We start from the raw sequence: 72,089 nt of genomic DNA on the forward strand, positions 1-72,089 counted from the left end.
AGCTTTTTGGCGCAAGTTACGCTCTCAGAAGAATGGAAGTAACGTTGAGGACTTCGTGTCCTATTCCCAAGCCGTGTATTTAGCCATGCTGAAGACTCGTAGGGAACGGAATGCAGTTACCAAGGCTATTATAAATAGCCATCTCCTCTCTTTGCCGTAAGGAGAGTTTTTGGCACGCTCAGTTTTGCGGAAGCTCTGCCAAATTTTCCTTTCACGCCTTTGCTTATTTTTCTTCCTTTCCAGCATTGTTCATTTTATTTATTTCTTTTGCAAGCTTTACTTTCTCTTTTCCCTTGCAATTTATCTTTCCCGTTTTTAGCTTTTAGATATTTTTCGCGTAATAGTTTCTACACCGGAAACTACTGTGCAACTTTATACCGGATTTAACCTTACGTTATATTCGAGTTTTATTTCCTTGATTTATTTTACTGCTTAATTGAAGAACCGAAGAACAAATCCTACCGGCTTGTGGTGGAGTGTTCAAGACCATTGTATTACGCATTCAGGTTTTTTAATTGTTATTTAATTTTTAATGTTTTATTCTATTGTTTATTCATATTGCCTGCCTGGAATGAGTCTGTTTATGCATGATATAAATTCTTGTTTATTTAGCATGTCTGGCTAATTTGCCTAGGTATCGGTATGTAAAGTAAGCAGAATAAGGGATCGAGACTGAGTCGGTCTATCTACACTTAAAATCAAAATCAATCTTTTTATGGTCTCAACTTACAGGTTTAATAACAAGATTTTTTACAAAAGTAAAAGACATAAAGAAGTTAAAATCAATAGAGCGAGAGTTTGAGATTTTAACTGGACAGTGTAAGTTAGGCATTAATTCTAGATCAGGGCGAGAGCAAGTTTTAGAGTTAATTAAATTCTGACCTTTTCCAAAAAGTATTTTTAAAGATTGAATGTGAGGACGAGAGTTAAGCATTTGGATTTAATTATATAACCTAAGTCAACAGAGCGAGAGTTTGAGATAAGGGTGTTTAAAACAGTCAGTATTTTCTTAAAAAGAGTTTCTGCAACTTTATTGTTTTCAAAATATGGTTTTTGACTTAATTATAAGTGACAGCAACATTAATATAAAATCATGGTTTATTCAACAGAGCGAGAGTTTGAGATAGAACCTTTAACCAATAAAGTTAACCGAAACGATTCATTTTAAAACCAAGAAACCGACAAAGACTTGATTCCCTAGTTTTGACGAATTACATACCGATATCCGTTTTATTAATATTTAATCTAGACATTAGTTTAGCTCTTAGTTTTTCCCCAAACAATCAAACATCTTCACCTTAGATTTACGTAGTAACTTTAGATAACGGTATATCGATTCATAAGTCCCTGTGGGATCGATATCTTTTAAAACTACGCGATAGAACTGTGCACTTGCAGTTTGTATCCCATTCTCGACTCACCCAGTCGAGCGATCAGTGACTCTGAGTTGGTTGTAAAGCAGATGACGAAGGAATATAAACGTGTCAAAGAGAATATAATAATGTACTTTGTAGTAGAAAATAGACTATTACAAAATTTTGAAATGGTGAATATTATATACATTCCTCAACTTAAGAACCAGGAGGCCAAAGACTTAGCTCAAATTTCTTATGGGTACATAATTTTGAAAGAAAAATTGGAAGATGCGATCGAAGTTTGAGGGAAAGTTATGGTGACCAGATTGTCCCCAATAGATTTGGAAATAACAAAACTGGGCTATGCAGATGAAGAGAACTTTGAGATATTGGCTATCGACAACTTGGCAGATGTAGATTGGAGAAAGCCAATAGTAAATTACATGGAGAATCCAACAACATATGTAGAGCGGAAGGTCGAATATCGTTATTTAAGTTATACTCTTATGAGAAACAAATTGTTTAAAATGACACCCGAGGGAATTTTACTTAGATGCCTTAGTGAGACTGAGGCGTACTTAGCCTTGTTGAATGTTCATAGTGGGGCATGTGGGGTTCACCAAGTAGGCCATAAGATGAAATGGATTTTGTTTCGACAAGGGATGTATTGGCCTACTATACTGAAAGAATGCATCGAGTTTGCTAAGGATGCCAAGAGTGCCAGATACATTCAGGTATACAGTACATCCCTGCAAATGAACTACACTCTATTGTGAATCCTTGACCCTTCAGGGGTTAGGCATTGAATATGGTTGGTGAGATTCAACCAACATCTTCTAAGGGTCAGAAGTACATCCTAGTAGGAATTGATTACTTTACTAAATGGATCGAAGCCATACCTTTAATAAATACTGATCAAGAAGCAGTGATCGAGTTTATCCAAAGACATATAATTTATATATTTGGGATCTCAGAGACTATTACAACTGATCAGGGATTAGTATTTACTGGTCGAAAGATCCAGGACTTTGCTAAAGAAGCAGGGTTCAAACTATTAACCTCTACGCCTTATTATTCCCAAGCAAATGGTCAAGTCAAAGTAGCAAATAAAGCGGTAATCAGATTAATAAAAAAGAATGTGGGGAAAAAGCCAAGAAATTGGCAAAAGACATTAGATCAAATCTCGTGGTCCTGTCGAACCTCCCCTAAGGAGGCTCCAAATTCTATGCATTTTCGATTGACATATGGGCACGATATGATGTTACTAGTTGAAATTTATCTCCAATCAACTATAATTCAAAGACAAAATGAGATCCCATCAGAATCCTATTGGAATATGATGTTGGACGAACTAGTTGATTTGGACGAAGAAAAGTTGAATGCCTTAGAGTTATTAAAGAGGCGGAAAAAGAGGGTAAAGAAAGCATATAATAAAAAGGTCAAAGTCAAATCATTTTCGAATGGAGACTTAGTGTGGAAAGTAGTTCTACCATTGGATCGAAGGGATATGACATTGGGTAAATGGTCCCCAAAATGGGAAGGTCCATTCCAAATTGTTCAAGTTTTTTCTAATAATGCATATGCGATCGAAGAATCCTGAGAGTAAACGGGAAGTATTTGAAAAAATATAAGCCTGCACTTCAGGAGATTAAAATATTAATCGAATAGTACCCATGCAAAATCCAAGCCAAAATGGTAAATATATATAAAGTTCCAAAATGGCTGAAGTCATTACATTACAAATTCCAGGGTTGAAATAAAAATTCAAGCAATTACAACATGCGTAAGCAAAATAAGTTAAAAAGGAAGAGAGACCTTCATGCGTTCATACTTCATCTTCTAGAGTAATAGACGTCGGTCAATCACAAACTGGCTGAAGTTGAGAATATCAATCTTTTCCCCAAAGCTTAGGCCTGTTCAACATGATCCACCCTTACCTGTATTTCATTGTCAAGTTCTTCGCGATCAAGCTTCTGAATCTCCTCCTGGTGCTCTTTGGCCTTTTTGATATTAGCATGCAGTTATTCGATTTGCAGTTCCCAGGCAGTAATATTGTTAGCGCAAGTCTCAAATTCTTCTTAACTTTGTTCAAACCCCTTTTCCAATTCTGAAACTTTGTTGGGGGACTTGGTGGAAACACCCCATTCAGCTGTTTGGGAATTCATTTTGTTCTGATTCTTGTTCGAAACTTCACTTTTGCGATTGAGGTCTGTATTAACTTGATCAATAAGTAACCTAAGCTCCATGGTGATATCTGCAATTTCTGGAGAAGTGGTTAGGATGTCCAATTGTTTCAAAAGATCCTTGATCCTAAAGTAGGCAGTGCGATCATTTTCTAGGACTTGGAGCAAGTTAACAACGAATGCTTTCTCCTTGATCTTTTCGAGCAGTTCGTCAGTAGGCTCATTTGTAGACTGATCACCAGAAACGGTCGATGAACTTGAACGTTTGTTAGTCGAGTTACCCCTTGCGCACATGATCATCTTCAGGTATTCTGTTGGCTTATTCTTCTTTAAGGTCTCCAATTTTTCAGGGAGAGAGCAACACCTGTACCAGTCGAAGGTATTTTGAAAGCTTTGGTTGTGCCAAGGTTTTGGTTGTCGGTAGGTATGTCACTTGGGTTCGCATCATCATCATCATCTTCTTCCAGTGGGTAAATAGGGATGTCGAACATAGAGTGATCCTCATCTTCATCTTCCTCTTCATCTGGGACGTCTTCACCTTGGGTGAGGATTTTGGCAAACAATCGTATATTTTGTCTTGGACATTCTCTTTTGGATTTTGGGTGTCCATGGTTTTCGATATCTTTGTGAGGTGATGCTCTTTTTCTTCGTCATCTTCACTATCATAGCCAGTGGTTTGAGAGTGTTGGGTAGTATTCTTTGGAGGCAAAACCTCTTGTTGTTTGTCAACAGGTTTGTTCACTTCGTCTGTTGACCCTTTATTCGAATCTTTGTCGGATAAGGGATGGTACAAAGGAGTAATGGCATTCCCAGGGATATCATGCTTAATGCTTGATTATTCAGTACCGTCTGCCCCATCATGCAAAAGAAATTGAGTTGTGCTAAGTCGAAAAGGAAAGGGAAGATGGCTTAGAAAGATAAGGAGAAATTCTATTACCTTAAGACCATCAGCACCAGGGCTGGAGTTATCACTTTCGATTCCTTCAGGGGTATTCTTGGCAGTAGGTTCAGAATCAACATTAATCGCCTTTTGAGCAATAGGTTTCGTTGGCTTGATTTTGATGACTTTGGTTTTCGGCTGAGAGGTGACGTCAGAAGTTTTTGCTTTCTTCTTCTTTTTAGAAGGTTTGGAGTTATCTGGGGAGAGGTCATATCATCGTCTGACTCAATTGTTGGAGCCTGGGGATGGTTAGTATTTCGCTTCTTTGGAGTTGGAGGTGGTTTTCGGCTTACCTGGAAATAACATAGGAGTTAGAATACAAAGATAATACATCGAGAAAATAATAACACACGAAGTATACCTTTGTTGTTGTGCAGTTGGTTTCTTTTTCTTGGCCTTCGTCCATGGCCGAGCTGGCAGCTTTCTTCGCCGAACCCTTTATCTTTTTTCTTTCGACGATTAAAAAGGGAAAAAGTCAAAATGGTGATCACAAGTAAGAAGGGTGTTAAGGAATTGTTAGAAGAAGAAATAAATCGTGAAACCCTCATATTCCACACCTTCATATATTGGAGAGAGTATGTGAACATGCTCTATCTCAATATGAAGATGACCTTTGAAACTATCCAGAGTGTGCTTAGTGTCGCATTACGCGAAAAACCGGCGGGAAACAAAGAACAACAGAGCCGCCACCGTGCGTTATTTATCCCAAAAGAGGGAAAGGAAACGCTCAGAGTAAACCTGGAAAAGACGTGGTCTCGCGACCAAAGAGAATGGGATCGGGAGTCGGTTATGCGAAGGGAAGGTATTAGCACCCCTACGCATCCGTCGTACTCGACGGGATCCACGCACAATAGGAAGGAAAATGGTTGCTAAAATACTGCTCAAACACACACACACTGGCACAAGGAACGCAGGTGGGGTTAAGAGAAGGGAGCTCGATAGGACATCGCATCCTATGCCTACATATCTCGTCTGGAACGAGAATCAGAGCCACTGTAGTTCGGCTTACGCACGCCAAACAACACAAAACACACCAACAGATGGCAAACATGGAGCCCGACAACCACTCGATGGAATTACGTCAGCATCCGAACCAAAACACACTCAAAACGGCAAACGTGGAGCCCGACAGCCAATCACTGGACTTACGTCGGCATCCGAACCAAACACACAATCAGATAACAAGTAAACACACTCAAGAAAGAAAAAGGTTGCCCGGAGTGGTCTCGCACGACCACCTGCCTACATACCTCGTCTGGAACAAGGATCAAGGCGATGTAGTTCCCCTACGCAGGGAAGAAAGTCTAGCCAGAAACCGAGGGAAGACACACTACCAGGGAGCTGGACTCGAGCCTAGTGTTGTCATGCATCATTACCCTAAGTTGAGGTTTCTACCTACTTGCACAAATGCAAGCTAATCCTATCCAGGAAGAAAGCAAGCATACAAGCATACAATCATCAAGCATTTCAAACAACCATGTCAAACAAATAGTCACAAAGCACACACTATAACCAATCAAGTGGGCTCAAACAATGGGTTTGACTGCCGAAGCAAGTCGTCTGTACATGGGTATTATTCGCTCTTAACCTTGCCATTACGAGGCTAAGGTGAAGCAGATGAAAAGGTGAGGTGAGGATGAGACCTCACAGCTCTTATCCCTAACCAGGGAGAGCTTCTGACAAAGGAGCGTGGGTCCAGAATGGAGGGACCCTTCTACGCTCAAAGACTCTGACACAACTGTACAAAGTACCAGATCTTGGGTTTGTGCCCCAATGCATCAACACACAGCCGTGTGAGCAGAGGGACGACTCACAGAATAGTGGGGGATAGATTGCATATCCCTTGGCTTCCACCAATTGCCTCATAGAGGACTTCACCTGCTTAGGCACAAATGTAAACAAGCACAAACATCGCCTCTTAAGGAGGACTTCAGACAGTTTGCCCGGCCAAATAACAGACCGGGTCTCCAGACTACATGAAGAATAGAAGTCCTACCTCAAGTGGTTAAAAAACCAAGCAGCAGCAAGCAAGTTCTTAAAGAACTGTAAGCAACTAAATGTACCTGAAATCAATCAAGTATCATCAGTACTTAGACAGACAACAATAAACAACAAATGTTAATCAATCAGACTATACAGATTAATGCACACAAAGGCAAGCTATAAGCTCAAGCTCAGGCCTTACAACCTACAAAACAAAGTTATGTTAGTTATACACAAGTCACAAGTCAACTCCAATGGAGGCACATCATCAAGCATAGGCCATTTAGGCTATTAACCTGAAACACAACTCAAAAGTGAGATCACAAACCACTAGTCCAAGACTAGGGCCAAAATGGAACAAAAACCCAAAACGGAAGCTCGAACTCCACATGAAATTCATTTAATCAAATACTAACATGTCCTAAAATTAAGGGAGCGTGCAAGATTGAATTATTTCTAAGCCTAGGGGTAGAATGGTCATTTCACAGTTAGGGAGTAATATTGAATTAAATTTCTATTTACAAAATTCTAATTAAAAGTCAATTAAAATCTAAGCTAGATTTAATATTCTAAAAAATCCAAGAGATTATCTAATTCTAATAATATTTCTAATTGTTAATTTCTAATATTCTAGCTCTAAAATTAATCCAAAATTTCTAATCAAATTCATTAATTTTAAAATCAGTTTTTTATATTTCCAATTAATCTAATTGAACTAATTCTAGAAATTCAATCCAAAAATCTCTAATGTCTCCTAAGCTTAGTTCTAACACTTAATCCTAAAATCCACATTTCTAATTATCTAAATGCATACTTACCTAATTACCTAAACTAAACCTGGCGTCAATTAATCCTAATAATGTTTCTATTAAACCAACACTGCTAGAAACCAACAGAAAAACTTAAAGGAAATCTTGAATTGGGCCCTAGTCAGTCTGCATACGTTGTAAGCCCAAACGCAGGGGTAATGCTAACAATCAGGTGGTGTATGGGAGAAATCCGCTATGGTCTTGGCCCAAACAGGATTTTCAACGAGCAGCAACAGAAGACACACATGCATGAGAGAAAAGAGAATTCCACCAAACGCACACGGAGCAAAAGCCTGAGCCACCGTCGCGTTCTCCGTCATATCACTGATCGCACCGTCATCGTGGCTCTAGGAGGAAGAAGATGAATCCGAGTTGTGTCGTGGTAATCGCCACGGGTGATGACTCGGTCCAAGCGAAGAGAAAAACAATTACGATCAACGCGAGCTCTCATCTATAAATCGCGACAGCTCAATAACATTCAACAGATGATTCGTTCTTTAATCAATTACCGGATTCAAATTCGAATCGATCCATTATCGGCAAAGCTCGTACCATCAAATTCGACTCAATTCGTCTCCGTATGAACAAACAGTAACAGGTGATATCTGAATCAAATTAGGGACTTACCGAGTGAAGCGATGATTGGATCTTCAGTCAACTCTTCTTCTTCTTCCTTTCTTGGAGTGATTCCGGTGAGATGTTGATTGTTGATGGTGAAGGTATCGTGAATCTGTTACGGTGGTTGAAGATTCCGTGAGGATGATTGAAGGTTGGTACAGTGAATGTGGTTGAAGAATCGAGGTGGAAGAGGAGGTTGAAGTGGTGGCTTAGCTCTGCCGTGTGGAGCTTCGAATGATGAAGCTCCCACAACAATGGAGGATGAGCGTGTACTGAAGGTGAGGATTGAGTGCAGAAGCTTTTTGGAATCAGGGAAAAATCTTCCGAACCCAATGATTGGCAATGATTGCAGCTTATATAGCACGATCCAAGGACAAATTGGAGATTTGTGTAGCTCAATCTCTTTCGTCCAGCTGGCACTTAAATGAAGGTGAGTCTTGAATTAAGTCACGTGGTTTTTACCACAAGTTCAAATTTCTAATCCATTTTGCCTTCAATCTTTTGATCCATGGATAACTGAATTGATTTACGTTGGGTGACTTGCTTCTTTACCTGAACTGCTCTTTCATGAACTGTTTATTATTTTGATGCTTCTACCTCATACTTTTCCTACAGTAGAGTGAGTAAGTAGATTTTCTTGATGCTAAATGATGTTCGGAATGGTGTTATGCTGCAGCAAGAACATAGTTGGAGGCCTGAGCTTGGTAATTTTGTTTTGCAGGATGAATGTTGCATCTTTGTTTTCAATTGCTAGGTCTGGTGTATGCAATGCAGATTCACATCATTGTGGAGAAATTGGATGGATGTGAGGTCTTGGCTGCAGGTTGATGTCCATGCCTTGGTTTGTAGACCGGTTTGCTGAATGTTTGGATAACTTGCCCTGTTTCTGCAGGTTTTCTTGGCTTTGGCTCTGCAACAGGGTAGTGATCATGATTATGACTCAAATTCCATTTCTTGCCTTGCATTGCCAACTGTTATGGATTTTGCTGGTGTAGTCATTAGAATCATCTTGGTCCTCTTTTGCAGGTAGCTCTGAAGTTGCAGTGGGATGCTTGGTTGATATGACTTAGCTCGAGTCGAATGTTCCAACTCTAGTCATTATGCATTTATCTGATAGAGTCTGATGAAAGTGAATCACGTGTGAGTAGGGCGAATGACGCACATGTTCTTTTATTCTTCAATTCGCTTGTTGCAACCTTGCTACAACTTCACTCTTAGCTGCCAATTGAAAGGTACGGGCTGTAATGCTGCTGAATTTTGTTTAGTGCCGCACCGAATTCATTATGCAAATGTCGTATTAGAATCAGTGAATGCTTTAGTGATCAACAAGTTATCGAATCTTCTTGAATTTTAACCATGTGCACATGTAGTCTTTACAGGTTATGCTTAAGATAATAAAACACGCGTAACTCATCGAAGCGACAAACCCTTCCGGATGACGACACTTCATGACAGCTTAGATGTGTATCGCCCAAGGTACTATGATGAATGTCAAATGGTGATAGAATTGTGAACTATTCTTTTCTTGGGAACTAACTTGTCATGGTTGTATCGCATGTTGCAGGAATGCTTAATGTTGTTTGACCTTACTTAGGAGCGCGCGACACACCTTCTTCCGGCCTCGTGTTTGAACCAACGGGAAGCAATTAGGATTTAGGTAAGATACGCCTTTGTGACTCGGGCCTTCCTTAACCAAGTGGATTGTTGGCGCTGTATCCTGAGTTAAACCCGTTATCATACGATCACAGCCGCTGCATCACGCCTTGGAAGAACAATAGGTTTTGATATCACGTCCATAATCCATATGCCCTGCTGGTTTGTATCAGTGCTTTTGATAACCCAAGAATTTCCTGCTGGTTTGTATCAGTGCTTTTGATAACCCAAGAATTTCCTGCTGCTAAGAGTGCCCTGTTGGATTCAAAGGATAATTTCCACCAGGAATGCTGGTAGAACTTCCAAAACCACATCCCGACGGAATAGCAGCAGACTGAGGCAAGCTGCTGACAAAAATGCTATTCTTAAAAATGGCATGCTTGTATTCTGACTTGTTACTATTTGTCATGCAGGTCATGGTGGGATGGTTTTGACAGTTTTGCTTGAACTGATGTGAATACGGCTGGTTATTGCACAAGGCTGTTTTTGCAGGCTATTCATTGCTTTAATCTTTGCAGCATTTATGCACATCCTGCAGCATTTATGCACATCCAGTAGGTCTGCTATTCATTGCCTTAATCTTCTATCCCTGTCATCACGTAGGTTGTTCTTGACCATGCAGGTTTTGGGAGGGAAATGACTTAGCCAAGAACACATGACGTGAGTTGGACAAAGCGCATAAACAAATGGCCAAATCTGGTATTTGAAGCATCATGGACAAATAGCAACTCCAGGATCAAGATTGAATTTTAAAATAGGATTGGGACTTATGGGGTTGAGTTGACTTTGGTCAGAGTTGACCAAAAAGTCAACGGTTGACCAAAGTCAACAGTTGGTCAACACACTCATTCTTTGTATTTTTTCCTGTAATGATCATGTAATGAATGAAATTTCTTCACTTGAATGAACTTGGATTTGTATTTGGCCTGAATGGCTTTTGAAATGAATTTGAAATTATCTTACATGAATGAATGGATTTTGAATATGTATTGGAACAAAGTGAAATGGATATGACACTGACTGAACTAATCATGAGTGACACTCCAATGATAATTATGAAACAAAGGACTTAGAAAGGCTCAAGATGTGCCATGAACTACAACCTACATGGACCAAGCACTAGAATCAATGACCATGAGCACGGTAAATAGAAACACAACCAAGAACTCCACAGGAATGAACCAGGAACAAGAAGTTGTTGAATGCCATTTAACCATGCAAGGAGATCAAGCATCTTGAATGATGATGTACCAGCCGAACTAGGCTTAGGAGGCCACAATATGGGAGTTGGACCTGATCAAGGTATGGAGCCATGACCAAGTAAAGGCCTTTAAATCAGGGTCTTGACCCCTCAAGAAACCACCATCGACACCAGATTTAAGCATAATACCCAAGCATCTCCACGCTAGGGTTCGATTGGGGCCACCCCAAGTTTGCTGATAAATCCTAGTTTCCACTAGGTTTAAGCATAAAGCCCTGAATTCAAGTCACTGCCATCTTGTGTTGAACCTTGCTTATGTAGATGAAATGCATGCTCATGATGATATGCAAATGTTAATAACCTAAAATGAAATGAATGTACAAAAGGTAGGGTGCAAATTTGAGGTGCTACAGCTGCCCCTATTCAATCAGCTGGGAACCCGAATGGATGAGAGCAACGGCTGTCAGACTTTCAGGGTAAACAGGGATTGAATACCAAGAACCGTAGAATTTGCACACTGCTGGGTATTTTCTTATTTTCGTTATTGTTTTTTCGGAGGCACAATCACATCCAGACATCTCAACACGATGAATGGGAATCGGAATCACAACTAGATGCCAGCGGACAACTAGGAAAAACTCGACGTTTACCAAGACCAACGGAGAGGTAATCAACTCTACTGGGGATAACCAGGAAAGGATACAACCATACGTCAGCGGACGTAATGGGAAAAACTCAACGTTTACCAAAACCAACGGAGAGGTGAATCAGCTGGGACGACCAGGAAAAACTCGACGTTTACCAAAACCAACGGAGAGGTAACCAGACATCATCAGATGAATGGGAAGACTCGACCAGACGTCATAGGACGAAAGGGAGAAGCTCGACGTTTATCGACACCAACGGAGAAGGAGAAAACTCAACCAGACGCCAACGGACGAAAGGGAGAAGCTCGACGTTTATCGACACCAGCGGAGAAGGAGAAAACTCAACCAGACGTCATAGGACGAAAGGGAGACTCAACGTTTATCGACACCAACGGAGAAGGAGAAAACTCAACCAGACGTCATAGGACGAAAGGGAGACTCAACGTTTATCGACACCAACGGAGAAGGAGAAAGCCACTTCACGAGGGACAGGCACCACAATCAGAAACCGAATAGGACGTCTATTGGGGATTCTGGCTGGGAGATCAACCAGACATTAACGAATGACCGGGAAGGGTATACAATCAGACGTCATCGGACGAATGAGAGAAACACAACGTTTATCGAAACCAACGGGGAGGTAAATCCACTTGGGGAAGGGTACGACTAGACATCATCGGACGACTAGGAAAAACTCGACGTTTATCGACACCAACGGAGAGGAGTGATCTTCACTAGGGAAGGAGGACGACGTTACGAACATCGAAAGATGATGTTTACCGACACCAAAGAAGAAAACCAGACACTACGCATGACTGGGAAATCACCGAAAGATGGTGTTTACCGACACCAAAGAAATAACACACGCGGGTGCTAACTAGATACTGACATCTACAAGATGACAGGGCAAGGCTGAACACTTGCAGGGGATCTCACTTGGGAGACACCGGCTTTCCTTTCACCAACGGATGAGGAAATAAACCTCTGTGGGGGGTATCAATCCTGAACGCCATCAGGAGCAACTGTAGCAAATGTGCCGTACAGGTTGAACAAAACTCCGCCTCTGCCGGGGATACGGTCTGATAGGTTTCGAACACATGAATGCATATGTTTGAATTTTTCTATGGCGTAATGCTCCATGTTGAATGGAAATGCTACGCATTTTGAGGATGCCATGAACACTACATGCAAAATGCAATACTGGCTAAGGAGCCAATGATCAGATACTCCAACTCTGCAGGGAGACTCTGCTTGAAGTATACTCTGCGGGGAGAGCCTATTGGGGAAATGCTTTGCGGAGAAAGCACCGACTTCTCACTCATGCTGGAGAAACAAAACTGCTGCCGGGACAGGATAAACTCCGCTGGGGAAACCTCCTTCACAAGATCCAATCCACTAGGGGACTCCGCTTGGGAAGCACTCAATACTCCGTTGGGGAAGATAACACCAAGCAACTCTTCGGGGAAAGTACTCTCTGGAGTAACAAGATCACCTTACTGGAGAATGATATAGCACTTCACTGGGGGAAGACTTAACCAAACCTCAGGTAGGACAACTCTGCTCTGGGGATTAACTTCTACTCCACTGGGGGCGACCCACACAATCCATAGGTAGACTAAACTCAGCGGGGGATGTAATACTGATCCGCCACGGAAACTCGTCCACTCCACAAGTAGGATGAACTCTGCTGGAGAAATATTTCTTTGAACCCCGCTCCACTCGGGGAACTGTTGAGGAACAACCCACACCCTTCTGCTGAGGAGAACCACTCTGGTGGGGAGGATAACAACTCTGTTGGGGATGATGACACATCCAATCACACTGGAGATAAACTTTCACAACCCTGCTGAGGAGAAGCACTTGCGGCCATGCTGGGGATAACAACATCACAAACCCGACCGCCGGGAAACAACATTCTCATGACAAACTCCGTTGGGGAAACCCTCCTGGGGGAAAACACCTACCAGTCACTCAGCGGGGATCTTAGCTGAGGAAACCTGCCAACACAGGCCTGCTGGGGAAAGAAGATACCATCCAAAGACACCTCTGCAGGGGAACACAGCTCTGACGGCTCCCAAACTTACTCTGAGAAGGACCTGCTGGGGAAAAGCTCACAGATGACGACCTGTAAAACACAATGCCCCAGTGGTATACGGACAAGATACAACCAAGTGTCTTCAACATTCAAAATGATTTTCAAATGTTTCATCCTTCTGCAAGTTATTGTTCAGCCTTCATGTTTTATTATATGCAATGTTTATCAAAAAATTCGGACGTTTTTGCAAACAAAACAGTAAAAATAAAAACAAGAGAGCTATTTATCTGAATAACGACTTTTATTGATTGAAAATGTGCCTGAAAAGGCGTGTACATGGGGAAGCAATTCCTAGAAAGAGGTAATTGCGCACAAAAGGAAAATAACTATCCTAATGGCAATGTGAATACGGCATCCACTATTTCCCAATTCTGTTATAACTCACAGATCATCAGTTTTCCTCCCAACTCCTTGCTTTCTGAGGAGAATGACTGGACCGATCACATCTTTTGAGATGGCAGCTGACGAAGCGAGATGATGTACAGATAACTCAGCCTGTAGCCTTCGCTTTAGTCCCTCTTTTGGTTGGATCGCCCTTTCAGGTTTTCAATCCACCGGGATACCCATTTTTGCCTAAGTCGCCCTTGCGGGTTTTCGACTTACCGGGTGTACAGATTCTTTTCATTTTTATCCCTAATTTTTGCCCGAACCTTTTCTTTCTGTTTTTTGGTTCGCCGGGATGCCCTTTTTTGCCTGGACTCTTTTGTTCCTTTTGTCCAGCGGGTCAGTTCATACGAAGTATTTTTTGACTACATCTGAGTTAACAGGGGACGGAAAATCTTCACCATCCATAGTTGTAAGCATCAAGGCTCCACCGGAGAAGACCTTCTTCACAACATATGGACCTTCATAATTAGGAGTCCACTTGCCCCTGTTATCTGTACCGGGAGGAAGGATCCTCTTCAGAACTAAATCACCAGTCTGAAATGTCCGAGGACGCACTTTCTGATCAAAGGCTCGCTTCATCCTTCTCTGATATAACTGCCCATGGCACACAGCTGCTAGCCGTCTCTCTTCAATAAGGCTTAACTCATTAAACCTTGTCCGAATCCACTCGGCTTCGTCCAGCTTGACATCCAATAATACCCTCAGAGAAGGAATCTCTACTTCAACAGGCAGGACTGCTTCCATACCATACACAAGGGAGTACGGGGTTGCCCCGGTCGACGTACGCACAGAGGTACGGTACCCATGCAAAGCGAAAGGCAGCATCTCATGCCAATCCTTGTACGTTACTACCATCTTCTGCACAATCTTCTTAATATTCTTGTTAGCTGCCTCTACAACACCATTCATCTTTGGCCTGTAGGGAGAAGAATTGTGATGTTCAATCTTGAAATCTCTGCAAAGCTCTTTCATCATCTTGTTATTGAGATTCGAACCATTGTCAGTGATGATTCTCTCAGGGACTCCATAACGACAGATGATTTCTTTCTTGATGAACCGGGCAACCACTTGTTTGGTAACATTAGCATAGGAAGCTGCTTCCACCCATTTGGTGAAGTAATCAATCGCAACCAAGATGAAGCGATGTCCATTTGAAGCAGTAGGCTCGATCTTCCCAATCATATCAATGCCCCACATGGCGAACGGCCAAGGCGAGTTCATGACATTCAACGGGCTTGGCGGTACATGCACCTTATCAGCATAGATTTGACACTTATGGCACTTCCGAGCATATTTGAAGCAATCGGATTCCATAGTCATCCAATAATAACCAGCTCTCAACAGTTTCTTGGACATTGCATGACCACCAGCGTGGGTACCAAACGAACCCTCGTGCACTTCTTGCATCAACATGACTGCTTCGTGTCTATCCACACATCTGAGCAGGACCATGTCAAAGTTTCTCTTGTACAGCACATCATCCTGATTCAGATAAAAGCTTCCAGCCAGCCTTCTCAGGGTTTTCTTATCATTCTTTGACGCACCTTCAGGATACTCCTGAGTCTTGAGGAAGTTCTTGATGTCATAGTACCACGGCTTTTCATCAATCGCAACAACAGACTCGGCTGCAAACACATACGCAGGCCTCTCGAGTCGATTCACCGCAACATGTGGCACATGATTCCACCAATGAACCTTTATCATGGAAGATAAAGTAGCCAAGGCATCCGCCATCTGATTTTCATCCCGGGGGACATGATACAACTTCACCTTCTTGAAGAACGTCAGTATTCTTCTGGTGTAATCTCTATATGGAATCAGATGCGGCTGGTTCGTATTCCAATCTCCATTGACCTGATTGATCACTAGAGCTGAATCTCCAAATATGTCAAGAGTTTTGATTCTCAAATCAATGGCTTCTTCTATCCCCATGATACAAGCCTCATACTCAGCTTCGTTGTTGGTGACATCAAACGTCAATCTGGCGGAAAAAGGTATATGAGCACCTTTAGGATTGATCAGTACTGCACCAACACCATTACCATTCACATTCACAGCCCCATCAAACATCAGTGTCCACTTGTCATCAGGATCTGGTCCTTCCTCGACAAGAGGCTCTTCACAATCTTTCATCTTCAGATACATGATGTCTTCATCAGGGAATTCAAACATCATAGGCTGATAGTCATCAATTGGTTGTTCAGCGAGATAGTCTGACAACACACTACCTTTGATAGCCTTCTGAGACGTGTACTGGATATCATACTCAGTTAAGATCATCTGCCAACGGGCAACACGTCCAGTGAGAGCCGGCTTCTCAAAGATGTATTTCACTGGATCCATCTTAGAAATCAACAAGGTAGTATGGTTCAGCATATACTGCCTCAGTCGGCGAGCAGCCCAGGCCAAAGCACAACAAGTTTTCTCAAGCTGTGAATATTTGATTTCACAGTCGGTAAACTTTTTGCTAAGGTAGTATATGGCATGCTCTTTTCGACCAGACTCGTCATGCTGTCCCAATACACACCCCATCGAGTTCTCGGTTACTGATAGGTACATTATCAGCGGTCTCCCTGGAACTGGAGGGATCAGGATTGGAGGTTTCTGTAAATACTCTTTAATCTTGTCAAAAGCTTTCTGACAATCATCATTCCATTTGATTGCCTGATTCTTTCTAAGCAGTTTGAATATTGGTTCACACGTGGCAGTTAGGTGAGATACGAACCTTGCGATATAATTCAATCTCCCTAAAAACCCACGAACCTGCTTCTCTGTTCTCGGTTCAGGCATCTCCTGAATAGCTTTGACCTTTGCTGGATCAACCTCAATCCCTTTCTCACTGACAATGAAGCCCAACAGCTTCCCTGATCTCACCCCAAACGTACACTTGTTCGGATTCAGTCTCAGTTTGAACTTGACCAACCTGTCAAACAATTTCTGCAAATTAACCAAGTGCTCCTCTTCTGTCCGCGACTTCGCAATCATGTCGTCCACGTACACTTCAATCTCTTTGTGCATCATGTCATGAAAGAGAGTCGTCATTGCCCTCTGATAGGTAGCACCGGCATTCTTCAGCCCGAATGGCATCACTTTGTAGCAGAAGGTGCCCCAAGGTGTAATGAATGTCGTCTTTTCCATGTCCTCTGGCGCCATCTTAATCTGATTATAACCCGAGAAACCATCCATGAAAGAGAATACCGAGGATTGAGCCGTATTATCCACCAATACATCAATGTGAGGTAATGGGAAATCATCTTTCAGACTCGCCCTGTTCAAATCCCGGTAGTCGACACACATTCTGACTTTGCCATCCTTCTTCGGCACAGGAACAATGTTGGCTACCCACGGTGGGTAAGTTGTCACTGACAAGAACCCAGCATCGAACTGCTTCTGAACCTCTTCCTTGATTTTCACTGCCATATCAGGACTCGTTCTACGAAGCTTCTGCTTAACCGAAGGACAATCATCCTTGAGAGGCAGTCTATGAACCACAATGTCAGTATTCAGCCCAGGCATATCTTGATAAGACCAGGCGAATATCTCCACATACTCTCTCAGCATTTCAATCAATCTGCTCTTGACCTCTGGTTTCAAAGCAGCCCCGATCTTGATATCCCTTCTGGCGTCCTCAGTACCAAGATTCACAATCTCCAATTCCTCCTGGTGAGGTTGGATGACCCTTTCCTCTTGCTTCAACAATCTAGCCAATTCTTTCGGGAGTTCACTGTCTTCATCACTCTCCTCTTCAGCTTGGTAGATGGGATTGTCGAAATCATACTGAGCCATAACAGACTTGTTCATAGTGGATGTCATAAGATCAATTCTGCATGTTTAATGCTTTATTTTAGAAAAAGAGTTCAAGAAAGTCACAAAAACAAAAACATTGCCATTTTTATATTTTTTTTTTTGAAAAGTGAAAAACAAAAATAGAAAGACAGGGATCACAAAATTGTTTGCAAAACGTCCTTTATTAATGATAAAAATTGAAACATGAGGCCCTACAATGAACCACTACGCCTTGGGCAGGACGTAGGGTTTTGTGCAGAATGAAAAACAAAAGAAAATTACTCTGTCTGAAGAGTAACTTGGACTATATCCTCTGCAGTCCAGTTGTTGATCACTTCCCCTGGCGCATTCGGGCGGACCCAGCAGTCAAGATCACAATCACTGTCAACATCTTCACCCTCAGTAGCAAAGACATCACCATGATTCATCAGCCCAGCGCTGGTAAAGGTACTTGGACCTGTTGCCCCCTGCTCAGCTCGGAGAGGCTCATAACCGATGCCAAATTTATCTTCTTTGACAGGAAAGTCCACCATCTTGCCCCAGCCCTCGGCCTTACCAGAGTTAACCACCTCCTTAGCTTGCTTGTAAGAAGTAATTGAAGCACCTGGCTTCCTCTGTTCAGCACACGCCACTTTCTCAATAGCCACCGTCTCGAACGCCTGACACAAAGTTTCGTGGATCTCGCCATCCACCTCGACATATTTGAATGAGGACAGATGACTCACCAGAATGTCCTCTTCACCGCACACGGTCACAATCTGACCGTTCCAGACGTACTTGAGCTTCTGGTGGAGAGTCGACGAGACTGCCCCAGCTGCATGTATCCATGGACGCCCCAGAAGATAACTATAAGCAGGCTGGATGTCCATGACATAGAAGACAATGTCAAACTCCTCCGGACCTATCCTTATCGGCAAAGTGATTTCACCAAAGACAGAACGCTTGGATCCATCAAATGCACGAACAACTAGGTCACTCGGCGTCAGCACAACCCCTTCAATCGGTATCTTCTTCAAGATCTGCTTCGGCAGCACGTTCAACGAAGATCCGGTGTCTACCAAGACATGTGACAGTACAACCCCCTTGCACTCCATAGTGATGTGCAAGGCCTTGTTGTGATTCCGCCCCTCAGGTGTCAAATCAAGATCTGTGAACCCCACGCCGTGTCGGGTACTCACATTAGCAATTACACCTTCCAGTTGATTGACGGAAATCTCCTGAGGTACATACGCCATATTTAACATCTTCAGCAAGGCGTCTCTATGTGCCTCAGAGCACAACAGCAGAGAAAGGATAGAGATTTTGGAGGGAGTTTGGTTGAGCTGATCTACAATTTTGTAGTCACTCTTTTTGATTATCCTCATGAATTCCTCCACATCCTTTTCAAACGAGCCACCAGGCACATTCGCTTGAGCAGGAGCTTCATCAACCACGACCTGTTTGCCCTTAGCTTTAGCGGATGCCTCAGCATTGGCATCCCTCAACTGTTGAGGCGCAAACAGCCGACCACTACGGGTAAAGCCTCCTGGTCCACCCACGTTGTCCACGGCAGGACTCACAACGACCGGAGCTTTACTAGCAGGTGCGAAAATTGTCACGGCTTGATTTGAAGGCTTGACCCTGTTCTCAGCCCTTCTGTTGCTTCGGTAGGCATTGTCGTACCTCCAAGGCACAGCATTATTGTCCACGGCCCTTCTAACCGGAGCGACGATTGTAGTCGGATTGTTGGTAGCAACTGGCGCAGAAATGGTAACGGGGTTACCACTAGTTGTAGGCGCATGCCCTTCAGATGGTTTGAAGAAGATAGTGACAGTAGACACTGCCCCATGATCTCTGCTATCGGCTCTTCCAAACTGAACACAACCTCGATCCATCAAACCCTGGATATCAGCCCGCAGTAATTCACACCCATTCTCGGCCTCTGCACAGCCCAAACAGTCTTCACCACAACCCGGATGAACACCACTACTCAACAGACGGCCCTTAACAATCAACAGAGAAGTCTGAATCTCACCGACATCGACAACCAAATCTTCGGATTCGACCCCTTCAATGCAATTCACCCGGTGAGCACCATGCGCAGGCATGGGATTATTAACAACATTGGGCACGGGGGCAAAGTTGATCGTCTTGGCATCGATCAAATCCTGGACTTTATGCTGAAAAGCCCGACATTTCTCAATATTATGCCCGGGTGCGCCAGAGTGGAAATCGCACCGGACATTTGCGTCGTATCCTGGTGGCAACACAGTTGGCGGAGCCATGGTCCTTAATTCCACAAAACCCAATCTGAGCAACTCAGGCAGAAGCTCAGCATATGACATGGGCAACGGGTCAAACCTTCTATCAGGTTGCAGCCTCTGCCTCGGCTGATAAGGACGTTGCTGTTGTTGTTGTTGTTGTTGTTGTCGTTGTTGTCTCGGTTGTTGCGGAGGTTGGCGTTGTTGAGGTGCAGGGATGGTCACTGCAGCAACCTGTCTGTACTGATGCTGATTTCTGTTCTGACCTCGGCGGTGCTGAACAGCATTAGTTTCACCTTCTCTACGACGAGGTGCCCCAGAGAAAGGTTTCTTTGATGAAGAGGAACCCACATCGTTGATCTTCCCAACTTTGATCAAACTCTCGGTTCTTTCACCACAGATCACTACATCAGAGAAGCTTCCGAACGGACAACTCCCCATTCGGTCCATGAAGACACCCTGCAGTGTGCTAATGAACATATCTGTCAATTCCCTCTCCAGCATAGGGGGTTGGACTCTAGCAGCAAGTTCACGCCACCTCTGGGCGTATTCTTTGAAACTCTCATTATTTTTCTGGCACAGACTCTGTAGCTGAGTCCGGCTCGGTGCCATGTCCATGTTGTGTTTATATTGTCTGAGAAAAGCTTCTCCCAGATCCCTCCAACACCGGATAGAATCTCGCTTGATTTCCATGTACCAATCCAAAGATGCCCCAGATAGGCTATCTTGAAAGAAGTACATCCACATTTTCTCGTCATCTGTATATGCCGAGATCTTCCGATAGTAGGCCTGCACGTGGGTGCGAGGGCAAGAAGTACCGTTGTACTTGTCGAAGGTGGGCGCTTTGAATTTGTGGGGAATTCTCAAACCTTCCACTAACCCCATATTGGTGACATCGAACCCGAGAGAGTTCTGGCATTCCATCGCCCGGATCTTTTCAGCCAGGGCATCGACCTTACGATCCCTATCTTCCATTCTAGCAACATCACCATCGTCCTCACTCATCATCGTGAACATGTCCTCTTGTCTGTCAACAAGAGGAGCTGGATGACGCGCCGGAGCCCGGGTGGCTCTGACATTGACCTCTGCAGCAAGAGGCTGACCATCAACTCGTATTCCCCTAAGTTCATCTCCAGTGGCATAACCATGAACGGGAGCAGCAGCAACGTTGACATTCTCATATCCAGGTGGAGCAACAGGTGAACCGCGGTTAGACGCCTGAATAACCGTTTCCTGTCTCTGAACCAAAGCACGGAGCTCCTCCTGACCTTGAGCAACCCCTTGCATCATCGTCAAAAATTGAGCCATGTTCGCCCTCATCTCAGCTAGTTCAGTCTGAACCTGATCCATGCTTCTGCGCTGATTAAGTCTTGTAGAATACCGGTGCGGTCTCTGATCAGCTATCCTGCCTGACACAGGAACCAGAGTGAGAAGTCCGAACTAGAACACCTGTTATGCGAGAATGATATGTATATGATGTGTGTAATGCATATGCAGATTACATTTCTTTTTCTGTGCATATATTGTTTTTTTTTTAAAATAGACATGCTATGATGCAAGTTATGCAGACATGACTTGTCAGCTGCGTGTCACACGGCACAGGATCAAAACTCCGGCTTGAACTCAGAATCACCCATTCATCTGAAACCCCAAAGTCATCTGGTCAACTGTCGTCTGAGCCCAATCTGAAGAACCAAATCTACACCTGTGCAACCTCAAACTCAGCCCAGGGATCCGAAATAAACGGAACCCTCTGATAATGGCCAAGGTCAAACCTCCGGCGTCCAGAAATAGATCCATAAATCCGACTCATAAATAGGACTCTGATCAACCAATAGTCACCAATAAAGTCACCATCAGAACAGGCATCTGTAAGAATCGACCCTCCCCTCACAGGTAAATTCTAATCAGGTCATCCTAAGGCGGACAATGATCTCGACAATCGGGCAAAGATACTCAACGGGTTTGCCCTTTCGGGTGTGCCGTTGCAGCTCTCTTAAGATCGTCCCAATCAAAGATCCGGGAAAGAACGGTCACCGAAGTCAACGGCTCAGATGAGATCATCCAACCTGAGTGGAATAACTCCAAACGGAAGGACTCCCTCAAATGAACCTCGTCCAGCTGTGGTGACACGTCGCAACAGCATGCCCAACCGGCATGTGAGGGACGTGAGACCACACTAATCCTAGGTGTATACTCGGGCCTGGGTTTTAGCCCCACTCAGAACACCCACCCCAAACAGAAGAACCACCTGTACAGAAGACAACTCGATGACAGTATGATGCATGCAAACATATATGCACATACATACAACATAATAATCATGCATACAATAATTAACAGCAAATAGCAACCAAAACCCTAACCCAAAGAACGCTAGGAGAGACTCGCTTAGGGAAGAAGGACCAGCACAGGTCAACTTCTCTTACGTCCCCAGCAGAGTCGCCAGCTGTCGCATTACGCGAAAAACCGGCGGGAAACAAAGAACAACAGAGCCGCCACCGTGCGTTATTTATCCCAAAAGAGGGAAAGGAAACGCTCAGAGTAAACCTGGAAAAGACGTGGTCTCGCGACCAAAGAGAATGGGATCGGGAGTCGGTTATGCGAAGGGAAGGTATTAGCACCCCTACGCATCCGTCGTACTCGACGGGATCCACGCACAATAGGAAGGAAAATGGTTGCTAAAATACTGCTCAAACACACACACACTGGCACAAGGAACGCAGGTGGGGTTAAGAGAAGGGAGCTCGATAGGACATCGCATCCTATGCCTACATATCTCGTCTGGAACGAGAATCAGAGCCACTGTAGTTCGGCTTACGCACGCCAAACAACACAAAACACACCAACAGATGGCAAACATGGAGCCCGACAACCACTCGATGGAATTACGTCAGCATCCGAACCAAAACACACTCAAAACGGCAAACGTGGAGCCCGACAGCCAATCACTGGACTTACGTCGGCATCCGAACCAAACACACAATCAGATAACAAGTAAACACACTCAAGAAAGAAAAAGGTTGCCCGGAGTGGTCTCGCACGACCACCTGCCTACATACCTCGTCTGGAACAAGGATCAAGGCGATGTAGTTCCCCTACGCAGGGAAGAAAGTCTAGCCAGAAACCGAGGGAAGACACACTACCAGGGAGCTGGACTCGAGCCTAGTGTTGTCATGCATCATTACCCTAAGTTGAGGTTTCTACCTACTTGCACAAATGCAAGCTAATCCTATCCAGGAAGAAAGCAAGCATACAAGCATACAATCATCAAGCATTTCAAACAACCATGTCAAACAAATAGTCACAAAGCACACACTATAACCAATCAAGTGGGCTCAAACAATGGGTTTGACTGCCGAAGCAAGTCGTCTGTACATGGGTATTATAACACCCCGATTATCGTTAGAATAATTTAAATATTATTTAATATGATTATTTGAAGGTAAAAAGGAATTATTAAATAATATTGGGAATTATTATTATTATTATTATTATTAATATAAGTGTTATTTATTTTAATAATAATTAAATAATAAAATAAGTGGAATATGAAGAGTGGAAGGGTAAAAGTGGAAATTGGATAGAAAAAGGTCCAAAGGAGAACTCAGAGTTGGTTTTTCACGTATTGTGTCTCAGAGTCAGAGGAAAAGGGAAACGCTGAAGAGAAAGAGAAGGAAGAGGAAAAGGCCAAAGATTACTCGGAGCTTCCTTCAATCCAAAGAGGTAAGGGGTCTGAACCTTATTAAATAATGATATGCTGAAAATGGTGAAATATTATGTGAACGAAATTGGGATTTTAATCGAAGGAATTCGTAGAAATTATAGGCAATGATGTTAGGATTTGTGAAATCGAATAGGAGACTATTGTATTAGATGATATGAGTGATTCTGTGTGAAATTTGGACTGTGGAGGGATGAATTTGGATAGATCTCGTAGCAGAGGGAGCCATTGCAGATCTGGAAATCTGGTTTCTGGTCATACGCGTATGGCACTAGGCAATACGCGTATGAGATGGCCTGGTACGCGTATGGCACTAGGCAATACGCGTATGAGATGGCCTGGTACGCGTATGGCACTAGGCAATACGCGTATGGAGGAGGAAGATGGAATCTTGAACGTGAATTGGTCTCTGGTGGTACGCGTATGGGGAAGTGATACGCGTAGCATACGCGTATGGGAATGGCCAATACGCGTATGGATTTGGTCAGGCGTGGGCAATACGCGTATGAGCATGGGCAATACGCGTATGGGCAGAGTTGGGATTTTCCCGAACTGTTGTCGTGCAGTTTGTGGTTGTTTAGGCTGAGTGATGTACTTAGCTGAGATATGATGTTGTAGGGATCAATTCCCGTTGCCTTGAGTGGTATAGATATTAGTAGAGTGCGATAATACCGTGTTTGATTATGTGGCATGAGGTGATATGCTCTTATGATAGAATGTGTTAATGATGATGATAACATGACTATATGATGCTGTTGTTGCTATGTTGATTATGATGAATGCTTGGTGTGCATGCATTCATGAAAGGCCGATGCCTAGTGATGAACGGACATGAGTTCCAATGATGTTGTTGACTCCGGGCTTGTTGAGAGGCTTGGTTCCTTACGGGGAACTCGGATTCTATGGTGATGAATCTGGGAGTGGTGATCCTGTAGTTGGTCACCAAATGGGTATACCGAGTCGTGTTGAGTCATGCATGGGTGTGTGCATTGCATTGATATGTTGTTTTGTTGATGTTCATGAGTATGTTGATTATGATGATTATGATGAGCTGTGTTGGTATATGTGAAATATATTTATGTTTATATTTCTGTCGTTATATTATTATTTAATAATGTAATTCTCACCCCTTCTGCATGTGTTTATGTTCATCTATGATGAGCAATGTGCAGATAAAGCGGAGTAGCTATTGTTGAGGTTCGAAGAATAAGTGTAGAGTTATTCTACAGAGTCGAGTCAGATGCTCTGGTCATGTGACACCGGGGTTATGGGATTCGATAGATAGTTGATTATTATTTATGTTGTTTATGATGACCAAATGTTGGGATGTTTTACTGAGATAATGTTGAACCATTTTTATGAATTGTTATATGCTGAATTAGAATAATTGCGTTGTTGTCCGCTGCGAAGTTTAAATATTAAATAATATGTTTTATGTTGTAATGTAATGAGTGTTATGTTTTATGAAATGTAAACTCTTCTACAGTGTTGTACTCTGATAATATATATATATTATGTCGTTTGGGTAGAAGGGTGTTACATTAGTGGTATCAGAGCATTGTCAGTCCAGTCGAGTCATATGGTGAAGTTTTCCCTGTTGGTCGATTAGTGTAAATGACACTGTCGATATTTATCGGTTGTGGTTGTGTTGTGCAGAGTATGGCTGGAGAAAATGACCGTGCGATTGCTGAGGCTTTGGCTGCTATGGCGCAGGCTATGCAGGCGCAGCAGAATCCGCCGGTCGACGAGTTTAAGAATTTGGGAAGGTTCCTGAAGAATAACCCTCCTACATTCAAAGGGCGCTATGATCCAGATGGTGCTCAGATTTGGCTGAAGGAGATTGAGAAGATTTTCCGGGTGATGACGTGTACTGAAGCACAGAAGGTGCAGTTTGGTACGCATATGTTATCTGAAGAGGCTGAACACTGGTGGGATAACACTCGTCAGAGGATTGAAGTACCAGGTGCTGAGATGACTTGGGAAAGGTTCAAGACGGCCTTTCTGGAGAAATATTTTCCTGCTGATGTGCGATGTAAGAAGGAGATGGAATTTCTAGAACTGAAGCAGAGTAACATGTCTGTTGCTGACTACGCTTCGAAGTTTGAAGAGCTGGTGCAGTATTGTCCTCACTATAATAATGCTGATGCTGAGGGATCCAAGTGTGTCAAGTTTGAGAACGGGTTGCGTCCCGAGATCAAACAAGGCATTGGTTACCAGGAGATTCGTAGGTTTCCTACATTGGTTAATAAGTGCAGGATATTTGAGGAAGATAGCAAGGCTAGGACTGCTCATTACAAGAGTCTTAGTGAGAAGAAGAATAAGGATCGTGGTAGTCCTTATGTATCTCCGAACGGTAAAGGTAAGCAGAAAATGGTAGATGAGAAGAAGCCAAGTGGGGGAGGATCTTCCATAGCTGGTAAGTGTTTCAAGTGTGGCGAGCCAGGCCACCGTGCTGATAGCTGTACCAAGAAAGTGCTGAGATGTTTCCGATGCGGTCAGACTGGTCATAGAGTTACGGAATGTAAGGATGCTGGTCCGACATGTTTTAATTGTGGCGAGAAAGGCCATATCAGTTCGCAGTGCTCGAAACCGAAGAAGGCGGCTACTGCAGCTCATACTACTGGTAGGGTGTTTGCTCTGAGTGGGGTTGAAGCTCCTAAAGAAGATAATCTGATTAAAGGTACTTGCTTGATTAATAACGTTGAATTACTTGCTATTGTTGACACTGGTGCTACTCATTCGTTTATTTCGTATGAGTGTGCGACCAGGATTGGTATGATTATGTCGTCCCTAGGCGGAAGTATGGTGATAGATACTCCTGCTAATGGTTCTGTGAAAACTTCTGTTGTCTGTCGAGGTTGTCATTTGACGATCTTTGAGAGAGAGTTCGTGGTTGATTTGGTGTGCTTGCCCTTGCACCAAATTGATATTATTCTGGGAATGAATTGGCTAGAATTCTATGGTGTGTTTATCAACTGCTATAGGAAGACGGTGCGGTTTTCTGAAGTTGGTGAGAATGATGAGGCAAGATTTCTATCTGCTAGGCAGGTGGGGGATTTTGTGAAAGATGAAGCTCAGATATTCGCTTTATTTGCGTCTCCGCAAGCGGATAAGAAAAGGGTGAGTGTAGATTTGCCTGTCGTTTGTGAATTTCAGGATGTGTTTCCGGAGGATGTAAGTGATTTACCTCCAGAACGTGAAGTCGAATTTACCATTGACTTAGTACCAGGTACGAGTCCGGTGTCGATGTCTCCTTATAGAATGTCGGCAACTGAATTAGTTGAATTGAAGAAGCAACTTGAAGAATTGCTTGAGAAGAAGTTTGTGCGTCCAAGTGTTTCTCCTTGGGGTGCACCAGTATTGTTAGTGAAGAAGAAAGAAGGTACGATGAGGTTGTGTGTCGATTATCGGCAGTTGAATAAGGTGACTATCAAGAATCGGTATCCATTGCCGAGGATTGATGATTTGATGGACCAGTTGGTTGGAGCTCATGTTTTCAGTAAGATTGATTTGCGGTCGGGTTATCATCAGATCCGAGTGAAGTCAGATGATATTGCGAAGACTGCTTTCCGTACGAGGTATGGTCATTATGAATACACTGTGATGCCGTTCGGTGTGTCTAATGCTCCAGGTGTGTTTATGGAATATATGAATCGTATATTTCATCCGTACCTTGATAATTTTGTTGTGGTGTTCATAGATGATATATTGATATATTCTAAGACGGAAGAAGAGCATACAGGACATCTGAGAATTGTTTTGCAGGTGTTAAGGGAAAAGAGATTATATGCAAAGTTATCTAAATGTGAGTTCTGGTTGAAGGAAGTGAGTTTCCTTGGCCATGTGATTTCGAGTGGTGGAATTTCTGTTGATCCTGCTAAAGTGGATGCTGTATTACAGTGGGAGACTCCGAAGTCTGCTACTGAGATACGCAGTTTTCTGGGGTTAGCTGGTTATTATCGCAGATTTATTGAGGGCTTCTCTAAGTTGGCATTGCCGTTGACGCAGTTGACTAAGAAGGGTCAAGTGTATGTGTGGGATGCAGCTTGTGAAGCGAGTTTTGTTGAGTTGAAGAAGCGGTTGACCAGTGCTCCAGTGTTGATCTTGCCTAATCCTGGTGAGTCCTTCGTTGTTTATTGTGATGCTTCTTTAATGGGTCTTGGTGGTGTTTTGATGCAGAATGGTAAAGTTGTAGCTTATGCTTCTAGACAGTTGAGAGTTCATGAGAGGAATTATCCTACGCATGATCTAGAACTTGCAGCTGTTGTATTTGTGTTGAAAATGTGGAGGCATTATCTGTATGGTTCCAGATTCGAAGTGTTCAGTGATCACAAGAGTCTGAAGTATCTGTTTGATCAGAAAGAGTTAAATATGAGGCAGAGAAGGTGGTTAGAATTACTGAAGGATTTTGACTTTGAATTGAGTTATCATCCCGGTAAGGCTAATGTAGTTGCAGATGCGCTGAGTAGAAAGTCTCTACATATGTCTATGATGATGGTTCGGGAGCTTGAGTTAATTGAACAGTTCCGTGATATGAGTTTGGGTTGTGAAGTTTCCGCTGATAGTGTAAAGTTGGGTATGCTGAAGTTGACTAGTGGAATTCTAGAAGATATTCGGAATGGTCAGCAAGTTGATGTCACTCTCGTTGATCATATTACTATGGTTAACCAGGGTAATGGTGGTAATTTTGAGATTGATGAGAATGGCATCCTGCGATTTAAAGGTAGAGTTTGTGTTCCTGAGGTGTCTGAATTGAGAAAGAGTATTCTTGAAGAGGGCCATAGGAGTGGATTGAGTATCCATCCAGGTGCAACTAAAATGTATCAAGATTTGAAGAAGTTGTTTTGGTGGGCTGGTATGAAAAGAGATGTTGCTAAGTTTGTGTATGCCTGTTTGACTTGTCAGAAGTCAAAGATTGAACATCAGAAACCGGCAGGTATGATGCAACCTTTGAAGATTCCTGAATGGAAGTGGGATAACATTTCCATGGATTTTGTGACGGGATTGCCGAGGACGGTGAAAGGTAATGATTCCATTTGGGTGATTGTGGATCGGTTGACTAAGTCGGCGCATTTCTTGCCGATGAAGATTAATCACTCTTTAGAGAAGTTGGCGGAGTTGTATATTGAAGAGATAGTGAGGCTGCATGGTATTCCATCCAGTATTGTGTCTGATAGAGATCCCAGATTTACTTCTAGATTTTGGGAAAGTTTGCAGAAAGCGTTGGGGACTAAGTTGAGGTTGAGTTCGGCTTATCATCCTCAGACTGATGGTCAGACTGAAAGAACTATCCAATCCTTGGAGGATTTGTTGAGGGCTTGTGTGTTGGAGCAGAATGGTTCTTGGGATAGTTATTTGCCGTTGGTGGAGTTTACTTATAATAATAGTTTTCATGCTAGTATCGGTATGGCTCCATATGAAGCATTGTATGGTAGGAGGTGTAGAACTCCATTGTGTTGGTATGAATCAGGCGAGAGCGTTGTACTCGGACCTGAGATTGTGCAGCAGACGACTGAAAGGGTTAAGATGATTCAGGAGAAAATGAAGATTTCTCAGAGTCGTCAGAAGAGTTATCATGATAACAGGAGAAAGGCACTTGAGTTCCAAGAGGGAGACCATGTGTTCTTGAGAGTTACTCCGACGACAGGTGTGGGTAGAGCTTTAAAGTCTAAAAAGCTTACTCCGAGGTTTGTGGGTCCGTATCAGGTTTTGAAGAGGGTTGGGGAAGTGGCGTATCGGATAGCTTTACCGCCGTCGCTTTCTAATCTGCATGATGTGTTTCATGTATCTCAGTTGAGAAAATATATTGCGGATCCTTCGCATGTTGTTCAGTTGGATGATATCCAGGTGAGGGATAATTTGACCGTTGAGGTGTTGCCAATTCGGATAGATGACCGAGAAGAGAAGACCCTGAGAGGTAAGGAGATTGCTCTAGTGAAAGTTGTTTGGGGAGGTCCAGCTGGTGAGAGCTTGACTTGGGAGCGTGAAGATCAGATGAAGGAGTCGTATCCGGCTCTATTTGCTTGAGGTATGTTTTCGAGGACGAAAACTCTTTTAGTGGGGGAGAGTTGTAACACCCCGATTATCGTTAGAATAATTTAAATATTATTTAATATGATTATTTGAAGGTAAAAAGGAATTATTAAATAATATTGGGAATTATTATTATTATTATTATTATTAATATAAGTGTTATTTATTTTAATAATAATTAAATAATAAAATTTCCCAATATTATTTAATAATTCCTTTTTACCTTCAAATAATCATATTAAATAATATTTAAATTATTCTAACGATAATCGGGGTGTTACAACTCTCCCCCACTAAAAGAGTTTTCGTCCTCGAAAACATACCTCAAGCAAATAGAGCCGGATACGACTCCTTCATCTGATCTTCACGCTCCCAAGTCAAGCTCTCACCAGCTGGACCTCCCCAAACAACTTTCACTAGAGCAATCTCCTTACCTCTCAGGGTCTTCTCTTCTCGGTCATCTATCCGAATTGGCAACACCTCAACGGTCAAATTATCCCTCACCTGGATATCATCCAACTGAACAACATGCGAAGGATCCGCAATATATTTTCTCAACTGAGATACATGAAACACATCATGCAGATTAGAAAGCGACGACGGTAAAGCTATCCGATACGCCACTTCCCCAACCCTCTTCAAAACCTGATACGGACCCACAAACCTCGGAGTAAGCTTTTTAGACTTTAAAGCTCTACCCACACCTGTCGTCGGAGTAACTCTCAAGAACACATGGTCTCCCTCTTGGAACTCAAGTGCCTTTCTCCTGTTATCATGATAACTCTTCTGACGACTCTGAGAAATCTTCATTTTCTCCTGAATCATCTTAACCCTTTCAGTCGTCTGCTGCACAATCTCAGGTCCGAGTACAACGCTCTCGCCTGATTCATACCAACACAATGGAGTTCTACACCTCCTACCATACAATGCTTCATATGGAGCCATACCGATACTAGCATGAAAACTATTATTATAAGTAAACTCCACCAACGGCAAATAACTATCCCAAGAACCATTCTGCTCCAACACACAAGCCCTCAACAAATCCTCCAAGGATTGGATAGTTCTTTCAGTCTGACCATCAGTCTGAGGATGATAAGCCGAACTCAACCTCAACTTAGTCCCCAACGCTTTCTGCAAACTTTCCCAAAATCTAGAAGTAAATCTGGGATCTCTATCAGACACAATACTGGATGGAATACCATGCAGCCTCACTATCTCTTCAATATACAACTCCGCCAACTTCTCTAAAGAGTGATTAATCTTCATCGGCAAGAAATGCGCCGACTTAGTCAACCGATCCACAATCACCCAAATGGAATCATTACCTTTCACCGTCCTCGGCAATCCCGTCACAAAATCCATGGAAATGCTATCCCACTTCCATTCAGGAATCTTCAAAGGTTGCATCATACCTGCCGGTTTCTGATGTTCAATCTTTGACTTCTGACAAGTCAAACAGGCATACACAAACTTAGCAACATCTCTTTTCATACCAGCCCACCAAAACAACTTCTTCAAATCTTGATACATTTTAGTTGCACCTGGATGGATACTCAATCCACTCCTATGGCCCTCTTCAAGAATACTCTTTCTCAATTCAGACACCTCAGGAACACAAACTCTACCTTTAAATCGCAGGATGCCATTCTCATCAATCTCAAAATTACCACCATTACCCTGGTTAACCATAGTAATATGATCAACGAGAGTGACATCAACTTGCTGACCATTCCGAATATCTTCTAGAATTCCACTAGTCAACTTCAGCATACCCAACTTTACACTATCAGCGGAAACTTCACAACCCAAACTCATATCACGGAACTGTTCAATTAACTCAAGCTCCCGAACCATCATCATAGACATATGTAGAGACTTTCTACTCAGCGCATCTGCAACTACATTAGCCTTACCGGGATGATAACTCAATTCAAAGTCAAAATCCTTCAGTAATTCTAACCACCTTCTCTGCCTCATATTTAACTCTTTCTGATCAAACAGATACTTCAGACTCTTGTGATCACTGAACACTTCGAATCTGGAACCATACAGATAATGCCTCCACATTTTCAACACAAATACAACAGCTGCAAGTTCTAGATCATGCGTAGGATAATTCCTCTCATGAACTCTCAACTGTCTAGAAGCATAAGCTACAACTTTACCATTCTGCATCAAAACACCACCAAGACCCATTAAAGAAGCATCACAATAAACAACGAAGGACTCACCAGGATTAGGCAAGATCAACACTGGAGCACTGGTCAACCGCTTCTTCAACTCAACAAAACTCGCTTCACAAGCTGCATCCCACACATACACTTGACCCTTCTTAGTCAACTGCGTCAACGGCAATGCCAACTTAGAGAAGCCCTCAATAAATCTGCGATAATAACCAGCTAACCCCAGAAAACTGCGTATCTCAGTAGCAGACTTCGGAGTCTCCCACTGTAATACAGCATCCACTTTAGCAGGATCAACAGAAATTCCACCACTCGAAATCACATGGCCAAGGAAACTCACTTCCTTCAACCAGAACTCACATTTAGATAACTTTGCATATAATCTCTTTGACCTTAACACCTGCAAAACAATTCTCAGATGTCCTGTATGCTCTTCTTCCGTCTTAGAATATATCAATATATCATCTATGAACACCACAACAAAATTATCAAGGTACGGATGAAATATACGATTCATATATTCCATAAACACACCTGGAGCATTAGACACACCGAACGGCATCACAGTGTATTCATAATGACCATACCTCGTACGGAAAGCAGTCTTCGCAATATCATCTGACTTCACTCGGATCTGATGATAACCCGACCGCAAATCAATCTTACTGAAAAGGTGAGGTGAGGATGAGACCTCACAGCTCTTATCCCTAACCAGGGAGAGCTTCTGACAAAGGAGCGTGGGTCCAGAATGGAGGGACCCTTCTACGCTCAAAGACTCTGACACAACTGTACAAAGTACCAGATCTTGGGTTTGTGCCCCAATGCATCAACACACAGCCGTGTGAGCAGAGGGACGACTCACAGAATAGTGGGGGATAGATTGCATATCCCTTGGCTTCCACCAATTGCCTCATAGAGGACTTCACCTGCTTAGGCACAAATGTAAACAAGCACAAACATCGCCTCTTAAGGAGGACTTCAGACAGTTTGCCCGGCCAAATAACAGACCGGGTCTCCAGACTACATGAAGAATAGAAGTCCTACCTCAAGTGGTTAAAAAACCAAGCAGCAGCAAGCAAGTTCTTAAAGAACTGTAAGCAACTAAATGTACCTGAAATCAATCAAGTATCATCAGTACTTAGACAGACAACAATAAACAACAAATGTTAATCAATCAGACTATACAGATTAATGCACACAAAGGCAAGCTATAAGCTCAAGCTCAGGCCTTACAACCTACAAAACAAAGTTATGTTAGTTATACACAAGTCACAAGTCAACTCCAATGGAGGCACATCATCAAGCATAGGCCATTTAGGCTATTAACCTGAAACACAACTCAAAAGTGAGATCACAAACCACTAGTCCAAGACTAGGGCCAAAATGGAACAAAAACCCAAAACGGAAGCTCGAACTCCACATGAAATTCATTTAATCAAATACTAACATGTCCTAAAATTAAGGGAGCGTGCAAGATTGAATTATTTCTAAGCCTAGGGGTAGAATGGTCATTTCACAGTTAGGGAGTAATATTGAATTAAATTTCTATTTACAAAATTCTAATTAAAAGTCAATTAAAATCTAAGCTAGATTTAATATTCTAAAAAATCCAAGAGATTATCTAATTCTAATAATATTTCTAATTGTTAATTTCTAATATTCTAGCTCTAAAATTAATCCAAAATTTCTAATCAAATTCATTAATTTTAAAATCAGTTTTTTATATTTCCAATTAATCTAATTGAACTAATTCTAGAAATTCAATCCAAAAATCTCTAATGTCTCCTAAGCTTAGTTCTAACACTTAATCCTAAAATCCACATTTCTAATTATCTAAATGCATACTTACCTAATTACCTAAACTAAACCTGGCGTCAATTAATCCTAATAATGTTTCTATTAAACCAACACTGCTAGAAACCAACAGAAAAACTTAAAGGAAATCTTGAATTGGGCCCTAGTCAGTCTGCATACGTTGTAAGCCCAAACGCAGGGGTAATGCTAACAATCAGGTGGTGTATGGGAGAAATCCGCTATGGTCTTGGCCCAAACAGGATTTTCAACGAGCAGCAACAGAAGACACACATGCATGAGAGAAAAGAGAATTCCACCAAACGCACACGGAGCAAAAGCCTGAGCCACCGTCGCGTTCTCCGTCATATCACTGATCGCACCGTCATCGTGGCTCTAGGAGGAAGAAGATGAATCCGAGTTGTGTCGTGGTAATCGCCACGGGTGATGACTCGGTCCAAGCGAAGAGAAAAACAATTACGATCAACGCGAGCTCTCATCTATAAATCGCGACAGCTCAATAACATTCAACAGATGATTCGTTCTTTAATCAATTACCGGATTCAAATTCGAATCGATCCATTATCGGCAAAGCTCGTACCATCAAATTCGACTCAATTCGTCTCCGTATGAACAAACAGTAACAGGTGATATCTGAATCAAATTAGGGACTTACCGAGTGAAGCGATGATTGGATCTTCAGTCAACTCTTCTTCTTCTTCCTTTCTTGGAGTGATTCCGGTGAGATGTTGATTGTTGATGGTGAAGGTATCGTGAATCTGTTACGGTGGTTGAAGATTCCGTGAGGATGATTGAAGGTTGGTACAGTGAATGTGGTTGAAGAATCGAGGTGGAAGAGGAGGTTGAAGTGGTGGCTTAGCTCTGCCGTGTGGAGCTTCGAATGATGAAGCTCCCACAACAATGGAGGATGAGCGTGTACTGAAGGTGAGGATTGAGTGCAGAAGCTTTTTGGAATCAGGGAAAAATCTTCCGAACCCAATGATTGGCAATGATTGCAGCTTATATAGCACGATCCAAGGACAAATTGGAGATTTGTGTAGCTCAATCTCTTTCGTCCAGCTGGCACTTAAATGAAGGTGAGTCTTGAATTAAGTCACGTGGTTTTTACCACAAGTTCAAATTTCTAATCCATTTTGCCTTCAATCTTTTGATCCATGGATAACTGAATTGATTTACGTTGGGTGACTTGCTTCTTTACCTGAACTGCTCTTTCATGAACTGTTTATTATTTTGATGCTTCTACCTCATACTTTTCCTACAGTAGAGTGAGTAAGTAGATTTTCTTGATGCTAAATGATGTTCGGAATGGTGTTATGCTGCAGCAAGAACATAGTTGGAGGCCTGAGCTTGGTAATTTTGTTTTGCAGGATGAATGTTGCATCTTTGTTTTCAATTGCTAGGTCTGGTGTATGCAATGCAGATTCACATCATTGTGGAGAAATTGGATGGATGTGAGGTCTTGGCTGCAGGTTGATGTCCATGCCTTGGTTTGTAGACCGGTTTGCTGAATGTTTGGATAACTTGCCCTGTTTCTGCAGGTTTTCTTGGCTTTGGCTCTGCAACAGGGTAGTGATCATGATTATGACTCAAATTCCATTTCTTGCCTTGCATTGCCAACTGTTATGGATTTTGCTGGTGTAGTCATTAGAATCATCTTGGTCCTCTTTTGCAGGTAGCTCTGAAGTTGCAGTGGGATGCTTGGTTGATATGACTTAGCTCGAGTCGAATGTTCCAACTCTAGTCATTATGCATTTATCTGATAGAGTCTGATGAAAGTGAATCACGTGTGAGTAGGGCGAATGACGCACATGTTCTTTTATTCTTCAATTCGCTTGTTGCAACCTTGCTACAACTTCACTCTTAGCTGCCAATTGAAAGGTACGGGCTGTAATGCTGCTGAATTTTGTTTAGTGCCGCACCGAATTCATTATGCAAATGTCGTATTAGAATCAGTGAATGCTTTAGTGATCAACAAGTTATCGAATCTTCTTGAATTTTAACCATGTGCACATGTAGTCTTTACAGGTTATGCTTAAGATAATAAAACACGCGTAACTCATCGAAGCGACAAACCCTTCCGGATGACGACACTTCATGACAGCTTAGATGTGTATCGCCCAAGGTACTATGATGAATGTCAAATGGTGATAGAATTGTGAACTATTCTTTTCTTGGGAACTAACTTGTCATGGTTGTATCGCATGTTGCAGGAATGCTTAATGTTGTTTGACCTTACTTAGGAGCGCGCGACACACCTTCTTCCGGCCTCGTGTTTGAACCAACGGGAAGCAATTAGGATTTAGGTAAGATACGCCTTTGTGACTCGGGCCTTCCTTAACCAAGTGGATTGTTGGCGCTGTATCCTGAGTTAAACCCGTTATCATACGATCACAGCCGCTGCATCACGCCTTGGAAGAACAATAGGTTTTGATATCACGTCCATAATCCATATGCCCTGCTGGTTTGTATCAGTGCTTTTGATAACCCAAGAATTTCCTGCTGGTTTGTATCAGTGCTTTTGATAACCCAAGAATTTCCTGCTGCTAAGAGTGCCCTGTTGGATTCAAAGGATAATTTCCACCAGGAATGCTGGTAGAACTTCCAAAACCACATCCCGACGGAATAGCAGCAGACTGAGGCAAGCTGCTGACAAAAATGCTATTCTTAAAAATGGCATGCTTGTATTCTGACTTGTTACTATTTGTCATGCAGGTCATGGTGGGATGGTTTTGACAGTTTTGCTTGAACTGATGTGAATACGGCTGGTTATTGCACAAGGCTGTTTTTGCAGGCTATTCATTGCTTTAATCTTTGCAGCATTTATGCACATCCTGCAGCATTTATGCACATCCAGTAGGTCTGCTATTCATTGCCTTAATCTTCTATCCCTGTCATCACGTAGGTTGTTCTTGACCATGCAGGTTTTGGGAGGGAAATGACTTAGCCAAGAACACATGACGTGAGTTGGACAAAGCGCATAAACAAATGGCCAAATCTGGTATTTGAAGCATCATGGACAAATAGCAACTCCAGGATCAAGATTGAATTTTAAAATAGGATTGGGACTTATGGGGTTGAGTTGACTTTGGTCAGAGTTGACCAAAAAGTCAACGGTTGACCAAAGTCAACAGTTGGTCAACACACTCATTCTTTGTATTTTTTCCTGTAATGATCATGTAATGAATGAAATTTCTTCACTTGAATGAACTTGGATTTGTATTTGGCCTGAATGGCTTTTGAAATGAATTTGAAATTATCTTACATGAATGAATGGATTTTGAATATGTATTGGAACAAAGTGAAATGGATATGACACTGACTGAACTAATCATGAGTGACACTCCAATGATAATTATGAAACAAAGGACTTAGAAAGGCTCAAGATGTGCCATGAACTACAACCTACATGGACCAAGCACTAGAATCAATGACCATGAGCACGGTAAATAGAAACACAACCAAGAACTCCACAGGAATGAACCAGGAACAAGAAGTTGTTGAATGCCATTTAACCATGCAAGGAGATCAAGCATCTTGAATGATGATGTACCAGCCGAACTAGGCTTAGGAGGCCACAATATGGGAGTTGGACCTGATCAAGGTATGGAGCCATGACCAAGTAAAGGCCTTTAAATCAGGGTCTTGACCCCTCAAGAAACCACCATCGACACCAGATTTAAGCATAATACCCAAGCATCTCCACGCTAGGGTTCGATTGGGGCCACCCCAAGTTTGCTGATAAATCCTAGTTTCCACTAGGTTTAAGCATAAAGCCCTGAATTCAAGTCACTGCCATCTTGTGTTGAACCTTGCTTATGTAGATGAAATGCATGCTCATGATGATATGCAAATGTTAATAACCTAAAATGAAATGAATGTACAAAAGGTAGGGTGCAAATTTGAGGTGCTACACTTAGTCGGAACCACCCGTTGGGCCAGTTTTTGAGAGTCTTATCATAGAATTTTCACAAAATCCCCACAGACGAACCAATTAGGAAACAGAGGGCGAAAAGCCACGCTAAAATCAGCAGTTGGTAGTCGAGGGAATTTTGGAGGGTAAAGATTAAAAGCCAACTCATACCTTTGTTCGTATTTAACATACGAAGGTAGTTTTAAATCAGGGAGTTTCTTTGTAAATTTTTCTCTCAAAGTTGCTGCTGCATCGTGGATGGTTCGACAGAGCTCCTCAGGTCGGTAGGCAGTCTCAAAGTATTTTTGGAATACTTGGATTTATTTGATGTGAGTCTAAATACCTTTTTTTTGGATCTGTCCTGTACATAAGCAAAAGTGGTGGTTAGGTGCTGAGTGAAAGTCGGAACATCAAACATTTCTGTGGAATAATAACTTCTCCACCAAGTGTCATATTCTTCAATGCAGTAGTATGATGGTTTGAATGGAATCAGGGTGAGTTGTGTAGTGACAACATAATGAGACATCTCTTCGTTGCATTTGGCTTCAGTATGGTACATGTTGTAGAGAATAACAACACTTTTCTTGTTGAAAATTGGTTTGGGTATAACTTGGTTGAGACCAAACTGTCGAGAGACAAGATTGGGTTGGTAACTGAGGAGGATTATTTGGTTTTTCGAAGGTATGAGCCTTGTTGAAATTAACTTGGGTGTGAGAAACGCTTCCCATATGGCTAGTGAACCACTCTGGAACATGAGTCCTGCTGGCGAAGGGAGCCATATAAGGAGTGAAATTATAGCGTTCGATGTACATCATCACGCACCCAGTAAAAGTTTTATGTAAGTTCATTCCTTTATCATTAGGAGTCAGTTGGATGAGGCGTTTTCCTTCGACTCTTCTATTTTTGACGTCGTCAACCTCTTCGTCGATTGTGTTGTGGGTTGGCAATGATGTTTCAAAGGTAGCATTGAGCCATAGTTGAAGCAACCAATGTGTACCAGCTAGTAGTAGATTTGATCCTAGCTGAATCTTTTTGAGGGTTTCGACGCCATCTCTTAAAAACTCGTAGAGACAACCTAGAACCATCTGGATGATGCACAGTTTGTGTCCAACATGTAATTGGTTCGCCATGGTCAAGAACCTCTTTTCCACTTGCAGAGATTTCAACCAGAATACACATCAAGATAACCAGAGTGCAAGGAAGGCAATGTGCTCTTCATCAGAGGCCTCTTCAGTGTCCTTATTGTGGTGATCTGAGATGTAATTATTGAAGGTAGCTCGATTTCCATCAAAGGCAATGGTGTTTTCGATCATGTAGTTGGGATCAGAAGTGTCTCTAATTGGTCGAAGACTAGTGATAGCAGCAACATCGAAAAGAGTTGGAGTTAACATTTTACAAGAGAAGTCAACATTGTTATGAGTGCTATCCCAAAATTATAGGGAAGTTAGAAGCATGGGTTGGCAATAGCCAGGGCCAACCTTCGACAATTGGATCATGTCGAAGATTTCCATTTCTTTCCAAGTTTGAGCTTTCTGGTTTTCTATTTTTTCAAAGCCAAGACAAGTAGTTTTCATGATCTTTTGACAAAGGGCAAAAGCGGAACACTCTAAGAGCGCAACTCATGTAATCTAAGTTAATATGTTTTTTATGGGCTCATTTGAAGGCTTTGCCTGAGTACCGACTATAATATTTGGCTTAGCATTCGTAGTCTCATCACTAGTTTTCGATTTCTTCCTACTAGCTATTGGGTTGGTTCGATGATAAGTTGGAAAGTACTCTTTGATCCTTTTAGGGTTAACATTAATATTTGGTAAAAGGCCTACAATTGCATGAGTTTTACCAGAGTTTGAGATAAGAATTAATACCTTTGACTGATAAATGCATCATTTCTCTTCTTCAAGAGAGGGCTCCGGAATGTATTGTTGGTTTCCCACAACTTTGGGACCTAAGATCTCGTGAACAAGAGGGATGAATTCTTGTTTCTCTGAATCTTTTGAGTTCTTGATTTTTGACGCCATTGATGATGAAAATATGGAGGAATTCTATTTTTGTTTGAGGTTTTATGGAGAGAAGAGGAAGGGTTTTTCTTGTTGATAATGGAGAAAAGTTCAGAAAGAAGGTGAAGTGAGATACTTATAGTGGGATGAAAAAACATTTCATTTCAAAATGTTGACAACTGTAGAATATCGTGGGGCGCGTTTCAATCGGAGAAAGATGATTGGATGGTAATGTTGTACCCTAAAATTTGTCCTTCCTTTTTCATCCTTTCATTTACCTTTAACTTGATAATCATTTACATATTTTCATGCTTTATGCGTATGCATCAGTCATGCATTCATATCCAGTGGTTGATCATTGTGATTTCAAGGTTCTTGGCTTGCAAAGCTAGGGTTTTGGAGTGGATGAAGCCCTAGAAGCTCAGCTTGGATATTCATCTAGTGGTAGGGAATGACAAACCCTAATGGCTTGATCTTTGAAGCTTGAACTCAACAAAGTTCTATATGATGCTCTTCAGAGGGGTTCAAACCCTAATTTGTTAATGATTGGGTTGTAAGGATTCATGAATTTCTCTGCGACTCTTATCTTGGCCTCTAAACCCTAGTTAGGAGTCCATGTGTTGAAGACTTGGCTGAATAGCATCCTATTTCATCCAAGGCCTTTGATGGAAAGACATGATTTGGAAACCCTAACTTCAGATGCTTGAAGGCCCATGTAGGTAAATAATTGACTGGGGCATCTTGGTTGGGCTGAAACCCTAATCCATTTGGGGAAGGCTTATACCCATCATCTTGTCCATCAGACCCACATCATTTACAAGGTCATGGCTCTCATGTACATGGTTTGGATTGCCAGTCTTTGGTCCATATTTCATAGTCCATTGGCGCATGATTCATCAAGCATTCAAGGTCCTTTTGTAAGGGGACATGTTTTATTCAAATGTCATAGTTCATTGATATAGGTCCTTGGTGCATTCATTGACCTCATGCTTCATGGAGAAATATGGGTCCATTGTTCTTGATTCATAATACTTATTATTAGTCCATTGGTCCAATTGTCATCATGCACTCCTAGTCCACCTTGTTCAAGTATTTTAGAGATTATGGTTCATTCATTTCAAGCTATGATTTAAGCATGGATAATTGAGAAATTTCAATTTGAAAGCAAAGGAAGGTATTGAATCATAAAAGAGCCATTTCTATTTAAAGTATTCTCCATTCATACATGTAATTATTATAATTGTCATTTACATGATCCATACAAAAAAATTATAATTTTTACATGAGTTGATTTTTGGTTAACCAACCTATTTTTTTATGACCTAAACCCTAATGCTAATTACATATTCATCCTTTCATTATTCCATGAGATCCCATGATAATTTTATTCATGAACAAGAGACTTGACTTTTGCAACAAGTTTGATTTTGGTCATGCCTTGAATGCATTTTCCGCACCTTGTAAATTTGCATAGAACCTTGTCTTGAAGTCATGTTTATGCATGCCCTACAATTCACACTCATCAACAATCAAAGCATAGCATCATCACCAAAATAGTTCAAACATTTAAAGTGACCAAAACCTCACATTGTAGATGAAAACCTGCAACAAGTTTCATGCACATTAAGCCTACACCAAAGCATCCAAACAGTAGCGATATAACCTAATCATGCACTTAAACAACTCAAAATCCACAACTATCATGCGACGGGGCACGATCTGAGACCGAGCATCATCCTCACAACCTCTTTCATATGTTACAATTCACATCCATAATCTAAGAAGAAAGAAGAAGAAGAACATGATCTGAGAAGAAATAAGAAGAAGGACAAAAAGGTGCATAAGAGAGAAGAAGAAATTTTACCTGACTTCGGTGCCGCCGGTGAGATGCAACCTCTAATACCGTTTGCTTCATTCTTGATCTCAAGATGAAGGTTTCATTGCAAGGAAACTAAGCCCTCATATTTGAGATGTTGATTCAAGGTCTTGAGAGTTTAATTTCTTGATTTACCGGTTAGGGTTCTTAGATTGTTTCGCTCGATTGGAGTAAACCAGAGAGATTTAGGTTGTTTCATGGTTATTTTCAGACTCAGGGCATGGAGAGGGTTCAGATAGGTCCCTTATTTGGTGTTTAGGTTCGCCTCCGCCACTGAAAACGGTTGCCGGCGCGACGGAGGGGATAACGTTGGGGTGGTTTTTTTTGACTAAGGCAGAGAGAAGATGCTTCATCCTTATTCCATTGGTTTAAATCATTTGTCACATGCCCAAAATAGCCAATGCCGCTTCACTGCCTTTGACCAGTTTGAATCCATGCCATCAATGCCAGCTGTAAATTCCTTATTATCCGTTGCACAGTAACTGCAAATGACAGTCCCCACATGCGTTGGAACTTGGAAGCTTCATCTTGCTGACCTTTGACCTTTCATGTGGCCATTAGATTCGTTTATAAATTGGGCCTTCGGTGGTGGGCTTTGTCTCATGCACCATTTTCTTCTTCAGCTACTGGCGCGCCCCCCATTGTTTACAACATCATGGGCCTCTACTTTGAGACGCATATCCATTTTTGAAGTCAACATCGCACCCCCTTTTGAAATTGCATGCAGAGGGCCCAATTCCAGCAACTGGGCTCAATTCTTGCCTTTTTTGGTTAATTAGAAATTAGTGTTTTAATTGGAAAATTAAGAGTAGTTTTTAATTAGGATTTAGTTCACAATTAGGTTAATTCCTAATTAATTAGGTTTATTAAAAATTAGAATTTAATGTTTGAGATTTAATTATGATTTTATTTTAATTAAGGTAATTAGAATTAGTTAGTTAGCACTTTTAGATTTTTAGAAAATTAGGAATTAAATAGAATCACAATATTTTTCTAGAATTTTAGAATAATTAGAATTTCTTAGGTTTTAATTGATTTTATTTGATTAATTCAATGTCAATATTTTTGTGAAATGACCATTTTGCATCTTTAGGATTTATCTTGCCATTTTAGCCATGTAAATACATGTTCCTTTAGAATTAGATCTTGACTTAGAATTAAATAGTTTTAAATCAAGTTTCTGATTAACAAATGCATGTTTCCCTTAGGAATAACCTATATATAATTCTAACCCTTAGATTATGATTAATCATAATTTTCAAGCTAATTCAAACCCTTAATTCAAGTTGATCAAAAGCAATTTTGATCAATTAAATCTTTTGATCTTGTATAATCCCACAGTCTATTCAAGTGATCAAAATACCCTTGATCACTTGATAAGACTCTTTCTGTAAGTTGTGGAGTTCGAAGCCTCAAGTCAGACTCTCAATCAAGGCATCCCCAGTCATATCAAGCAGTGGATCATACAAGGCACATCAAATGTGGTTCTTTAAGAGCTTGTTAATCAAGGTTAAAATTGTGTGGCATGAGCCTTAAGAAATATAGAAGGAATGAGATTGGAGAATTCCATTAACTCATTCTGAATATCTTTGGATACATGACGCATGACCTAGTTGCTCACCGTATTCACCTTTATTCATAGACTTTAGCATAATTCAAATCATATGATTGGTAAGTATTTCCCTTCATAAAGCCAATAGTGCAACAAGCAGAAGACTCTATCAACAACTATCAATCATAATTCAAGTTGTATGCCATGAGCCTTAAGCAACAAAGAATGATGAGAGTGGAGAATTCCTATCCTTGTTTAGGTTATCCTTGGGTACGGGACGAATGATCCAGTTGCTTAAAGTATTCACCTTTTTTCATAGACTTTAATGCAACGCGAATTAAATGATTGTTAAGGCATTCATCATCATAGGGAGTAACAAAGATTCTTCTTCAGCAACTTGAAAGTTAGGACAACACTTACATGCCACGAGACTTAAGTAGTAAAGAATTGATGAGAGTGGAGAATTCCATTAACTCATTCTAGATATCTTTGGGTACGTGACGCATGACCCAGTTGCTCATCATATTCACCTTTACTCATAGACTTTAGTATGGTCATATCCAATGACTGCCAAGTCCTCTTCGTATTCTATTATCAATCAATCGCTTCTTTTGCCTCAATCATCTTGCTGTAAGCCCTAGTGGGTTGAACTACGAAAGCTCTAATTTTCTCATTGCACGGTGAGAATACATAGGAAGGAGAATGCAGATTCTCCGTGAGCTACCTTATTTATTTCTACCATATTCATCAATCATACACTTCATTCTCCATTCATCAATCAATACTATCTTTTTGAGATCAATATCACTTATCCTTGGACTCCATGTACATCCTTTTAGAATGATATAACAACAGTCTACCTTGTGAACCAAGAGTTATTTGGCTCGTACCCAGACATTTAATTCATCCTTTTTTGGATAAGACGCATATTTACTCTTCGGTTCAGAGTCTATTCCTTCATGGATCCAAGATACCATTCTTTTTTGATCTCGAACTATTTGTTCCCCAACAAGTGATATACTTTTCCTTGTACCCAACTGTACTTTCTTTTGGGCCCCATATATACCCTTTTAGGACGATATAACGACAGTCTACCCTGTGAACCAAGAGTTGTTTGGATCGTACCCAAACATTTAATTCCTTTTTTTTTGGCTAAGACGCATGTTTACTCTTTGGTTCAAAGTTCACTCTCCTTTGTGGGTTCACCTGTTACCATTCTGTTGGTGCAAGTTATACTATTCATCACTTCCTTATCTCTCCTTTTTTCTCGTGGTTCCACGAGCTACGAATGATCTGATTTTCTCATTGCACGATGAGAATACGTAGGCATGAGGATGTGAGTCCTTGATGAGCATACTCCTAATTATTCCTTCGTCCGCCTTAGGGAACCATTCACACCTTTCACGATCCATTACCTATCTTTAATCATAAACCACTCACCCCAGTTGTCATACCCCAAAATTCACCCTACCTCTCACAAAGTTCATCTAGGTCACTAACCATAATCATTTGCATATCACAAAGCATCCCATTTGCATGCTCCAACACGAGAGGATAAGTGACTTGGACTCATGGCCTTGTACTGACACCTGGTGGATATTGGGATTTATCTGTGATTTGAGGTAGATCAATAAGTCGAAATCTAATCCCTTAGCGTGTGCCACTGATGATTAATTCCGTTTGCTTGGTAAATCATTTGGTTTTGAATCATTCGATCAGACCTGATCATGCCTTGATCGTTAGGGTCAGCCAAGTATTTTGTCAGTCAGGTGGCCCTGTGGTTTTAAATCTCATTTGATTCTTGGTCCATCACCGTTCTTGGTTAGCCATTTGGTCCCTAATTGTAGGGTTCTTATGTCCTATAGTCATTCATTTCAACCCTGGTCCAATTCGATTTACGAGTCGCGTCAGTTGGGTTCACCAATCTGTTGCATATGCAGTCATCATTTCGTCATCGTGTCATAACAATTGTTCCGATTAGTTCTAACTCCGTGCTGATTTCAACTTCAAATTAGTTCTTGAAGTTTAAATTAATCTTGAGATTAGATTTGATCTTTGAAAGTAAAGTCGAATCGATTTTGGGAAAATTAATCACTTCATTTTCGATAAGCCCGTTCTACATTCTTTCTTGTTAGGCCCATTTCAAATCAAATCCAATGCCCATTTTTATTTTCAATATCCATATTATGAACACATTTTAAAACCCAAGTATCCAATTCCAACCATTATCTATTTCCCATTTATTAAATCCATTACCCAATTTTAATCATCCAAATTATCCATGAACCAAAAATCCGTTGTTACAATTCCATCTCCATGAACCCAAAAAATTCGTATGCGTTCATCTTTTCTTTTTCACAAGCCAAGTAATTTTAAACCCATTGTTAACACCCACATAAACAAATAGACAATGAGTAAAACGTAGCTACAAGTTACATGAGCCAAAAGCTGCAGCAATCCAAATGCAGTACATGAAATGTGGACCAATTCTATTATCCATTTCTTTTCTTTCATGTACATGGTTAAATAAACAAAGTATATATAAATGAGCCATAAGCTGAAACGTGAAGTAACACACCAGTTATGGCGTCCCAAACACAAGCCATCGAATTCACCTCCAGGATTCCAAACGTGGTTAAAGTCGATACAAAATCCAGCAGCAAAATGTAGCGCTTTATAGCAGAACACGGGCCCAAGACGCAGCCTGAAAGATTTACCAAATAAAACGCATCAAAACGGCATTGCTAAAGATACAAAAGCAAGCTCCTGACAGCAAGAGCAATAACAATACTCATTCCCGAAAACCCCCGCCACCGTTTTTCAAATTTGCCTTGAATAGCCAGGCGTCTATTTACTTCACAAGATGGATTTTCCTCAGATTTGTCGCTATTTCAGTGTCGTTGCTTGGTGTGGAATAATGAATGCCATATCTTATGCTTCTGAAGCTTGCATCAGTGATCCAAGCTCAATTCTAAGTCCATCATTTTGGATTCATGTGCATATTGTGATCCCAGAGAGGCCAACTGAATGTGCAGTATTCGATGTCATATCAGATTCTCCTCGTGATCCCATCCAGTTTATTAAATAGTCCCCTGTCTGTTATCCCCCGTGCATTATTGATAGAAAATTTCCATGAGAGGGTAGCTATTTGGACTCATCCGTCTCAAGAGCCAGCTAAATTTGTACTGGTCACTAGCTGTTGGCAGTGTGAGCATGAGTGGCGGCATAATATTTCAGTTGCTACAAAGTGGCTATCAGCGGTGTCCCTGTATAGGTGGATTTCATCCAAATCAGGTGTTCTTGCCAATTCAAAGTCAGTATTTGAGAAAAACTTTACTTCACCAACAATTGACACTTCAGCTCCAACAACAGTCTCAAGCTCAGTTAACGCATCGAGATGTTCCTGAACACTTAATGCATGGACAATCTAAACTTAATCCTTCTAGAGATAACTTGTTAGACCAGGTGCAATTGAGGAGGTATCTGTATGACTTGCAGCAGAATTCACGTTCTTCAGGGTACCTTGATCCATCGACAGAGTAGTTTATCCAAACAATACGGCCCTTAGTGCTGTGCAAGGAAGGCATGTTGATTTGTTAGATCTCTTGTTGCAAGCAAGCCATGGAAATATATTATCATCAGAATAACATGTTCGTTTTCAGCAAGAGCAGGTGCAAGCTCAGCAGTTATCTATGGCTCTTAGTCAGCAGCTGGGGCTGGATGGAGAAAGGCATTTCGGTAGGTCGTGGCCAACCAATGAAACGAGACAGTTAGCTAGAAATCCATCAAACCACCAACTGGGTCATTCAGCTGGATTCAACGTCTCAGAAATCCATGAATAACAATAGAGGCTTGTGGCACAAGAGGAGCAACTGAATTTTCTGGGAAGGAATCATCCTGAGCAGAACCAGAGAGGGCTCTATGATCCTAGTTCTATGATGTTCGAGAGGTCTTCACCTGTTTCTGTGAAAGGAAGAGAATCACTTGAACGCCGCCGCTACATGCACCCAACTGATCAACGGGGTTCTTCGTCTTTTCACCACACACCTGCATAATTTTCGACAGACTTGAGTTAATGGCAGAGCATGTTATAACCGAAACCGTCACGACAGACTTAGCCGTGAAATCAAGTTCACTATCGTCACAAATAAGCCATACATACAATGAAGGTAAACCAAAAAACCATGAACCTAACTAACGTTCAGTTAATTAATTAATAAGATTAGATCCAAACCAGCCTCAACTTAGTGAAACTAACCGACTAACCGAGTTTGAGCCCTACTGCCAAGTCACTCCCTTATAGATTCATTAAACCAGTCCTTCACGAATTTTTTCTTTCGACATTCATCACTAACCAGATTACAATCACATAACTAACTGAGTAAGTATCCAATAACTAACTAAGTTGGTGATCAACTCAGTGAGTTTAATCTAACCAACTCCAAGCCTAACTCCAACCCTCCCTCTGATCCAAACCTATACTCTATAAATTCACTTCTCCTCTCACTATTTCAAGGCTAGAATCTCACAACCTTCAATCCCCTCAAGCTCTCCACCATCAACAATCTCCAGAATCGTCACTCTCTCTGAACTCAAACTTCAATCACATTCCATTGAACGAAGCTTGCTTCACCATTACCGATCAGTGTTCACCTTCACTCTCTCAGCTCAACGCTCATCCTCATCTCCGATCAAGTGGCATCTGTCGTCTACCTCACAACAACCTCTCAAGTGTGCGCAGAAAAGTGTAAAAACGATAAGAAGAAAGGGGAGGAAGTATAAGATTCGAGCAGAAGCGAAGGAAGCACCATACGTACCTGAAACTTCGTCGCCGTCGTCACTGTCAAAAAACTCCGGTAGGAATTCTGAACTTCACCGTTTATTCTTTTCTTATCACCAGTAGGTTGATAGGAGATCGAGCGCCAATAACCCTGAGGTTTGAGACTGAATCACGGCATAGTTAGGGGTGTGCATGGTTCAAAACCATAACCAAATTGAACCAAATATATGGATCAGTTTGGTTTTTAAAACCACTTTGATAAAACCGATTTATATTTTTAAAATCGGTTTATGTTTGGATCGGTTTGGTTAATAACCGGTTTGTACTAAAAAAATTAATTTTTGTTTGGATCAATTTTAAAACCAAATTTCCCTCAAATTTAATTTTTATTCCAACAACTTATTAACTCTATCCAATCGCTCTTGAAATCAATCACTATTTTTAAATTTCAATCTGAAAAATCAAAATTAAGTAATTATCTATAAGATAGAAAAAAAAATCAATTTTAAAAAAAGAATTTTAAATCGATATTTTTCAAACCAGTTTTTCATTTTCTTTAAAAAAACAGTTTTATAAAAAAAAACAATTTTATAAAAAAAACAATTTAAAAAAATTATAAAAATAAATCAGGTTTAAAAAATTATACGATACGGTTTTATTGACAGTAGTTTTTTGCAGCTTCTCAATTTTATTTAAGAGGATAATGATCAACAATGTCACATTTAATTTTACAATAATAAAAAAGTAAAGTAATTGCCACGTCATAAAAATAACTGACTAGTTGTAAGGAGAAATTAAAATGATAAAATTTTCGTTGACTTTTTTCAAACTCACAAATAAATAGGGACGAAATTGCCAACTTGTTTTCAGTTTGTTTTCTTTGCAAATATCCAAATATACAGGAAAAAAACATTGAAAAACAAATTGTATACTAATACTATATTTTCTATACAAATCTTTAAAAACAGAAATCAATAGAAACAATTCACAACCAATTAAAGCTAAGAAAATGGAAAAAAATAACTTCATAATACAACACACAATTACAAAATTACAAATTTACTACTCACAGAATTTGACTTGAACATTGTTAAAGAACACCAACATGAAAGCAAATATCACAACTTTCAATACCATTTACAATACGATGCAGGTTTTGATGAGTTTGGAATTTGAAGAATGATGAAGAGAAAAAAAAATGAAAAAAGTTTGGATTTTTGAGACTTAGGGATTCTGAAATTTGTGTTTTTGGTTGATTTGAAATGATTATTGAAAAATGGTAACCGTTTACTTGAACCGGTTTGTAATAATGGTTACCGGTTTTTTTTAATTTGATAAATGGATCACCAATTTCAAAATATAATTTTGGATTGGGTTTTAAAGTTTGGATCAATTTGGATAAGAATTTGGTTCATGGTTATTGGTTATTTTGCACACCCCTAGGCATAGTCGTCATTTAACTTGATTATGAACCTCTAGGTTTCTTGATAGTCTTCGATCCGTTTAGAGACCTAGGCTTAAAATCGTGAGGAATTAATGAGGTATTTGGACTCGGGAAGTGAAGGCGAAGTTAGTGGTGAACTTGAATTCGATTTCTGGTAACCACCGCCGCCGGAAGCGATTTTCGGCGCGGCGGTCCACGACGAGGGCGACGGAAGCATAAACTGGAGTTATGAACAAATCTGGCGCGTATCCCTTATTTTCAATTCCGTGCCGTCATCCAATCAGGATATTCCACGTGTTAGATGTGCTGATTCATTTTTTCATGTGTGAGTTTTTGCTGCTCATGGCCAAGTGCTTATGAGCCCAACAGGTTGGGCCTTAGCATGGATTTCGTGGCCATCACCTTGTTTCCTTGCTACACCCCCGTACTGTGGCTGTATTCCAATGGGCCTCTGGCCTTTAAGCCCATGCGCCTGGAATTGGTTCCTGCACCATATTCCAGAATCCAACCCCCTGGCCATTGTGTGTGCATATTTTTATTTTTTGACATTTTCTTGCTTACTCTTTTTTTCGTTTTCATAATATTGCTTTATTGTTTTTACCATTTTCATGCTAATTGTTTTGTCATTGTGCTTAGAAATAATAAGAGATGATTACTTCTCATTATGTACATGATTTAGGATTAACATGTATAGATTTTAATTACTTTGTTAATTCACCTTTCAACTAAATTAAATAGATAATTCCATATTAATTTTGGTTTGTGTTGATCCATGATTCTTTGTGGTTTTATTTCAATTAATATGATATGTTTAGAATTTCATTTGATTTTCCATGTTAATTTTCATATACACGATTAATGTCATTATGACTTGGTTACATTTTGTTTGTGACTAATGGATAAATTGAAAATTCCTTTTCAATTTAATTTGATATATGTTTGTTCACCATGATCACCATATCACATCATTCTATTATCATACCATCTCATTCACTTGAATTGACATTTTAATTCCATTTTATTAATGCATACTAACCACTCGTTGTTTTTTTATGGTGACATGTGAATGAGAGATCCAAATATCCTCCAAGTTATTCCTTTTATTTTTATTCAATAATTTGTAAGGTGTAGTTTCCTTGCATGTCTTTCTGTTGTATTGTGTGGGTTTCCCCCATTGTGGGTTAAATGTTCCCCCTCCCTTAGTCATGTAATAGCTTAGATTTATTTCTTTCTAGCTAGTTTACTATGCACGTTAATAATCAAAGATAAAACACAAAACGATAAACACGGCATTTTCAAAAGAATTAAAAGAAACTTGATCCAATGTCAAGTTGTTTTTCTGAATAAAACTCACACCATTTCAACGTGAATGTTTGATCCAACGTCAAGCATTCTCCATCCACTCCAAGATCCATCATTTACATCTTTTCTCCATTCTCTTCTCAACCTTATCATATCTCTCCTCCATTCTTCACTCACTATTTTTATAATAAATTCAAACACTTGATTCAACGTCAAGTTCCTTTTTCAAAACCATTTTTATAACAAATTGGAATGCAAATGGGGTGTACGTGTTTGTACACAATATTCAAGTAATTTGGTTGTCGGTCGTACCTAGCCTGAGGACCCGACACTTGACTTTCCCTCTTAATATATCTAATGATTCAAACAAGATTAAATCTAGGCGCTATGAGGAAGAAAAAGAATAGTTAGGACTCCATTGTCCTCTCGATTCCCAAGTACTTTGATCGTTGATTGTACTTAGTCAAGGGTTAAACACTTGTCTCCCTCTAAGTTCTAACGATTAAACTTGCCAAATTCTTTTCATAATCAAATCTCTTTTTTGGATGAAAAAGAGTGGTTAGGACAACATTGCCCTCTCAACTCCCGAGTTATTGGACCGTTGACTGTATCTAGCCAAGGGTCTAATGCTTATCTCCATGCATAAAATCGACCCCAACAAATCAAATCATCTTTCGCCTTAGTGCACTATTCAAAACCTTTCAATAAGGACGTGTTAATTCCGTTCTACCGTGAATGAAGCTTAAGCCTCCATGTGCGAGCAAGTAATGTTTAACTGCTAGAGTGCGAACCAAGCGTATCCACTTTACCGCAAACAAGCAAATACTTTCTGCTCCCATGACAGAGTATACAAGCAAGTGAACAGTAGCACGTGAACGTCAATACTGTTCAGTAAAAACAACCAAACAAATACGCCATTTTTGAGCCAAACTACAAAGCTCTGATTTCCCTATTGCACGTATGGGGATACGTAGGCACGAGGGCCCAAATCCTTGGCGAGCACACTAAATTAAAACATATTTTCTCTCCCATCTCATTCTCTCCTCTCATTCCTGATAGCAAGAAACATACAAATAAATAAACATCCATACGCATTTGATACGAGTAAGTGGTTCCCATGGAGTACCATGGATGTGAGGGGTGCAAATACCTTCCCCTTGCATAACCGACTTCCGAATCCGCTCTTGGTTGCGTGACCATTTCTCTCATTTGGGGTTTTATCGCTATTTTCCCTTTCCTTTGGAATAAATAAAATCCGATGGCGACTCTGTATTTTTCACGGCGCTTCAGCTGACGACTTTGCTGGGGACACTATAGAGCTCCCATAAGCGAGTCAAGCCTAGCTTGTATGTATCCTTTTCCTTGGATGTTTATCTTTGTTATTACTTGCTTTATTTATCCATTCCTGTTATATATTCCTATTATATATAATCCTGCTGTGATCTTGTGGGATAGGTAGTATAGAGCGAGAAGCGCAATACACAGGCTTAGAGAGTTCACCTAAGATATGAGGGTTGTTCGTATTGACCCGTCGGACGTAGTTGTCTTGAAGGGGAGGTACGAAGACCCCGCTTGGAGTAGATTCTTTTTGGAGTTTGGTTGGCACGAGGGCCTTTAGAAAATCCTTGGCTTTTGAGGTTGAAGGAAACTTCACTTAGAGGAGGTCATCCCGAAAGTGTTGTTGGCCCACAAGTATTTTGTGTCGACGATGCTTTCGCCTCATGACCCGTGAATCTGAGCATATTCAGAAGTCTTAGTACTCACCTCGTGAGGGTATATGGGTTTCTTGCAGGGAAACTTAACCTCCAACACACCTTGAATCTATAGTGATCATGTCCTCTTGTAGCATATGCATTCATAACATATTGCATTTTGCATACATACATTGGGCCTTATTCTCGGAGAACCCTAAAGGTTTGTGATTGTGCAGTGAACATTCCAAGATGGGCTCAGAAAGAAGTAACACCCTTCCACTCAAGTTCAAGCTTCCTAGAGTGGATACCCTGATAACTCTCCGCAACAAGGTCACTCCTTGCAAGAAGAATAACTTCATCTGCAGATATGGGCGGATCCTCGATCTAATTACTACTCCGATAGAAGTCTCAGCTATGGTGGCCTTGTCCCAGTATTATGATCCGCCTCTCAGGTGTTTCACGTTCCAAGACTTCCAGCTGGCTCAAACTATTGAAGAGTATGAGAGACTCCTAGGTTGGTATGTGAAGAACCACCCTCCATTCACTAAGTTGGGCGAACCGTTGATGCCTGAATCGGTCGCTGAAGCATTCTATCTACCTATTAAAGTGGTCTTCCTCGGTCTGGGACCTAGGGGGTTTGCTAGAAAGTTCTTGGAAGAAAAGGTATGGGCCTTGGAGAAAGAGGGGAGATGACTTCTTTTCAGTGCCATCCTTGCTATACTGATTTATGGAGTCGTCCTGTTCCCAAATGACGACGACTACATAAACCACTCCATCATTAGTGTGTTTGTGTTTGGGAATCCCGTCCCTGCATTGGTGTCTGATGTGTACTACTGCTTGCACACTAGGCATGAGAAGAGAAATGGCGTCGTGTTAAGCTGTGCTTCATTGTTGTATACTTGGCTCATATCTCATATGCCTCATAAGGGGCCTTGGGTCGACTTCCTGAAAGATTTAAGGTGGTCCCAAAAGATTTGGTTTGGTACCCTCCTGCCTCCAACGTAGAGCAAGTGATCATGAGCTGTGGAGACTTCCCGAATGTGCCACTCATGGGTCCACGAGGTTGTATCAATTACAACCCTTCGTTGGCCCTGAGACAATTGGGATACCCGATGGAGAATGAACCAAGAGTTGAACTACTGAAGGACTTCATATTGCCTGACGTGGGAACAGAGAACCCAACTCTGTTGCAGAGGGTTAAGAGAGCTTGGACCCAGATTCATCGAAAGGGAAAAGAGCTAGACAAGCGTGATTGCCTAGCTAAAGAGCCATACCGCCAATGGATGGTGCAAAGGGCCAAGGAAGTCAAGATGCCATACAATATGGATGTCCCGATTCCTCCTCCAGAACCAGAACCAGTACATGCTTATAAGGAAGAAGTGGATGCATTGAAAGCAACTATCGCACAGTTGACTAAAGAAAATGAGGACTTGCGATCGAAGCTTCATGCATTAGATAGAGACCATGCTAGGCTGAAAAGGAAGAGTGAGGAAGACCTCAAGCTTTTGTCAGAAAGCAGAAAGAAGGCTAAAATTGAGGAATATCTCAAAGAGAAATACCAAGAGGGTTTAGCTCAAGCAGATATGGGGTTGAGTTCTCTCTACAAACAGCTGAAACAGACATAGAAAGAACGAGGGGACAACCACCATTGGTTCGAGTTGGCTGTCAAGGAGAAGAAGGAATTGAGAGATGCATTTGACCTGGAGATTTAGGATCTCAAGCTTGCCCTCCACGAGGCCAAAGCCAAGATAGAGGTGGAACGTCGCCTCAACGAGGAGGCAATAAGGGTTTCCTATGTTACCCCTCAAATATGGAAAGAGAAGTGCCCCCAGATTGAGATTGCCATCGCAAGTGTCAAACACTGGAAAGGCCGTTTTTATGCTTTGAAGAATTAGAGTTTGGGTTGGATCAGGGAGAAGACTAAGATGAATAGCCTTCTTGACACCTATGCCGGATCTATCAACTTGTTGCAACCTGCAGCCGCTCTGTACCAATCCAAGTATGATTGCTTGGCAAGGTTCTGCAATGAATTGACCCAAGAAGTCCCTTGGAAGCTAGAGGACGCTCTAAAGGACGCTGATGAGAAAACCACTCCCACTCCATACTCTGATTCCTCTACCTTTGCGACCGAATGATGAAAAGGTTCAAAGTTGAGTTGAAGGAGATGAAGGAGCGAAAAGCAAAACGCGTCATTTGAGCATAGATCCATGTTTTCTTTTCCATGTTTTGAATTACTTTACTTGATACCTTTGTAATTGTAATATCAAACTCATGAATAAAATTGCTTGATTTGAGTGAAGTCGGTGTTCTAACTTTTTTATGTCTATTCTATAATGCTTTACTGTCGCATCATGAATCGTATAAGGTTTCCCCGAGAATAAAAAAAATGAACATGCATCATGCATCAATCATTTATCCATGCATTTCATGATAAATCTAGTTGGTCTCACCATTATTTTGGCTTTTCATTCAGTATCTCTCGTCGTCAAGCTGATTTCCCACTTTTACAACACTCGAGCTAAGCAAAAGATCGCTATGGAAAGGATTGAGCAAAACAATACTGCCATGCAGGAGATGGCTCAAGTGAGGGCCCAACTTGGGTAACTCATGGACATCATGCAAAACATCGTCCATCGACAAGAAGAGAATCGCCAGGCTAACCCAGGGGCCAATGTCAACATGAACGCTGCTAATCCCATCATAGGGAATGGGATCCCGATCGCCAATCAGACCCATGTGGAAGGGATGCCTAACAATCCAAATGCCGCTCACACTTACCATGTCCCTATCCATGGGGGTTCCCAAGTTGGTACAAAGGACCACAATGGAGACTTCTTCATGCCTAGGAACGAGTCAGTGTACGAAACTTTCGGGCCATCATAGAATGAGCTTGAAAGGAAACTCAAGATGATGGACGAAAGAGTCCGAGCCATTGAGGGCCCTAACACCTTCGTGCTGGAAGCTGCAGATATGTGCTTAGTCCCAGGGATCAAGATCCCAGCTAAGTTCAAGGTACCTGCTGTAGCACCTCAAATTTGCACCTATCATTGTGCATACCATCTCATATTAGGTCATAGCATATCATGATACATTGCATAGCATTTGCATTGTCCTCAGTTGCCTCAAGAGCAAGCAAGTCAGAAATTAGGTCAAACTGATCAGGAGATCAGTCAACCAATCAGGCAAGGGTGTTTCTCAAAGAATCAAAGCCCTAGGGTTTGTCCAACAGGTTCACATGACTTGGAGGTCCATTTGAAGTGTTCAAGTCAAGGGATGGATGTTCAGAAGCCATCAGTCAGTGCATAGACAGTCAGAAACCCTAGAAAGTCAAAGTTGGTCAACTGTGGTTGATTCTATGGTTTTGATGGATGGAAATGGTTTGAGAGAGCTTATTCATGTCCTAATAGGCCTCATATGTCATGGCAATCAACATCATGGAAGAATTTGAAGCCAATCAGAAAATTTCCCAAAATAGAAACTGGACCTGTAATTTCAACTGCCAAAAATGGAAACTTCTTGATCCTCAACTTGCATCATGATACAAGCTTCAAATGAATTTTTGCCCAACATGAAAGTTGAAGATCTTGTTCTCCCATTTTCAAAAAGTCCAAGAACTCTCAAATCCCATGTATGGTTGTCAAGATATGATCAATTCAATTTCAAAAATTTGTGAACTTCAAAGGGCCATATCTCTCAAACCATAAGGCCAAAGTTGGTGGGGTTTTTTTCCTACAAACCACATTTTTCCTCCTCTTTCCAAAAATGTAAACATCATGTACCAAAACCTTGCCAATCAAAATGGCATTTTTTGACCTTTTTCATTTAAAATTCAAGTTTGACTCAAGTTTGACTTTTTGATTTAAATATTTTTGACACAATTGGCCAATTGGGATTCACTTTATATGTTATTTGCAAGATGTTCCAAGCCCAAATTCAAGTTGCTTCTTGTCATAACCACCTCCATTTGCCTTTGGTGTCAAATTGGCAAATATGGCATTTTGGTTCTTTTAAGCAAAACAAACTTAATGCTCCATTGGCAACTTAAAACAGATGAATTATTGGTTATTTGCTGCCTGTACCAAGCCCAATTCGTGGCAGACTACACCTCCTTTTTCACTTGTGCAAGAATTAGCAATTTATGCACTTTGGTTCATTTAAGCTAATCCAACTTACCACTTCATTAGCAGACCTTAAACAGACTATATAAGTTCATTTTCTGACATTTCAGAACCCTAGACAGCCTCCATTCACACAGAAAACTCATCTGCTCTCCAAATTTCTCACTTCTTGATTTGGAATTGTTGCTTAATTTCCTCAAAGAAATCGAGCTGGTTTTGTTTGCTGCATTATACACCATCACTTTGGAGTTCATTGCAAGCCTAATTTCATAACTGTAAAGCCATCTCCACTCTGTTTTCATTAAAGCTCAGCCATGGCAGGTCTGGTTTGAAGACTTTCTAAAGGTTGTTGAGTTAGAGCAACTTAGTCATTCACCATTGCAAGTTGGGAAGAACAACTGTTTCAGACCAAAACCACCAAAACAACACTATACCATCGAGTTCTTCAATTCAAGTAAGTTTTTCGACTTCCTTATTTGTCCAAATCATGCTATATATCACATAGGTCTTCTTGTGCTGATTGTTTTAAGCTATGAGTTTGTGAAAATGGTTGAATATTTGTGAAGATATGTCGATTTGAAAGTTGATGTTCATGGATGTTTTTGCATATTGCTCTTTATTTAGTTTGTTTCAATGATAATGGTTGCTGGATTTGGGTTATGCATGCTTTGCTGATTCCATTGGTGTGATCGATTTTTGGTTCTGGGTATTTCGAATTTTTGATTATGTGAAGATGATGAAGATCATACTGTTACATTTTTGGGTTACTTTGCCATACTGTTAGTTCTTTAGTTTTTTATTTTTGGCTGGGCGTGTGATTTTTAAGAAGGAAATGCTGATTTGAAATCCCAAAATCCCACCTTTTGGAACAGTACCAGGTCACTGCGCGACAGGCATTTATTGTCGCTGCTTTTAGCTTTAATTGCATGCTTTTCATTTATTGCCCTGCATATATTTCTGAAGGAAATGGTGGCAGACGTGACAGTGGACCAGTGTCTTTTCGTTCTTTTTGTTGCCAGGCTGTTAATGTTTGTAGGTTAGCATCATTACTGTGTCTGTTGGCTGCTAAAGGAACATATTAATTGTTCCAATGATTAGTTGCGCCTGCCTGCCACTTGTACATACGTGTTGGCCCATTGAATGAGGCGCTGGGCTCCGTGCTTGGCAGTGTTTCATTGGCCGTTTGGATTCCCACTTCGAATCCGGCTGAGGGTTTTTCCAGCCTTGCTTTTTCTCTTCACTAATTCAAATAAATATTTCACTTGTTCATCAATCTTGCAAAAATCATTTCTCTTTCATTTCAATTCCAAAAATTATGGGATTTTTTGCATAATGATCACATGAATGTCTACTTTTTTACCATGATTTTTAATATTTTTTCTGATCATTGGTTTTTTAAATGGCTTTAGGGTTTGTGTTATGTGACAAAAAATGATACATGTTGCCAAAACAATTGTGAAATACTCATGTTGCATCCTTTGACCCTGAAATTTTTTGTGATAAAACTAGACTCATTCACCTTTGTTTCCATATAAAGTTTGTGCATTTATCATATGTGGTGTGTGAGATATGATTTTCTGAAGTTAGAGGTTACATTTGGTGTCACACCATGAATGTGCATTTTCCCAATTTTGATTGACATGCTTCCTTACATCAAAATGACCCCAAATTTTTCATGATCCCTCCCTTACATGTCTAGTTCATGTGTGATTTTTCCTGGAATTAATTGTGCTGTTTTCCATTTATTTGAGATTTTTCTTCCCTGCCTAGTCAAATGTTGACTTTTTGTGCTACATGTTGCCAAATCATTTGGGAAATTCTCATACCATATTGTATGATCATGAAATTTCATATGTGATTACTAGACATCTTGAGCTTTGCATTGGTGTTAATCTCATTCATTTCTCATCTGTTTTCAATTTGATATGATTTTTTGAAGTTGACCCATGTTTGTTGACTTTCATTGTGCTTACTTGAAATTGTGTTGACTTCATGATTTTCATTGACTGCCTTCCTCTCATCCAAATGCCATGAAATTTTACATGCTTACCATGTTAGATGTTAGGATTGAGTGTGATTTATTTGGTGATTTTTGAAATTGTTTGAGTTGACTTTTGATGCAAGTCATTCTGTTGACTTCTTTGAGCTTTCATTTGCCTTACTTTGACTTCAAATGTTCATGAAATGATAATAATGCATGATTTGAATGTGGGCCCAATTGTGATAGCTTCTTAAATGTTTGACCTTGACTTTGGTTGACTTTTCTTTGCTGTTTTGACTTTTTCTTTCATCCTTGACCCTAGGCTAGTCCTAGTGGTCTTTTGTGCTTACTATTGAGTTCCTGTTTCAGGTTAAGCACCATTGCCATTGAGATCATACAAATGTGATTGGATTTGTTCACATATGAACTAACCTTTGTTTTGTAGATGGTTTGACTCATGTGTTGAGTCTTGCTTTGCACAGTTGACCTTCTGTGGTTGACTATTTATCCATCCCTTTTGGTTTTAACTGTTTAATTGCATACTGATTTGTTTGTTTTTTCTCAGGTACCCTTTAGTTGCTTTTTGCTTGCTTTGCTATTTAGCAATTGCTTTTGAGGTATAATTACTTCTTCTTCATGTAGTCTGGAGACCCGGCCTGTTATTTGGCCGGGCAAACTGTCTGAAGTCCTCCTTAAGAGGCAATGCTTGTGTATGTTTAATTTGTCCTTGTACAGAGTCAAAGACCTCCTAAGTGAAGAGGCAATTGGCAGAACCCAGGGATAAGCAATCTATCCCCTGCTATTCAGTGTGTCTTCTGTTTTGCTCACACCACTGTGTTGATGCATTACAGATAAAAACCCAAGATCTTGTGCAATTGCACAGTTGAGTCAGTATCAAATATGTAGAAGGGTTCCCACTTTCTGAACCCACACATTCTTGTCAAATGCTCTCCCAGGCCAGGGATAGAAGCAATGAGGCACACCCCTCATCTCCTTTCATCTGCTTCACCTTAGCCTTTCAATGGCAAGGTTAAGAGCACACTTCACCCCATTCCAGAGGTTTGTTTGTTGAGGTTGATATGACCCCTCAACTAAAACCTAACCCTTGTGTGAGCCTCTTGTGTGTATATAGTGTGTGCTATCTGTGATTGTGATTGCTTTGCTTCTTAGGCTAGCTTAGACTTGCTTCCTATGCAAGTTAGGTTTAGTTTAGACTAATCCGTGCTTGTTTTCGCCCTCGTTGCGATCCTTTCTCTCGCCCTCGTTGCGATCGAGCCTTTTCCTTTCTCTCGCCCTCGTTGCGATCGAGCCTTCTCCTTTCTCTCGCCCTCGTTGCGATCGAGCCTTTTCCTTTCTCTCGCCCTCGTTGCGATCGAGACTTTTCTCTTCTCTCGCCCTCGTTGCGATCGAGACTTTCCCTTTCTCTTGCCCTAGTTGCAATCGAGTCCTTTCTCCCTCCGTGGCCGAACTACGGCAACTCTGATTCTCATGTTCAGATGAGATACGTAGGCACGAGATGCGATGTCTTGTCGAGTTTGACTAACCACTAACACTAACTCTTTTCTCTCACCCTCGTTGTGATTGAGACCTCCCCTTTCTCTTGCCCTCGTTGCAATCGAGACCCTTGCTTCCTGTGCAAGCCGTGTCTAGGATAGGTTGGCCCTCGTGCCATTTAGCTAGAAACCTTAACTTAGGGTTGACTTTGCATGACAACATCTAGGCTCGAGTCGTAGTCTCCCTAGAGTTGTGTCTCCCTCTATTATCTGGTTAGGCTAGATCCTTGTCCCTGCGTAGGGGAACTACATCGCCCTGATCTTCACACCAGATGAAGTATGTAGGCAGGAGATTGAGCTGATCTCTCCGGGCGCCCTTTTTTCTTTTTGTGTGTGTTGTCTGACCTTTGCTAGGCTCGAGTCCCTGACTCCTTAGCATTTGCTGTCTGTCTGTTTGTTTGTGTTTGACAGTTGTAGGCTGAGTCCCAGACTCCCTATCTATCTGTTGTGTTGTTTAGGTTCGGATGTCAATGTAAGTCCAGTGATTGGCATTCAGGCTCCACGTTTGCCTCTTTGTGTGCGTTTTGGTTCGGATGCTGACATAAGTCCAGTGATTGGCAGTCGGGCTCCACGTTCGCCTGTGTCTTGTTTGTTTGTGTGCGTGTCAGCCGAGCTACGAATGCTCTGATTCTTCTCTCGTCCGAGAAGATACATATGCATAGGATGCGATATCCTAGCGAGCATGTGTCGTTTCCCCAGTCCGAACTACTTCGACTCTGATGTCTATGCCTGATAGACTAAGTAGGCCCAGGATACGATGTCCTGCCGAGTCGGTTTCAGTCAGTTTCTTTCGTCTCTTTCAGCCAGTGTGTGTGAGTTTGAGCAGTGTTTAGCAACCATATTCTTTCCTTTTGTGCGTGGATCCCGTAGAGTACTACGGATGCGTAGGGGGCCTAACACCTTCCCTTCGCATAACCGACTCCCGAACCCATTCTTTTTGGTCGCGAGACCATGTTCTTTCCTAGGTTTACTTCGAGCGTTTCCTTTCCCTCTTTTGGGATAAATAACGCACGGTGGCGGCTCTGTTGTTTCTTTCTTTTCCCGCCGGTTTTTCGCGTAATGCGACAGCTGGCGACTCTGCTGGGGACATAGAGAAGTTGACCTATGCTGGTCCGTCTTCCCTGAGCGAGTCTCTCCTAGCGCTCTCTAGGTTAGGGCTTTGGTTGCTTTATGCTGTTATTTATTGCATTCATTTGTATATATTTGCATTTTACTGTTTGCATTTATTGTTTGCATTAATGTTTGCATTCATATTCATCTGTTCATCTGGCTGTGTTTCTCTGTGGGGTGGGAGTTACTTGAGGTAAAAGGCCCAATACCCAGGCTATGAGTGAAATCTAGGAAACCTAGGAATAGAGTGATTCATGGGAAGCGGGTGGTGTACGCCACTTAGCGGAACATTGATATCACGAGCAGTTCAGACCCTGGTGGGATATTATCGGTGCATACATCGGGTGTGCACAGGATGATATTCTGCGAAAGGTTATTTATCCTGCGTTTCTCTTGACCTTACCCTGGCCTAGACTACACCCGTGAGTGGGGGGGATTGATCATTTTAACAGGTACAGTTGGTGACTCTCGGTAATGACGGTGACTGTGAATTATGGACATTTATTTCTGGGACGCCGGAGTTCTGTCCGTGGTTTATCAGCGGGTTCCGTTTATTTCGGATCCCCGGGTTGAATTTGAGAGTACCTGTTCAGAGGAGCTGGCTGTCATCCGTTCAGTGGATGATCCTGTGATGATAGTAATGCAATCTCCAGTTCCGTTTATTTCGGAACTCCACAAGTCAGATGGTGACTCAGTTCTCCAGACATGGGTTCAGATGCTAGTTGATCAGATTGACTTTGGGGTTTCAGATGATTGTGATCAGAGTTCAAGCCGAAGCTTCGACCCTGTGCCTTGAGACGCACAGCCTGACCAGTCATGTTCACATCATTTGCATCATAGCATGTTTATTTTCAAAAAAAAAATAATAATGCATGAAAAAAAAAAGAAAAAAGTTAACTCGCATATGCATATCCTTTTCAGGATCATTCATGATAAAATAGCATCCGCATCATGCATATCATGCACATATCATCCTTGCATTGCAGACATGTTTGGGGACAAGACTTCTCACTTCGGTTCTTGGCTGAGACAGGATTGCTGACCGCTGACCGCATCGCCACTCAACCAGACTCAATCATCAGAAGATTATGGATCAGGTTCAAGCAGAGTTGTCTGAGATGAGGGCAAACATGGCCCAGTTCATGACAACGATGCAAGGAGTTGTTCAGGGGCAAGAGGAGCTGCGTGCCTTAGCCCAGAGACTGGAAGCCGTGATTCCACCAGTCCACCGTGCTCCACCAGTGGATGTACCCGTTCATGAGAATGCTGCTGTCGCTATTCTCGTCAATGATTATGCCGTGGGTGATGAATTGAGGGGATCAGAATCAGTGAACAGCCTCTTGCTGCAGAGACTGCTGATGTCAGAGCAACCTATGCTCCGTTTTGCCATCCTGGCTCTTCAAATTCTTCCGGTTCTGAGAAGCCATCCTCTGGGGCATCCAAAAGGGGAGAAAGTGAAACAAATGCTGTGCACCGTCGGAGGAGTGCAAGCAGAGGACAGTATCGACAAGTTGCTGCTGTGACTATTCCAGCAACTCAAACTCAACAACAACAGAGAAGACCAGCTCAACAGCATCAGCGTCAACAACATCGTCCTCAGCAGCAGGCTTCCCAGCCTCACGATGGTAATCAAGCTGGTACAAGTAATGAGAGGAAGAAGATCATTTTTGATCCAATCCCCACGTCCTACGCCGAACTGTATCCCACTCTGATAGAGAGGAACTTGATCACCCAGAAACCCGCCTCCCATACCCGTCAACCCTCGGTGGTGGTATAGGCCTGAACAGCATTGTGTGTATCATTCGGGTGCTCCTGGTCATGACGTGGATAGTTGTTTCCAGCTGAAGATGAAGGTTCAAGACCTTGTGAGGTCAGGTATTCTGATCTTGGAGGACTTAGGTCCCAATGCTAATCAAGTTTGAAGATAACAAGTCCTGGGCTGGCGCCGACTTTTCTTCAGAAGGGTTGTTCAGAAAGCAGAAGCTGCTGATGCAAGAAATACTGACAGTTGTCGTCCCCGATGGGATCTATCACAATTGGGTCACTGTGGGCTTTCCTACAGTTGTTCATAAGTCTTTGTAATAATCACTTTGTTTAAAAACCCTTCTCCCATGCCAAAAGGAGAAGTGATGGCATTGTTGGCAACATTTTGTGCAATGATATTTTCATTCAAATAAATTCATGTTAAAACATTTGTTTTTCCATTTGTTTTTCCTTTTCGCTTTTTGCATGAAATTGGTGATCACAAAAAACCTTTAAAAAAAACAAGAATAAAAGCAATCTTTTCATCTGCATAACGATTGTCTTGTTTGTTTTTCAAAGTGCTTTTTATACTCAAAATCTTTATGCAGGTTGTTTCTCAAACCCATTGAACATAGTGATCGGACGTCATCTCCCAATTTTGAATTCCCTGTATTCGAAGCGGACGAAGATGATGTTGAAGGGATTCCTGACGAGATTTCCCGACTTCTTGAGCAAGAAAAGAAGATCACTCAGCTGCATCTCGAGAATCAGCAGAACAGCCAACTGGGGCATTATCAAAAAGAAAAAAAAAGAAAAAAGAGGAGGGTGCAAAATCCAAGAAAAAAAATCAAAAGAAATCAAAAGAAATCAAAAGCAAAAAAAAACAAAACAAAAGAAGATAGCACCCTCAAAGTCCCAAGTTGACTGATGCTGAATTCGATCGAAAAAAAGAGATCAACTGCCATGTGTCATGGTCAGTTGTATCCGCAGAGAGTGATGAAAGCATTCGACAAGAAGGTCAGGTCTCGAGTTCTGAGAAAAGTACCGTGTGCTCAGGAAAGTCTTGTCTTTCACACCCGACTCCAGGGGCAAGTGAACTCTACAAGCTATGAACGTGCATATGTTGTCAAAAGAGCCTCTTCAGGCAGTGTTCGACACTTACAAACAATGGATGGGGAAGTTCACTCGTCCTGTGAATTTCTGATGCAGTCAAGAAATACTTCGCCTAAAAGAAAAAAAAAGCAAAACAGCTCGCTAAGTCGAACACCCCAAAGGGCGACTTAGGCAAAAAGGAGCGTCTCGGTGGATTGAAAACCCGAAAGGGCGATCCAGGCAAAAGTTAGAGACATTGAAAAAAGAGAATTTGCATCCCGCTAGATTGAACACCTCACACTGGGGCAATCTAGGCAAAAATTAGGGATTTGGCAAGTAACTGCATCTTGACAAGACTGTGTTGTACATCTGTCATCCGTCAGGGATTCTCGATCCGTCGTCGACTGAAGCTTTGAATACATCGAAAATTCAGAATGGTAGAGGAAAGGTCATTATGTTCAATGTAGCCCTCTCCAATATATATCACCGATTTCAAACTCGTACAGATCTATGGAGTCTCGCCCTTTGCAGACTACCATTCCATTACATCGATTTGAGCTTTTATCTCATTATTTGCACTCTTATTTGTTTTAACTCAACAAATGTTTTGCATGTTTGTTAAATGATAAAGTATCATTGTTTTCAAAATAAACAAATTTTTCAAAAAAATTGTTCTTAAACAAAGTGAACATTCACGATGATGGAAGGATACTTAGGAGACCCGCAGTGCTCTCCCGAGGGTGGTATGATTACCAACAGGTAAGATAATTGTTCGTATCTCGAGCATGGCTGTATCTTTGTCCTGCAGAACCTCGTATGGTCTCTCCTCAGTGAAGTTGCCCGATGCAGTGTTGTTTGAAATTGTTCATCTTCATGTTCTCGGCAGTACAGATTCTTCCTCCAAATCCCTGTTAAGCTCTATTGTGGGGCATCCCCAGTAGAGTGCTGTTTGAGCCCTATCGTGGGGCATTCCCAGCAAGGTTGCTGTTGAAATACTTTTGTGGGGCAGTTCCCCAAGCAGAGCGTTTACTGAAGACTTTAACTTTCGCCTCTCCAGCAGGCCAGTCTTCCTCTCCACCAGCATGGGTGTTTTTCTTTGAAGATTCAGTATCCGGAGGGTCGACATCCCCGTAATCCGGCATTCCCTCAGATAGATCCCCCAGCGGAGTTGTTGGCATGATGGGCCTTATCAATGCCTATGTATCCTCATCAGAGATCTGGTTGCTTCTTGGTATCTCTGATTTTTCATCACGAGTTGTTGTGGCGCGTACGCCTGTATGTTGAACTCTGTTCTCCGGTTGTGACTGACGATCCCTCCGGAAACCTCCGATGGCTTTCCTCCCCTGCAGAATGAGTGTTCCCAGTCCCCAGTGGATATTCTTTGCTCTCTAGTAACTTTGGTTTTCCCTCCGGAAGAGTGGTGCCGGATGGTTGATTCCTGGACCTGTGTGTTGAGCATGTCTGTTTGTCAGCGTTCATCATACATTCATCATGCATAATGCATGCATGCATAATCATAGCATTCAGATACTCATGTTGCAGCTGTTGCCGTGTATCTGTTGATTGTTACCTCCTGCTATTTGTTGATACAGATCTCTCCAGTAGATTTCTCCTAGCAGAGGTGGGTGTGTCTGATCTCTCCATGTAGAGCCAACCCCTTAAGCAGAAAGTGTCTATCCTTTCCTGCCATTTCCCCACTGAGATACATCCTCGTGGATGACGGTTGTTTCCGTTCCCTCCCTACACGGGATGGGTTTTCCCTATTGAGTTCTTTCCTCATTAGGATGAGTCTTGTTTCAGTCTGCCTTTTTGGATCAATCCTAAATTGGCTCCCCGTTGACTGTCTCTTGTGCTTCCCTGGGGCATAAATGAATAGTCGCTCACTGACCGGCACTCATTCATCTTATCCTCAGCGGAATTTGTTGGCCTCTACCTACAAACCGGTAGTTGTAAGTCCTATCTTTGTGGTTTTCTACCCACTAGCTGGTAGTTGTAAAATCCCCCTTTCATCCCCTGGCGGATATGGTTTGTGGGCCTCTACCTACAAACCGGTAGCTGTAAATCCCACTTTCATCCCCTAGCAGAGGTAACCTTTGTGGTTCATTCTGTTTGTGGGCCTCTACCTACTAACCGGTAGTTGTAAGTCCTATCTTTGTGGTTTTCTACCCACAAGCTGGTAGTTGTAAAAATCCCACTTTCCTCCCCTTGGTGGAGTTAACCCTTTGTGCTCATCCCGATGATGACTGGTTACTTTTCCATTGGCTTCTACCTACAAACCGGTAGCTGTAAGTCCTATCTTTGTGGTTTTCTACCCGCTAGCTGGTAGTTGTAAAATCCCACGTTCTCCCCTTGGTGGAGTTAACCCTTTGTGCTCATCTCGATGATGACTGGTTACTTTTCCATTGGCCTCTACCTACAAACCGGTAGCTGTAAGTCCTATCTTTGTGGTTTTCTACCCGCTAGCTGGTAGTTGTAAAATCCCACGTTCTCCCCTTGGTGGAGTTAACCCTTTGTGCTCATCCCGATGATGACTGGTTACTTTTCCATTGGCCTCTACCTACAAACCGGTAGCTGTAAGTCCTATCTTTGTGGTTTTCTACCCACAAGCCGGTAGTTGTAAAATCCCACTTTCATCCCCTGGCGGATATGGTTTGGTGGCCTCTACCTACGAACCGGTAGCTGTAAGTCCTTTCTTTACGGTCTTCTACCCGCTACCCGGTAGTTGTAAATCCTTTTTCTCACTTTGTCTCTCAGCAGACCGTTTGTGGCTTCTACCTACGAACCGGTAGCTATAAGTCCTCTCTTTACGGTCTTCTACCCATTACCCGGTAGTTGTAAATCCTTTTTTCTCACTTTGTCTCTCAGCAGATCTTTTTTTGGCCTCTACCTACGACCCGGTAGTTGTAAGTCCTATCGTCGTGGTTTTCTACCCACTAGCTGGTAGTTGTAAAATCCCACATTCCTCCCCTTGTTGGAATTAACCCTTTGTGCTCATCCCGATGATGACTGGTTACTTTTCCGTGGTTTTCTGCCTACAAACCGGTAGATGTAATCTCCTCTTTGCAGTTATCAGTATCTGCTTTGCGGTATTGATATTCTTTCCCCTTTGGATACTTGCCTTGATCAAGCAGTATTGTCCCCATTGGGTCTTCCCCTTCTTTTTGGATATTTGCTCCGAGTTAGCAACTTTGTCCTCTTTTGATTGGTCATCTTTGCATACCTAGTCCTGGTACCGATGCCTTTCTGTTCGGTCGTTTATCCATCTAACAACCTATAACCCGGTTACGGATAATCTTCCGTGCGAGTGTATCATCTACGTTCTGACGGCTATAGATAATATATCTCATGCACTCTTTGGTCAATCCTTCGATTGTTATCACCAGCAGAGTAAGATTCGTATTCCTCATGGAATCGAATGTTCATCCTCTAACAAGACTGCTTTTCTAGCCCTCTTCAGGATGTTGAGTGTTTTGGAACACAAACCAATTCACGTTTGGTCGGTCACCCGTTTCATACCTACAACCCGGTATCCTTGGTGTTCCTTCCTGTTTGCTCGCTGTCGTGACCTTGTTCCCCAGTGAGACCCCCTGCAAGTGTTCAGCCTTGCCCTGTCATCTTGTGGATGTCAGTATCCCGTCAGCACCCGCGTGTGTTGTTTCTTTGGTGTCGGTAAACACCATCCTTCGGTGATTTCCAGTCATGCGTAAGTGTCTGGTCTTCTTTGGTGTCGGTAAACACCATCCTTCGGTGATTTCCAGTCATGCGTAAGTGTCTGGTCTTCTTTGGTGTCGGTAAACACCATCCTTTGGTGATTTCCAGTCATGCGTAAGTGTCTGGTCTTCTTTGGTGTCGGTAAACACCATCCTTCGGTGATTTCCAGTCATGCGTAAGTGTCTGGTCTGCTTTGGTGTCGGTAAACACCATCCGTCGGTGATTTCCAGTCATGCGTAAGTGTCTGGTCTTCTTTGGTGTCGGTAAACACCATCCTTTGGTGATTTCCAGTCATGCGTAAGTGTCTGGTTTTCTTGTGATGTCGGTAAACATCCTCTTTCGATGTTCATAACGTCGCTATCCCTTCCCTAGTGAAGATTCCTCCTCTCCGTTGGTGTCGATAAACGTGAGTCTCCCTTTCGTCCTATGACGTCTGGCTGAGTTTTCCTCCTCTCCGTTGGTGTCGATAAACGTGAGTCTCCCTTTCGTCCTATGACGTCTGGCTGAGTTTTCCTCCTCTCCGTTGGTGTCGATAAACGTGAGTCTCCCTTTCGTCCTATGACGTCTGGCTGAGTTTTCCTCCTCTCCGTTGGTGTCGATAAACGTGAGTCTCCCTTTCGTCCTATGACGTCTGGTTGAGTTTTCCTCCTCTCCGTTGGTGTCGATAAACGTGAGTCTCCCTTTCGTCCTATGACGTCTGGCTGAGTTTTCCTCCTCTCCGTTGGTGTCGATAAACGTGAGTCTCCCTTTCGTCCTATGACGTCTGGCTGAGTTTTCCTCCTCTCCGTTGGTGTCGATAAACGTGAGTCTCCCTTTCGTCCTATGACGTCTGGCTGAGTTTTCCTCCTCTCCGTTGGTGTCGATAAACGTGAGTCTCCCTTTCGTCCTATGACGTCTGGCTGAGTTTTCCTCCTCTCCGTTGGTGTCGATAAACGTGAGTCTCCCTTTCGTCCTATGACGTCTGGTTGAAGTTTTCCTCCTCTCCGTTGGTGTCGATAAACGTGAGTCTCCCTTTCGTCCTATGACGTCTGGCTGAGTTTTCCTCCTCTCCGTTGGTGTCGATAAACGTGAGTCTTCCTATTCGTCCTATGACGTCTAGTTGTACCTGTCCCCTTGTGGATTTACCTCTCCGTTGGCCTTGGTAAACGTTGAGTTTTTCCTAGTTGTCCGTTGGCATCTAGTTGTGATTGCTTTCCCCATTCATCGTCATTGCGATGTCTAGATGTGGCCGTACCTTTTGAAAAAAAAAAAAAACAAAAATACCCAGTAATAAGAATCAAATCCCAGTGGACGTTTCCATTGGTGGATCCCAGTCGGTGCAAATTCTACGGTTCTTTGGTATTCAATCCCTGTTTACCCTGAAAGTCTGACAGCCATTGCTATCATCCGTTCGGGTTCCCAGCTGATTGAATAGGGGCAGCTGTAGCACCTCAAATTTGCACCTATCATTGTGCATACCATCTCATATTAGGTCATAGCATATCATGATACATTGCATAGCATTTGCATTGTCCTCAGTTGCCTCAAGAGCAAGCAAGTCAGAAATTAGGTCAAACTGATCAGGAGATCAGTCAACCAATCAGGCAAGGGTGTTTCTCAAAGAATCAAAGCCCTAGGGTTTGTCCAACAGGTTCACATGACTTGGAGGTCCATTTGAAGTGTTCAAGTCAAGGGATGGATGTTCAGAAGCCATCAGTCAGTGCATAGACAGTCAGAAACCCTAGAAAGTCAAAGTTGGTCAACTGTGGTTGATTCTATGGTTTTGATGGATGGAAATGGTTTGAGAGAGCTTATTCATGTCCTAATAGGCCTCATATGTCATGGCAATCAACATCATGGAAGAATTTGAAGCCAATCAGAAAATTTCCCAAAATAGAAACTGGACCTGTAATTTCAACTGCCAAAAATGGAAACTTCTTGATCCTCAACTTGCATCATGATACAAGCTTCAAATGAATTTTTGCCCAACATGAAAGTTGAAGATCTTGTTCTCCCATTTTCAAAAAGTCCAAGAACTCTCAAATCCCATGTATGGTTGTCAAGATATGATCAATTCAATTTCAAAAATTTGTGAACTTCAAAGGGCCATATCTCTCAAACCATAAGGCCAAAGTTGGTGGGGTTTTTTTCCTACAAACCACATTTTTCCTCCTCTTTCCAAAAATGTAAACATCATGTACCAAAACCTTGCCAATCAAAATGGCATTTTTTGACCTTTTTCATTTAAAATTCAAGTTTGACTCAAGTTTGACTTTTTGATTTAAATATTTTTGACACAATTGGCCAATTGGGATTCACTTTATATGTTATTTGCAAGATGTTCCAAGCCCAAATTCAAGTTGCTTCTTGTCATAACCACCTCCATTTGCCTTTGGTGTCAAATTGGCAAATATGGCATTTTGGTTCTTTTAAGCAAAACAAACTTAATGCTCCATTGGCAACTTAAAACAGATGAATTATTGGTTATTTGCTGCCTGTACCAAGCCCAATTCGTGGCAGACTACACCTCCTTTTTCACTTGTGCAAGAATTAGCAATTTATGCACTTTGGTTCATTTAAGCTAATCCAACTTACCACTTCATTAGCAGACCTTAAACAGACTATATAAGTTCATTTTCTGACATTTCAGAACCCTAGACAGCCTCCATTCACACAGAAAACTCATCTGCTCTCCAAATTTCTCACTTCTTGATTTGGAATTGTTGCTTAATTTCCTCAAAGAAATCGAGCTGGTTTTGTTTGCTGCATTATACACCATCACTTTGGAGTTCATTGCAAGCCTAATTTCATAACTGTAAAGCCATCTCCACTCTGTTTTCATTAAAGCTCAGCCATGGCAGGTCTGGTTTGAAGACTTTCTAAAGGTTGTTGAGTTAGAGCAACTTAGTCATTCACCATTGCAAGTTGGGAAGAACAACTGTTTCAGACCAAAACCACCAAAACAACACTATACCATCGAGTTCTTCAATTCAAGTAAGTTTTTCGACTTCCTTATTTGTCCAAATCATGCTATATATCACATAGGTCTTCTTGTGCTGATTGTTTTAAGCTATGAGTTTGTGAAAATGGTTGAATATTTGTGAAGATATGTCGATTTGAAAGTTGATGTTCATGGATGTTTTTGCATATTGCTCTTTATTTAGTTTGTTTCAATGATAATGGTTGCTGGATTTGGGTTATGCATGCTTTGCTGATTCCATTGGTGTGATCGATTTTTGGTTCTGGGTATTTCGAATTTTTGATTATGTGAAGATGATGAAGATCATACTGTTACATTTTTGGGTTACTTTGCCATACTGTTAGTTCTTTAGTTTTTTATTTTTGGCTGGGCGTGTGATTTTTAAGAAGGAAATGCTGATTTGAAATCCCAAAATCCCACCTTTTGGAACAGTACCAGGTCACTGCGCGACAGGCATTTATTGTCGCTGCTTTTAGCTTTAATTGCATGCTTTTCATTTATTGCCCTGCATATATTTCTGAAGGAAATGGTGGCAGACGTGACAGTGGACCAGTGTCTTTTCGTTCTTTTTGTTGCCAGGCTGTTAATGTTTGTAGGTTAGCATCATTACTGTGTCTGTTGGCTGCTAAAGGAACATATTAATTGTTCCAATGATTAGTTGCGCCTGCCTGCCACTTGTACATACGTGTTGGCCCATTGAATGAGGCGCTGGGCTCCGTGCTTGGCAGTGTTTCATTGGCCGTTTGGATTCCCACTTCGAATCCGGCTGAGGGTTTTTCCAGCCTTGCTTTTTCTCTTCACTAATTCAAATAAATATTTCACTTGTTCATCAATCTTGCAAAAATCATTTCTCTTTCATTTCAATTCCAAAAATTATGGGATTTTTTGCATAATGATCACATGAATGTCTACTTTTTTACCATGATTTTTAATATTTTTTCTGATCATTGGTTTTTTAAATGGCTTTAGGGTTTGTGTTATGTGACAAAAAATGATACATGTTGCCAAAACAATTGTGAAATACTCATGTTGCATCCTTTGACCCTGAAATTTTTTGTGATAAAACTAGACTCATTCACCTTTGTTTCCATATAAAGTTTGTGCATTTATCATATGTGGTGTGTGAGATATGATTTTCTGAAGTTAGAGGTTACATTTGGTGTCATACCATGAATGTGCATTTTCCCAATTTTGATTGACATGCTTCCTTACATCAAAATGACCCCAAATTTTTCATGATCCCTCCCTTACATGTCTAGTTCATGTGTGATTTTTCCTGGAATTAATTGTGCTGTTTTCCATTTATTTGAGATTTTTCTTCCCTGCCTAGTCAAATGTTGACTTTTTGTGCTACATGTTGCCAAATCATTTGGGAAATTCTCATACCATATTGTATGATCATGAAATTTCATATGTGATTACTAGACATCTTGAGCTTTGCATTGGTGTTAATCTCATTCATTTCTCATCTGTTTTCAATTTGATATGATTTTTTGAAGTTGACCCATGTTTGTTGACTTTCATTGTGCTTACTTGAAATTGTGTTGACTTCATGATTTTCATTGACTGCCTTCCTCTCATCCAAATGCCATGAAATTTTACATGCTTACCATGT

The 72,089-nt window shown here is 41.5% G+C and overlaps 7 long non-coding RNA genes across 13 annotated transcripts; 4 read left to right on the forward strand and 3 right to left on the reverse strand.

The window, feature by feature from the left end:
• Positions 1 to 3,106: 3,106 nt before the first annotated feature.
• LOC127127133 (uncharacterized) lies at positions 3,107 to 8,032 on the reverse strand. The gene is made up of 5 exons (XR_007805238.1): positions 7,898 to 8,032; positions 6,475 to 6,541; positions 4,840 to 4,927; positions 4,476 to 4,771; positions 3,107 to 4,387 (listed from the first exon to the last, which is right to left on the reverse strand). It is a non-coding gene; the product is annotated as an uncharacterized LOC127127133 (long non-coding RNA).
• Positions 8,033 to 8,170: 138 nt separating this feature from the next.
• LOC127127131 (uncharacterized) lies at positions 8,171 to 9,881 on the forward strand. 4 transcript variants are annotated; one of them, XR_007805232.1, is made up of 6 exons: positions 8,171 to 8,318; positions 8,610 to 8,808; positions 8,915 to 9,120; positions 9,259 to 9,364; positions 9,453 to 9,666; positions 9,756 to 9,881. It is a non-coding gene; the product is annotated as an uncharacterized LOC127127131 (long non-coding RNA). The 4 variants fall into 4 exon arrangements; XR_007805233.1 differs by having other exon boundaries at positions 9,715 to 9,879; XR_007805230.1 differs by having other exon boundaries at positions 9,453 to 9,879.
• A 77-nt stretch (positions 9,882 to 9,958) lies between these two features.
• LOC127127135 (uncharacterized) lies at positions 9,959 to 10,509 on the forward strand. The gene is made up of 2 exons (XR_007805240.1): positions 9,959 to 10,095; positions 10,145 to 10,509. It is a non-coding gene; the product is annotated as an uncharacterized LOC127127135 (long non-coding RNA).
• A 23,296-nt stretch (positions 10,510 to 33,805) lies between these two features.
• LOC127127132 (uncharacterized) lies at positions 33,806 to 36,291 on the forward strand. 4 transcript variants are annotated; one of them, XR_007805237.1, is made up of 6 exons: positions 33,806 to 34,728; positions 35,020 to 35,218; positions 35,325 to 35,530; positions 35,669 to 35,774; positions 35,863 to 36,076; positions 36,125 to 36,289. It is a non-coding gene; the product is annotated as an uncharacterized LOC127127132 (long non-coding RNA). The 4 variants fall into 4 exon arrangements; XR_007805236.1 differs by having other exon boundaries at positions 33,807 to 34,728; positions 36,166 to 36,291; XR_007805234.1 differs by having other exon boundaries at positions 33,807 to 34,728; positions 35,863 to 36,289.
• Positions 36,292 to 36,368: 77 nt separating this feature from the next.
• On the forward strand, positions 36,369 to 36,919 carry LOC127127134 (uncharacterized). Its single transcript, XR_007805239.1, has 2 exons — positions 36,369 to 36,505; positions 36,555 to 36,919. It is a non-coding gene; the product is annotated as an uncharacterized LOC127127134 (long non-coding RNA).
• A 3,815-nt stretch (positions 36,920 to 40,734) lies between these two features.
• LOC127127136 (uncharacterized) lies at positions 40,735 to 42,078 on the reverse strand. Its single transcript, XR_007805241.1, has 2 exons — positions 41,424 to 42,078; positions 40,735 to 41,336 (listed from the first exon to the last, which is right to left on the reverse strand). It is a non-coding gene; the product is annotated as an uncharacterized LOC127127136 (long non-coding RNA).
• A 3,320-nt stretch (positions 42,079 to 45,398) lies between these two features.
• On the reverse strand, positions 45,399 to 47,965 carry LOC127127137 (uncharacterized). Its single transcript, XR_007805242.1, has 2 exons — positions 47,805 to 47,965; positions 45,399 to 47,034 (listed from the first exon to the last, which is right to left on the reverse strand). It is a non-coding gene; the product is annotated as an uncharacterized LOC127127137 (long non-coding RNA).
• Between the last annotated feature and the right edge of the window lie 24,124 nt (positions 47,966 to 72,089).

The sequence above is a fragment of the Lathyrus oleraceus genome, chromosome 3 (assembly GCF_024323335.1).
Source record: "Lathyrus oleraceus cultivar Zhongwan6 chromosome 3, CAAS_Psat_ZW6_1.0, whole genome shotgun sequence".
Classification (NCBI taxonomy): Eukaryota; Viridiplantae; Streptophyta; class Magnoliopsida; order Fabales; family Fabaceae; genus Lathyrus; species Lathyrus oleraceus.